We start from the raw sequence: 70,642 nt of genomic DNA on the forward strand, positions 1-70,642 counted from the left end.
TTAAAACATGAACTTAACAGTGGTGTGTGGGTAAAATCACCGGGGAAGACAAGCCAGGAAAGAAAATGCCATATTACAACCTGTGTGTTGTGATAATTGTTCTATAACCTGTTAGTTCATATGCCTTGACACCGTGATATATAGGCCTAAGGCCGAGACAATAAATTCAACCACACCTTTGTTTCGTCACAAAACCTGAGAGCAAAGACCTGTCCGGTGAAGTCCACAATGCATTTTGCATGTAACAAACAGGAGGGCCGGGTGTCTGCGGGTTTTCGCACCTCCCTTGTACTTGATGAATTAAGGTCACTAATTAGTAAGGAACTCCCCTCACCTGGTTGTCTAGGTCTTAACTGAAAGAAAAAAAGAAAAACCTGCAGACACTAGGGCCTCTATGGATTTAGTTTGACACCCCTGACTTAGCATGGTCAAGCAAGTTAACGTTTCTGACATTTTCCAACTACTAAACTACCATTGATTTAGAACCACGGAGAGTTACTGCAAATCGAAACGAAAACAGGAACTGCCTCCACTATTCCAGCATCATTTCAACTTCAACATTTCAACATAATGTGTGTGTGTGTGTGTGTGTGTGTGTGTGTGTGTGTGTGTGTGTGTGTGTGTGTGTGTGTGTGTGTGCAAGTAGAAAAAAACGTATCTACTCACCCGATTTGTAGAGCAGGGGTGTCAAACTCATTCCATGGAGGGCCTAGTGTCTGCAGGTCATGTTTTTGTCCATTTAATTAACACTTAGACAACCAGGTGAGGGGAGTTCTTTACTATATAGCTAGGAAAACTGGAGGCAGAAATTCATTTGTTTGATTTAAATGATGTTCTGCTTTTGATGTGATGTGAGCCAGGACAATTCACAGCTGAGCTCACTCAGTTTAGCTCAACGCTGATTGGCTATTATTATTATTTTTTAAATGTATCAAGGGAGGCCATATGCTCACTGGCTTCCCTTGCATTCAATGCTACGGGTGGCAACAATGTCATACTCTTTTTGAAAATATTCCACTTTTCCACTTTCTTGCCTGCTCGAGGGACGCAATCTCTCTACCGGCAATCTCTCCACCCTCTATTCTGAGACTGCCATCGTTGAAGTTGTTTGTGGTGAGGTCAAAATAAGGGTTATTGTACAAAACAAAGTCATCAACGATTGGATCATCTCTAACCAATCAGATTATCAAAGCCAATGATGAATTTCTGGCTCTGGCCCAACCTACCAGTTTCTGGGACCAATCAGAACGGTTAGAATGTGTTTGTGTTCTAGAAATCGTTGGGGAGGTAATCAGCTCCAAACTCATTGCGGAGAAGAAACTAACTTCCGTGGACGTGGTGAAGCGTTTGGCTGAAGCAAGGAGTTTTGGTCGCCAGGCAAATCAAGCTAGTCTGATGAAGCTAGTCATTTCCATTGAGGGCAACCTCATCCCCAGGCTATTTGGGGAGGAAGTCAGTGTCTGTTGCGCAAGACTACATTAAGACCACTTCCTTTCAATGCCCTCTTGACCCCTGTCATTATGATGGTCTGGTTAGCAGACACACTGACTGACTGGAGCTAATCTATGCTGACACACTAAATGCTTTGAATTCATTTTAGAGATGTGCTCCAGCTGGCTTCACTAGCTCTTCCGGCAGTGAGTGAAACCACCTTTAAAGGAAAAATCTGATGGTTACCATGGAGACCAAGCATGAGGATTTTTATAGTACGAAATAATCTTTGAACTGGAAGCTTCTCTGCTCTTAGAGATTACCCTCCAAGATTAAGAATTACATAATTTTTTTTTACCCACTTTGTCTTTGCATAAATGTAAACCAGGTGCAGGCTCACTTAATCGACTGTCACCAGAAGACATTTTAGGTTCCCCAGCCTACACATGCCCTTTGGCCAGCAGGACTGTGACCACAGCACTAGATGCCAGGGGCTTGATCAGACACAAAGTGCTTCTGTCAACAACAACAAAAAGGGGAAAGGAAAGGGAGATACCTAGTCAGTTGTAAAACTGAGTGCCTTCAACTGAAATGGGTATCAAAACAATGGAGTCGGAGAGGGAGGAAGAGGAGGACGGTACGGAACAAACAGCTACCACCTGTTTGTTCCGTAGGTGGTAGGCTATTCAAAAAACTTGAAGCAGTCCGACCATGATTGAAAAGGAATGTTGCAACGAAATGCCACCACTTTCACTTGTCATTTTGCAGTCAATACATACAGTAGTATCAAAGTCAACGTAACTAAGCAATATTTTTTATTTATTTTACTTTTATTTAACTAGGCAAGTCAGTTATGAACAAATTCTTATTTACGATGACAGCCTAGGAACAGTGGGTTAACTGCCTTGTTCAGGGGCATAACGACAGATTTTTACCTTGTCAGCTTGGGGATTCGATCTAGCAACCTTTCGGTTACTGGCCCAACGCTCGGTGTGGTATTTGGCCGATATACCACGGCTAAGGGCTGTTCTTAAGCATGACGCACCGCGGAGTGCGTGGATACAGCCCCTAGCCGTGGAATATCGGCCATATAGTGCCTTCGAAAAGCATTCAGACCCCTTGACTTTTTCCACATTTTGTTAGGTTACAGCCTTGATTAAATAGTTTCCCCCTCCCCCCCATAAATCTACACACAAAAAAAACTTGACATTTCTTCTAATTTATAAAAATAAACAAACATCACATTTATATAATTATTCAGACCCTTTACTCAATACTTTGTTGAAGCACCTTTGGCAGCAATTACAGCCACAAGTCTTCTAGGGTATGATGCTACAAGCTTGGCACACCTGTATTTGGGGAGTTTCTCCCATTCTTCTCTGTAGATCCTCTCAAGCTGTCAGGTTGGATGGGGAGTGTTGCTGCACAGCTATTTACAGCTCTCTCCAGAGATGTTCGATTGGGTTCAAGTCCTGGCTCTGGCTGGGCCACTCAAGGACATTCAGAGACTTGTCCAAAAGCCACCCCTGCATTGTCTTGGCTGTGTGCTTAGGGTCGTTGTCCCGTTGGAAGGTAAACCTTCGCCCCAGTCTGAGGGCCTGAGCAGGTTTTCATCAAGAATCTCTCTGTACTTTGCTCCGTTCATCTTTGCCTCGATCTTGACTAGTCTCCCAGTTCCTGCTGCTGTAAAACACCACCACAGCATGCTGCCACCACCATGCTTCACCATAGGGATGGTGCCAGGTTTCCTCCAAACGTGAAGCTTGGCATTCAGGCCAAAGAGTTGAATCTTGGTTTCATCAGAACGGAGAATCTTGTTTCTCATGGTCTGAGAGTCTTTAGGTACCTTTTGGCAAACTCCAAGCGGGCTGTCATGTCTTTTACTGGCCACTCTACCATAAAGGCCTGATGGGTGGAGTGCTGCAGAGATGGGAAAACCTTCCAGAAGAACAACCATCTTCACAGAGGAACTCTAGAGCGCTGTCAGAGTGACCATCGGGTTCTTGGTCCCCTCCCTGAACAAGGCCCTTCTCCCCCCGATTGCAGTTTGGCCGGTCGGCCAGCTCTAAAAAGAGTCTTGGTGGTTCCAAACTTCCATTTAAGAATGGAGGACTCTGTGTTCTTGGGGACATTATATGCTGCAGAAATTTGGTATCCTTCCTCGACACAATCCTGTCTCGGAGCTCTACGGACAATTCCGTCAACCTAATGGCTTAGTTTTTGCTCTGACATGCAGTCAACTGTGGGACCTTATGTAGACCGGTGTGTGCCTTTCCAACTCATGTCCAATCAATAGAATTTACCACAGGTGGACTCCAATCAAATGATTGATCATCCTTGATGTTTCTATGGAAACAGGATGCACCTGAGCTACATTTCAAGTCTCTGAATAATTATGTAAATAAAAGGTGCTTCTGTATTTTTAATACATTTGCAGAAATGTATAAAACCTATTTTCGCTTTGTCATTATTGGGTGTTGTGTGTAAATTGAGGACTAATTTATTCTGTACCACAAAGGCACTGTACCACAAACCTCGAAGTGCCTTATGGCTATTACTGTAACTGGTTACAAATGTAATTAGAGCAGTAAAAAAATACATGTATTTTCGTTATATCCGTGGAATACGGTCTGATATACCACGGCTGTCAGCCAATCACTATTCAGGGCTCGAACCACCCAGTTTATAAATGTATTTAGGTCATTGCATAACACAGCCAACTGCTCCATTGCCTTCAGAAATAAAAGACAGCCAAGTATGGTCAAAAGCGACTTTTAATTTGTGCCAATATTCGTTGCGACTTTTACAGTGATAGACAAACCTGCATGAATTTGGATGAACAAGTAACGGTCATATAGCCCATCTGACCATTCAACATCTTCAGAACAGCACTTCAACATGAATTCACTAAAGCCATGTGTGCAATTTCATTCAAATTACATTTGAACAAAATTGACCTGTGTGTGTGTAAATACATAGAACCACAGGTTTTCCTGTACAAGGCAGACAGTAAAATAGGCATCAGACCTGTAAGAGAGACCGTGACAGAAGTTCGAACAAGAACTCTGGACAATTTACTTAACGTACCAAATTTTGTCCAACATTGAGAATTAAAATAAAATACATAAAACGAGAAGTAGGCAGAGCTGTCATAAGGTCACTTGTCATTCTATCAGATGGAGTACCACACAAACAGGCATTCTTTAACCTGTTGAGAAAGTTTCTTTAAAATAAAATCACTCAAAACTGGCACTGAAGTTATAACTGACTTGTAACGACTACAGATACAAAACAAAAATGATATCTTGTTCTCCATTTCAGGACATTAGAATGCCCATTTTCTGGACATATTCACTGAATTTAGTCTTCAGAAATAACGACGCCAGGGTTTGAGTGAACTGTTTGTATCGCCTGTGTGGATTTTAGTTTCCATAGAAATGTTCAAGTCCCAAACTTCATGCAACACTAGATCATGTACCCCAACATTTAATTAATGACTCACAATTTAGTCCAGCATAACCTTCAATTAAAATGAAACGTTCACAGTAAAACTTTTTTTATTTCCATTTTTAATATATATTTTATTTTTTTAAACAAAATGCTTCACCAAAATGTTTTGGTTGAGTCGGACTTGGAACAAACCAGGCGTGCATGCAGTTTTTACCAGACAATGAACACGGTGCAAAAGCAACAACTTCATATGAATCTTTTTTTTTTTTTTTTTTTTTTTTTTTAAACCTCATCGCATCAGAACTTTGCCATTGACACCGGATGGAGTGAGGGACAACTTAAACCTCATGCCCTTTAGCCAGCAGGCCTGTGACTATAGCACTACAGATGCCAGGGGCTTGGATCAGGTACATAAAGTGCGTCTGTCAAAAAAACTTACAAAAATTAAAAAAGAGGGGGTATCAAAACAATGGACTCGGGGAGGGAGGAGAGGAAGAGGACGGGACGAAATTCCTGGACTCACAGATATACGGGTGGAGATTCTTCTTTTAAAAAAGAGAAAAGGACAGCGGAGTTCTGAGAAAGAGAGATAGAGAAGGACCTCAACCCAGGACGAGGCTGGACTTGCCCCCTGGGGGGTTCCTGCGGCCTGACGTCATCCCTGCAGCTGGCTGGGAGGCCCCTGCGGCGGGCTGGGGCGCCCCTGCGGCGGGCTGGGGCGCCTCGCTCCTCTGCTCTGGGGCAGGAACGACCTCAACCTCTACAGCGTTATCTAAACATGGGAAAGGAGACAGGATAACATGCGTGCGACTCAAGCATTTAAAATGTAATACTGCCACGACGCTTTTAAAACATCTGATAACAAAATCAAAATACACAAACACTACAAATCATACTAAAAATCATGTTTTTCCCTTATAATTTAACAAGCATTATTGTGAACAAAATGAACCTTCTTAGAAGTTTACAGACATTAATATGTACAACTTGTTAAACAGTGGAAGTTAGCAAGAATCATTAAAATTGTCCTCACCGGCATTTCCCATGTCATTGTCTCCATTCTAAGAGGAGATGAAGGGAAAAAGGGTAAGTGATTAGAAAACACAACAGAAAGGAGTAGGCCAAATACATGAAAGTGAAAATCCTCAACAAGGAAGGCCCATTGTTTAACTTTGAGGAAATGTCAACATGGGAAATTCCAGATTTATCACCCCCACACACAAACACAGCGTTAAGCCATCTCACCCCGGCGTTGGAGTCCTCGTGGTTGTTGGCGGAAGACTGGGCAGCACATCTCCTCAGTGGGGCTGAGGGCTCTCCACACAGTACTCCGGTGGGCTTCCCACCTGTAGATACACAATTGGCACGGTTTGATTCTCATTCCCTGGGAATTGTCGGGCTAGTCAACAAGTGATCGTGGGCTTACATCCTAATGTACGAACATCTCATGCCAGAAGTGATAACGTTTTAAATGCTTGATAGAGTAATAAGCAGCCAAACACTTCATCTAATCAAGTAGAATGAAAGTAAAACTGCTTAGCTCTGCCATTTCATGAATTGATCCTACTGCTCATGATTTTTATTATTGCTAAATCACAAGGGGTTGCAAGTTACGACCAAGAAACAAAAGTTGAGGAAGTCAGAGAGTTCACAACCACAAAGACAGAACACTCCAATTCAACATCCAGCCTGGGGACAAGCCAAAAACCATTCAGTCACCCCACCTGACCTTTCAGACAGCATGCGGAACTCCCCTACTCAAGTCAGTTGGATTTATCATATACTGAACAAAAATATAAAACTTCAAAAATATTTTACTGAGTTATGAACTCTAAGCAAATCCATCAATTGAAATAAACATCAAATCTATGGATTTTACATAACTGGGAATACAGAGACGAGTCTTGGTCACAGATATCTTTGTTTTTAAAAAAGGTTAGGGGCGTGGATCAGAAAACCAGTCAGTATCTGGTGCGACCACCATTTGCCTCAAGCTGCGCGACATCAGTCGCATAGCGTTGACCAGGCTGTCGATTGTGACCTGAAAACAGGAACATTCGCTGCATGCAACGCAGAGATCCTCATGAATATTCCAGCATGGCTCAGACTCAGCCCTGCTGGGATTCAGTGTAGGAAGGAAGATCAAGAGTGGAAGAGTGAATGTAATGACTATGGATTGGAGGAGTTAAATTGGCCATTTCCTGACTAAGCAAGGTGACAGCTTTTCTTATATCTGTGAAGCGAACATGAATCACAGCATCATACATGAACACGATCTGCCCTCTTGTGGAGGAAGTTGCAACTTGCATCCCACATAGATTATCTCCAGGTTGGATGAAATTAAGACCTTTTTAAAAATGCCACTTGGAATGAAATGTAATATCAATTGTGAGGTCTGCACACACCTGCTGATATTCCACTCCAGAAATGACCCCGTTGGCAAAAAGTAGTATATTTAGGGCTGGCTCTTAAAACTGACAGTGTTAACTAATTTGCAAATGTGAAACAGACAACCATAATTTAAGTAAAAAAATATAAAATACCCAGTTCATGCTACAAAAACAAACTGAGGTATTAAAAATAGGTTATATTTTACCCCCCAAAAAATCCATGACTCAAAGTGAGGCATTGTTGACAATAGATGGATGCAGTTGAATGCATGGTTAATATAATTCACCAATACATTTATTGGTAGTCCAACTAATTGCCATCAGGTTGTAAATACCAGCTGGCCTGGTACCTTGCTTGTTTCAGTGACTCAATATTTTGGAGAAAAAAAACCAAAACTGACAAGACAATGTAACTAATACTGGGAATGTTAATACAAATCAAACTAGCAAGAGCAATGATCAAGTCAGTCATATCCATCAAATGTATTTATAAAGCCCTTTTTACATCAGCCGATGTCACAAAGTGCTATACAGAAACCCAGCCTAAAAGCCCAACAGCAAGCAATGCAGAGGCACAGTGGCTAGGAAAACCTGCCAAGAAGGCAGGAACCGAGGATGAAACCTAGAGGAAGAAGGCTCTGAGGGGTGGCCAGTCCTCTTCTGGCTGTGCCGGGTGGAGATTATAACAGTACATGGGCAAGATGTTCAAACATTCATAGATGACCAGCAGGGTCAAATAATAATCACAGTGGTTGTAGAGGGTGCAACATGCAGACCAGACAGCACACGTTTAATCTGTGAGTGTTGTAAAATAAAATTGACATGTTATTCAATCATTTCATCCAAACTGCTCAAGCGCATCAGACTCCTGCATAGCCAGGTGCTATGGTTCTACTTTAGCCATTTGACGCGCTGCATGTCCCACCTCTCCCATCTACTCATTGGTTATTACGAGCATTTACCCACATGGGTCATTGAAAGATGGAGGTCCACACTCAAGTCGGTGATGGTAATGCACCTTAAAGTTGGTTGCCAACCCCCATCAAAATTCTATAAAGATTAATTTAAAAAAATAATCTAAACGTATGCATTTCAGGTAAAATAACAACCCATGTTCATCCCCCAGGACAAATTAGCAAGCAAGTCCAGGGAAGCAAACTAGTGAGGGCCCAAAAAGGATACCTTTCGGCAAAAATAATACACTGCTCAAAAAAATAAAGGGAACACTTAAACAACACAATGTAACTCCAAGTCAATCACACTTCTGTGAAATCAAATTGTCCACTTAGGAAGCAACACTGATTGACAATAAATTTCACATGCTGTTTTGCAAATGGAATAGACAACAGGTGGAAATTATAGGCAATTAGCAAGACACCCCCAATAAAGGAGTGGTTCTGCAGGTGGTGACCACAGACCACTTCTCAGTTCCTATGCTTCCTGGCTGATGTTTTGGTCACTTTTGAATGCTGGCGGTGCTTTCACTCTAGTGGTAGCATGAGACGGAGTCTACAACCCACACAAGTGGCTCAGGTAGTGCAGCTCATCCAGGATGGCACATCAATGCGAGCTGTGGCAAGAAGGTTTGCTGTGTGTCAGCGTAGTGTCCAGAGCATGGAGGCGCTACCAGGAGACAGGCCAGTACATCAGGAGACGTGGAGGAGGCCGTAGGAGGGCAACAACCCAGCAGCAGGACCGCTACCTCCGCCTTTGTGCAAGGAGGAGCAGGAGGAGCACTGCCAGAGCCCTGCAAAATGACCTCCAGCAGGCCACAAATGTGCATGTGTCTGCTCAAACGGTCAGAAACAGACTCTATGAGGGTGGTATGAGGGCCCGACGTCCACAGGTGGGGGTTGTGCTTACAGCCCAACACCGTGCAGGACGTTTGGCATTTGCCAGAGAACACCAAGATTGGCAAATTCGCCACTGGCGCCCTGTGCTCTTCACAGATGAAAGCAGGTTCACACTGAGCACACGTGACAGAGTCTGGAGACGCCGTGGAGAACATTCTGCTGCCTGCAACATCCTCCAGCATGACCAGTTTGGCGGTGGGTCAGTCATGGTGTGGGGTGGCATTTCTTTGGGGGGCCGCACAGCCCTCCATGTGCTCGCCAGAGGTAGCCTGACTGCCATTAGGTACCGAGATGAGATCCTCAGACCCCTTGTGAGACCATATGCTGGTACGGTTGGCCCTGGGTTCCTCCTAATGCAAGACAATGCTAGACCTCATGTGGCTGGAGTGTGTCAGCAGTTCCTGCAAGAGGAAGGCATTGATGCTATGGACTGGCCCGCCTGTTCCCCAGACCTGAATCCAATTGAGCACATCTGGGACATCATGTCTCGCTCCATCCACCAACGCCACGTTGCACCACAGACTGTCCAGGAGTTGGCGGATGCTTTAGTCCAGGTCTGGGAGGAGATCCCTCAGGAGACCATCCGCCACCTCAGGAGCATGCCCAGGCGTTGTAGGAAGGTCATACAGGCACGTGGAGGCCACACACACACTACTGAGCCTCATTTCGACTTGTTTTAAGGACATTACATCAAAGTTGGATCAGCCTGTAGTGTGGTTTTCCACTTTAATTTTGAGTGTGACTCCAAATCCAGACATCCATGGGTTGATAAATTTGATTTCCATTGATAATTTGTGTGATTTTGTTGTCAGCACATTCAACTATGTAAAGAAAAAAGTATTTAATAAGAATATTTCATTCATTCAGATCTAGGATGTGTTATTTTAGTGTTCCCTTTATTTTTTTGAGCAGTGTATATAAAAAAAAAAATATATATATATATATATATATAAGTGAATAGTTTGCATCCCTGAGCAACAGCTAGCTAAATGTTTAATATGCATTTCAACCTATACAAAATCAATATACTTGGTTTTGGTATTTTAACCTGGGTGTCATGAACGCATTTGGTAGGGATAGACAATCAACATGAACGCGCGGAGCCGGTTTGGTCCTCCAGACAGAAAGTCAGGCAACCAGTAGGCCTAGGCTACATAAAAACAAACATTAAAAAGCAATGCGTGAAAGTTCGTTCCATAATTCAATTAGCTGGAAACACAGTTGTCAAAAACTAGCAGTTTCATGTGACAGATGAAAATATCTGTTCAAAATTTTGAAATAGGGTAGACCTAATATGCAACTAGCATTGGTTGGTAAGATGACTAGGATTGTGCCTTTGGCTAGAGGACAATGAAAGAAAGTTGACAAAATAATTGCCTCCACAGATATGGTCTGATTTTGGCAAGGCTACTTTGGAGCAAGGCAAGACGCGTAGTAAAACTGTTCAGGTTTGCAACAGTTCTGTTTTCAAAATGCATACTGCCTCCAGCTCATTGCAAAGTGTTGTGACACACTGATGAAGCCTGGCTTCTGTTGCCTTTGCATTCATTTATTTTTATTTTTTTAGATGCTGTAGAATCTGCATGCTTTGTGTGTGTGATAAAGATGCATAACGAAAACACATGCGCCAAATTAATTCCACTAAATTATGCAAATTAACCTATAGACTGATAAGCATGACAAGTCAAATGTATTTACATGGACTGGTATTTTTTCTTCTCCAAGACTATTGGCCAGTGCTAATTTTATGCATTAATGTCTACATTCCTTTTTGCCACATTTATTATTAGACAACTTTATGCATACTTTTAAATTGTATTATGTGAGCTAAACAAGTAAAAGGTAGAATATTTATTTTATTAATAATGTTACCGTCCCCATGACTAAGCTAATTCAGCCACACCGGTTGCGGACGTGTGTATGTATATAAAATAATAAAAAAAAAATTTTTTTTTTTTTTTTAATAAATAAGCACACATCCATGCCACCACCACAGAAAAATATTGGCAGTAGAATGGCCTTACAGAAGAGCTCAGTTACTTACGTCCTTTCCAACAAGTCAGTTCATAAAATTTCTGCCCTGGTCAACTGTAAGTGCTGTTATTGTGAAGTGGAAACGTCTAGGAGCAACAGCGGCTCAGCCGCAAAGTGGTAGGCAACACAAGCTCACAGATCCAGACTTCTGAAGTGCATACAAATCTTCTGTCCTCGGTTGCTTCACTAGTGTTCTAAACTGCCTCTGGAAGCAACGTTAGCACACGAACAGTTCATTGAGGGCTTCATGAAATGGGTTCCCATGGCCAAGCACCCGCACACAAGCCAAAGATCACCATGCGCAATACCAAGTGTCTGCTGGAGTGGTGTAAAGCTCGCCGCCATCAGACTCTGGAGCAGTGGAAACGCGTTCTCTGGAGTGATAAATCAAGCTTTACCATCTGGCAGTACGACAGACGAATCTGGGTTTGGCAGATGCCAGGAGAATGCTACCTGCCTGAATGCATAGTGCCAACTGTAAAGTGTGGAGGAGGAATAATGGTCTGGGGCTGTTTTTCATGGTTCGGGCTAGGCCCCTTAGTTCCAGTCTAGGGAAATCTTAATGCTACATCATACAATGACATTCTAGAAGATTCTGTGCTTCCAACTTTGTGGCCACAGTTTGCGGAAGGTCTTTCCCTGTTCCAACATGACAATGCGCCCATGCACAAAGCAAGGTCCATACAGAACGAGATCGGTGTGGAAGAACATGACTGGCCTGCACAGAGCCCTGACCTCAACCCCATCAAACACCTTTAGGATGAATTGGAACGCCAACTGTGAGCGGACCTCTAATGCTTGTGGCTGAATGGACGCAAGTCCCCGAAGCAATGTTCCAACATCTAGTGGAAAGCCTTCCCAGCCAAAGGGGGGAGGGGGGGGGGGGACCAACTCCACATTAATGCCAATAACTTAGGAAAAATCTGTTCGACGAGCAGGTGTCCACATACTTTTGGTCATGTAGTGTACTTTTGGTCGTGTAGTGTACTTTCATTGCAGGAAGAAGGTTAATGCGCATCACTGTTGACCAAATACTGGTTTTATGAAAAACATTTTTGTCCTTAAAATAGCATTGAATTGATAAGAAATACAGTGGACAGTGTTAATATTGTAAATTACTATTGTAGCTGGAAACAGCTGATTTTGAATGGAATATCTACATAGGCGTACAGAGGCCCATTATCAGCAACCACCACTCCGGTGTTCCAATGGCATGTTCTGTTAGCTAACTTCTTATGACTGCAGGGGCAGTATTGAGTAGCTTGGATGAAAGGTGCCCAGAGTAAACGGCCTGCTCCTCAGTCATAGTTGCTAATATATGCATATAATTATTAGTATTGGATAGAAAATTCTGACGTTTCTAAAACTGTTTGAATGATGTCTGTAAGTATAACAGAACTCATATGGCAGGCAGAAACCTGAGAAAAAATCCAACCAGGAAGTGGGAAATCTGAGGTTTGTAGTTTTTCAACTCTTTGCCTATCCAAGATACAGTGGAAATTTGGTCCGATTGCACTTCCTAAGGCTTCCACTAGATGTCAACAGTCTTAGAACCTTGTTTGAGGCTTCTACTGTGAAGGGGGAGAGAATGAGAGCTGATTGAGTAAGGGTTCTGCCAGAAGGCCATGTGCTCAGTCAGGCGTGCACCCGTGAGAGAGTTAGCTGCGTTCCTTTTCATTTCTAAAGACGAAGGAAATCTCCGGTTGAAACATTATTGATGATTTATGATAAAAACATCCTAAAGATTGATTATATACATCGTTTGACATGTTTCTACGAACTGTAATATAACTTTTGACTTTGGACCTAGTGCCTGCGCATTTGGATTACTGTACTAAACGCACAAACAAAAAGGAGGTATTTGGACATAAATGATGATGACTTCATCAAACAAAACAAACATTTATTGTGGAACTGGGATTCCTGGAAGTGCATTCTGATGAAGATCAAAACGTAAGTGAATATATATAATGCTATTTCTGACTTTTGTTGACTCCATAACATGGTGGGTATCTGTATGGCTTGTTTTGGTCTCTGAGCGCTGTACTCAGATTATTCCATGGTGTGCTTTCGCTGTAAAGCTTTTTTGAAATCTGACACAGCGGTTGCATTAAGGAGAAGTATATATTTAATTCCATGCATAACAGTTGTATTTTCATCAACATTTATGATGAGTATTTCTGTAAATTGACGTGGCTCTCTGCACTTTCACTGGATGTTTGAGGCAAAACATAACGCGCCAATGTAAACAGAGATTTTTGGATATAAATATGAACTTTATCGAACAAAACATACATGTATTGTGTAACATGAAGTCCTACGAGTTCCATCTGATGAAGATCAAAGTTTAGTGATTATTTTCTATATTTCTGCTTTTTGTGACTCCTCTCTTTGGCTGGAAAAATGGCTGTGTTTGTGTGACTAGGTACTGACCTAACATAAATCGCATGGTATGCTTTTGTCGTAAAGCCTTTTTGAAATCGGACAATGTGGTGTGATTAACAACAAGTTTATCTTTAAAATGGTGTATAATAGATGTATGTTTGAAGAATTTTAATTATGAGATTTCTGTTTGAATTTGGCGCCCTGCACTTTTCACTGGATGTTGGTCAGGTGGGACGTTAGCATCCCACGTACCCTAGAGAGGTTATTAACAGAGTTGCGACAGTTTTGGAATGGGTGGCCAGTAATAAACTGGTCCTGAACTTCTAAAAAACTTAGAGCATTGTATTTGGTACAAATGATTCCCTAAGTTCTAGACCTCAGCTGAATCTGGTAATGAATGGTGTGGCTGTTGAACAAGTTGAGGGGACTAAATTACTTTGCGTTACCTTTCATTGTAAACTGTTATGGTCAAAACATAGAGATTCAAATGGTTGTAAAGATGGGGAGAGGTCTGTCCGTAATAAAGAGATGCTCTGCTTTTTTGACACCGCACTCCAAAAAGCAAGGCCTGCAGGCTCTAGTTATGTCGCATATTGATTATTGTCCAGTCGAGTGATGCAAGGAAAGATCTAGTTAAGCGACACATCTTGCTCTTCATTGTAGTCAAAGGTATTATTCTTATAAGAAACAGTGTGTTAAAAATCCCAAATTGTTTGCATAGTCAACTTACACATAGCTCTGACACACACTTACCCCATTAGACATGCCACCAGGGGTATTTTCACAGTCCCCAAAAACAGAACAAATGCAAGAAAGCATACAGTATTATATAGAGCCATTTTATTACATGGAACTCTGTTCCATCTCATATTGCTCAAATGTACAGCAAACCTGGTTTAAAAAAAAAAGATAAAGCAACACCTCATGGCACATCACCTCTTCCATACTTTACCTCGATAGTTTGTGTATGTATTGATATGTACGCTACGCGTGCCTTTTTAAAAATAATGATGAAGTTCTGTCCATGAGCTGTTCTTGTCTATTAATGTTCTGTATTATGTCATATTTCATGTGGACCCAGGATGAGTAGCTGCCGATTTTGCAACAGCTAATGGGGATCCTAATAAAATACCAACAAACAAAAAAACGTATAGGAAATCTTGCTCTCTCCTCTGGCAACGGCTCGACTCGCACATGACGTGCACACGTGGTTGGATAGCTTTAACATTTTGAAAGTGCGCCTCCAGTATTATTTGATGTTAAAATAGTAATAACTGCAACAATTAAGCAGCGGCACTATAACGGAAACACTGTAGTCATCTCAGTTGCATTTAAGACCTTTGAATTTAAGAAACTGAGATAAATTAATTTTAGATTTAAAGACTAAGGACCCACACTGAGGAGTTTTGATAAATTACATAGGCTCCATACAGCTAGAGGCACAGTATAAGTACTATACAAGAGGCTGTGGTAGGGTGATGGGTTACCAGGTGGGTTGTTCCTCCGATGAGCGTGTGGGTCATCTGGTTCAGGGAAGATGTTGGAGGCCATCTTGTTTTTGCGACTGGGGGGCTTTTCCTCATCATTGCCAAAAGAGATGTTGGAGGCTCCTCCAGGGGGGCGCAGGACCCTAAAAGACAAAGCAATGAGAAAAGTATTGAGTAAAATAAATAACTAGCCTAACTTGTATACTTCTTACTGGTATAGCCTTAAACTAGGATTTGTACCCTCTAATTAAGAGTTCCTACTGAAGAAAAAAAAGAAACAAAATAAATACACACATCTGTCTGAAATTTTGCACAGGACAAAGGGCATCATCCCCAGGCTATTTTGGGAGGAAGTCAGTGTCTGGTGCGCAACACTACATTAAAGCCTTCCTGACTACTGTCATTATGGTGGTCTGGTTAGCTGACACATTGACTAGAGCTAATCTATGCTGACACACAAAATGCTTTGAATTCATGTTAGAGATGGGCTCCTGCTGGCTCCACTATCTCTTCCTGCAGTGAGTGAACCCACCTTTAAGCCGAGGACTTAGAAGAGGATGAAAAATGGGTGTGAGACCAAATGTGAGGATTTTTAAAGCATGAAAGAATCTTTGAAATGGCAGCTTCTCTGCATTTTGAGATAATGATTAAAAAAAACAATACCTTCTGCTAAGATTAACAATTAAATATAGATATTTTTGATTTACATGCCTTGTGCTTGCATAAATGTAAAACAGGTGCAAGCTCACTTGATCGATTTTCACGATAACAGACATTTTAGGTTCCCCATCCCACTTGCCCCAGAGGCACACTACAACCAGCGGGTCATAAAATATCCAGATGTCATTGTAGCCAGTTGTCTCTGTATGTGGGGCAGCTGCTTCGGCCTGATATCAACCCGGCTAAACCAACCAGATGTAAAATAATTGAAGTCTGATTAGCATAGTTGGTTTTGCAAGTCAGTAACTAGTTAGCGGAATAGATGGTTAGTGAATATTTAATTTGAGCAAATCTGGTTATGGAAGAGGGCTGCATGGTCGTGGTTTGCCAAGTGGATACTAGCAACGTTAGTCGGATAGAAAAAACACCTTCCACAGGGGGCCCCACCCAACCATAAAATTAACTGTTATTGATTTGATAGCCAACAACAAGTTTCATGCTAGCAGTCTGGCTCTAGTGTCATGCACCCTGCATTGATAAAAGAACAAGGGAATGTTGATTCCTTTCAAGGCAAGCAATCAGTGAGAACCATTAGCATTAGCTTGCTTTTACACACCTACGAGCACGTCGTTAGCTAGCTACATTCACTAGCTAAATGCTAGCAAGCTAACGTTAGTTAGCCTGTTCCACATACAAAGAGGCAAATGTCAACGGTGGTTGTGGCCACAGATGCATTTAACGTGAAATACATCCTCTCACAAATAATTTAAAAAGCCATTAATACGAACAGGTTAAGAAAATAGTGTCCATTGTTTGACAGCTAGCTATAGTTAACTAGCTAGTTAAAGGTTAGCTAGCTAACTTAGCTGTCTAGAAGAGGGCTGCATCATTTGACATTTGGCTGAAATTGCAAGGCTCTTGACATGTCATGATGCTTACCTGGAGCTGCTTTTTGCTCCGGCTTCCATGCCTGAATATATAGTTGTCGTCGTCATTTTGTGAGAGGCTGGTAGGAGTTAATAAGCTATTGCAAATAACACGACGATTTTAGACCAATATTTCACCACCTCAGACTCGTTTTACTCCACCCGGTACAAGCAAAATGATCAATCGGCCTTTAAAAAAAAAAACGTGAAGAGGGCGTTTCCATGGTTGAATTGCCACCCACAAAAGGAAGATTCGTTCTTCTGATTGGTTCCTGACTCATAAATCATGCATGTGATTGGAGAATCGGTGTACGACCTGCGCGTTCAAGGAAAAGCAAACCGTCCTTAGCAACAAAAAAATTATCCATATGATGTCTGAATCAAGAGATTGTATAACCCTCCTTTCTGTACAATCAAACATTTTGAGATAAATCCTTTCTTGACAAATACTTCTGTTTTTACCCCCCATACAGAATCAATCAGTTGATACAATAGAGAACAATAATGAAAAATCTGACTATATGATTCAGACAGAAGGTCACCTAGAATGCATTTACACAGGCAGCCCAATTCTGATCTATATTCCACTAATTAGTATTTTGACCGATCATATCAGATCTTTTTCAGAACTGATCGGTCAAAAGACCAATTAGCGAAAAATAATATCAGAATTGGGCTTCCTGTGTAAACAGATGGTTGATAATCATCATTATGTCGCAACTTGGATTTTAACATTTATTTAACGCTTATTCAACTTCCCCTTTTCTTTTTATGTCTGATGGTCCAGCACCATCCTCAAGACAATTGCTTTAATTTTGGAAAAGGCTTCAAAAGTTAAAAGTTAAAATCCAGGTCAGGTGACATGATTAACCAAAACACAGGGCCCTAACTACCTTTTATAGTCTGTGTGTAATTGACACACAGGCATATCAATAAAATGGCACTTTTCCTAACAAAATTTCTTTACTGCCCATCAAAGAGTACATGACAGGATAAATTCAATAAGCCTACTGAACATACATCTTTGAATGTCAGGATTGCTGTATGTGATGGCATCATCAATCTCCTCTCTACCATCTGAACATGCACAGAGGCCGACATTGCCTTCGGAAAGTATTCAGACCCCTTGACTTTTTCCACATTTTGTTACATTACAGCCTTATTCCAAATTTGATTAAATAAAACTATTTCCTAAGCAATTTACACACAATACCCCATAATGACAAACAAAATCTGGTTAAGACATTTTTGCACATTTATTAAAAATAAAAAAACAGAAATACCTATTTTACATAAGTATTCAGACCCTATACGATGAGACTCAAAATTGAGCTCAGGTGCATCCTGTTTCCATTGATCATCCTTGAGATTGACAACTTGATTGGAGTCCACCTGGGGTAAATTCAACTGATTGGACATGATTTGGAAAGGCACACACCTGTCTATATGAGGTCCCACAGTTGACAATGCATGTCAGAGCAAAAACCAAGCCATGAGGTCAAAGGAATTGTCCGTAAAGCTCAGAGACACGATTGTGTCAAGGCACAGATCTGGGGAAGGGTACCAAAATATTTTTGCAGCATTGAAGGTCCCCAAGAACACAGTGGCCTCCATCAATCTTAAATCGAAGAAGTTTGGAACAACCAAGACTCTTCCTAGAGCTGGTTGCCTGTCCAAACTGAGCAATTAGGGGACAAGGGCCTTGGTCAGGGAGGTGACCAAGAATTCAATGGTCACTCTGATACTCTAGAGTACCTCTGTGGAGATAAGAGAACGTTCCAGGACAACCATCTCTGCAGCACTCCACCAATCAGGCAATTATGGTAGAATGCCAGACGGAAGCCACTCCTCAGTGAAAGGCACATGACAGTCCGCTTGGAGAATGCCCAAAAGGCACCTGAAGACTGACCATGAGAAATGAGTCTCTGGTCAGATGAAACCAAGACTGAACTTTTGGCCCAAATGCCATGCGTCATGTCTGGAGGAAACCTAGCACCATCCCTACGGTGAAGCATGGTGGTGGCAGCATCATGCTGTGGTGATGTTTTTCAGCGGTCGGGACTAGGAGACTAGTCAGGATCGAGGCAAAGATGAATGGAGAAAAGTGCAGAGAGAGAACCTGTTCAGGACCGCAGACTGGGGCGAAGGTTCATCTTCCAACAGGAAAACGACCCTAAGCACACAGCCAAGACCAAGCAGGAGTGGCTTTGGGACAAGTCTCAATGTCCTTGAGGGGCCCAGCCAGAACCCAGACTTGAACCTTATCTAACATCTTTGGAGAGACCTGAAAATAGCTGTGCAGCAATGCTCCCCATCCAACCAGAGATTGAGAGGATCTGCAGAGAAGAAATGGGAGAAACTCCCCAAATACAGGTGTGCCAAGCTTGTAGCGTCATACCCAAGAAGAGTCGAGGCTGTAATTGCTGCCAAAGGTGCTTCAACAAAGTAAAGGATCTGAATACCTATGTAAATGAAATCTTTTTTTTCTAAACTTGCAAAAATTTCTAACAGTTTTTGCGTTGTCATTATGGGGTATTGTGTGTAGCGTGAGGGGGGGAAATAATTTTATACATTTTAGAATAAGGCTAACAAAATGTGGATAAAGTTAAGGGGTCTGAACTTTCCGAAGGAACTGTATATCAATGACAGAGACATATTTAAAAAATAATCAATTTATTTAACAATAACAGATGTGAGTCAATTTAAATGCAGGCTTATTGGAGAACATCAATACAAGTTGCATCGCAAACAACTTCTACAATTATGAAAAAGAAAGAATCCATCTCTGAAAACAGAAGTCTGACCAGCAATTGTCAAAACGAGTGAATTAGATGTAAAGAACTTACACATACACCTTCCAAAAGACATTGTCCAAAATTGTAGGCTTTGATTGCTGGATTAGTTCAGTACATGAAACAGGATCTGACAATAGGTACCCTCACTCAGATGTTTATGTACAGAATAAATTCAATAATATACAACAGTATGTTATGTGAATATCAGAGTGAATGGTATTGACACTTGTAGAGCTAGGTATGCTGATACCCAAATTGACCCAACTCCTGTAGACCTGAAAGGATTGGAAGTATGGCTATAACACAGCAAGTCATATTACCATATTGGTCAAACCTATCCAATATTTTCAGATTGGCATTAAGTGCCTAGGGATAGGAGTTAGAAGTCGACTTGGAATTCAAAAGCAGAGTTTCAGAAAATACATTATAGGGAACGTAGAGGCGAGCTGACAGGGGAGGTAGGGGTGTTGGTGGGGAACATAGGCCCCTAGTGAAAAAAACCTCCCGTTTGCTGCTGAAACACATCGATTGTGTCTTCATCTTCCATTTCCAACTGACAAAACAAAAGTCATAGTCAAGATCAGTTATAGCATCAGCGATTTATAAGTTTTTTTCTACCCGTGTAAACATTATTCATGGGCAGGATAAAACACGTTTTTCAGATTTTGGGGGGGTATTTTGAACTTTTATTAACAGGTTCAGATCAGAATGTTAACTGGAGAGCCAAATTAGAGGAGTACAGGAGAGAAAGTAAGGGATTGAACCTCTGCCTCCAAGACCCTATGTGGTCCTGGAGGCAGACCCCGGCACAGGATAAAACCAGTTGCCAATGAACAGTCAACTCAAACATATAAGAGGAACCAAGGATTTGATCCAACAATAACAAACCTTATCGACCAACTTACTTGTGCTGGTGTGTCTGTCTCGTTGATGGGTTGACCATCGAACCGGAACCGGATTTGCCTAATCGTCAGGCCCTGTGGAAAGGCATCAAAAGACACTTAAATTTGAACTGCAAATACACAATACTTCAATCAAGGGAACTTGTGCATTGTAATAAAGCCCTCAGTCTGAGTGCATGTGTACAGGACATCACCTTGCTTTCTTAGCGAGTACTACTTCCTCCCGATTCTGCTCATACCTTGCGCGAACTCGGGACCTCTGCCTTGTTAGCACACGTGACCGCGTCTTACCAGTCGGCGCCACATGAAAAGCTAGCTACTCCCTAGCGCAAGTGGGGATACTTCAGGCTGAGGAGTAAGTTTCACACATCCCCATGTGCGACACATGCATGTTTGTCAGTCAATGGATGTTACTGGTGCCTTACCTGTCTTTCGCAATATGCTTTCATGAGTTTGCTGAGAGGTGTGTGCCTTTTGATCTTGAACTGCACCACTGAGCCGTCTTGTCCTGCCACCTTCAAGTTGATGTGGTCATTGTTCTCCGTCTTTACTCCTTCCTAAAAACAAATAAAACAGATTCCATGATTAGAGAAGGGAATGGATATTTGGTACATTCTCTAGTAACTAAACTATCACTCACATCTAAACTAAGTTTCAAATCACGGATTATGATATTTGGATAGAGACATTATTGTGAAGTGCAATGGTCTGCACGGAATACTCCCGATTCATAACAATTACAACAAGCTAATTGATCATGTTAGCATGCTAACAACTGTATGTAGCTAGCTGCCATACTGTTATTCGGGCACGGGCCCTCGACGTTAGCTAGCTAGCCATCTAGGTTGCATTCGCGCATCATGACAAGAAAACACATAAATATGAATATTATATGAATAATATTAAATTAGAAAATTAAACTGATTTTGACTGACAAAACATGAATACATCACAAAAGGCACATTGTTACTGATATTATTCGCTAGCTAGCTAACGTTACACGCTAGCAGTTAGCCTAGGCAAGCGGTCCAGACCGATTCTGAAATATTTCCTAGTAAATCAACCGGTTAAGTAAATTAGCTGCTCTAAAACTCAAACCTTTTCAGAATACCATACAGACCAACATAACGAGAATACAACTTCACTGTTAATATTGCGAATAAAATACGTTTCATTGCTCACCTTGGGTTTTTCGTCTGCCATGGCTGCTACACTTCAGCGACTCTGCGCTTTCTCCACGACGCTTGGGCAGGAGCGCGATTTCCATCTGCGCCAGTTTGGAGAGCAGGCTGTGCTGCGCTTTTTCCATGACGATACATTTCTGAGCACTCACAGTGTGTGTGCGCAGTGTTACATTTCTGAGCATTCACAGTGGGTGTGCCCAGTGTTGCTTGTTGGTGTGAAACTAAACTTAAAAATACAAAGTAAAATTACATTTTCCAGGAGGGTTGATTATTTATAGGTGTTTCATCGCCGGAAATCAAAGTCTGTATGGGCGCAAGTTGGTTAGGGCAGGCATATGAACATACCACATACAGCATGTGGCAATTCTTTAAAATTAAGACTTTAATTCTTCATGCGGTGAAACAGTTCTTCGAAAATACATATACAGTACTTACTTCTGTTCAATCTCATTAAATAACCACACATTAATGGACATGAATTAATTTGCCAATCTCTAAAATGGACAATAAATAGAGCAGCAATTTATATTAAAGTTTGGAAGAGTCCTCCTCCCATTGTAACACTGGTACTGATAACAGAAAATGGCTTGAGAACGCACAGACAGAATACAGACATAGATAGTCAGACACTCCTGTTACATACAAGTACATTGCAAAGGACACCCATAAGCCCTATTTTGAGTTACCGATTCATGTCCTATTGTACCACTGCAGGCAAAGCACCTTCACCATAGGCTGTTTGAATGGGGATGCAACGTTTAAGACGTTGCAGATAGAAATGTAATGTATAGAGCTGACAAGCTTCCCTATTCAAACAAGCTTCCCTGTTCTACTCAATACAGGTCTATCTGAAAGTGCTATGACATTTCACCCTCCTGGATAAGCCCCAGGTTTCTACAAACTAATATTAAATTGCTACCAAGCCATTCAAAGTCAAGTATGCAGGGAAGAATTCAGCAGTAAACTCATCTCAAAACAGAAGACAGAGCTTGCTTAGCTAACACCATCCTTGGGAACCAATACTTCCATGACAAGCACCTAAAAATAAATAAATACTTAAGGATTCACAGTCACACATCTTGGCATGCCACCACCTCCCATAACTGAAACATGTCAAAATAGCACTACTAGAAATATATAGGTAGAAATAGAAAATTCCCACCTGACCAGATAAATAGCACTCTGCTCCCAAATTACAAATAATTATTTTGAATATATTCAAAGATCTTCTCAATAACATTATGCAAGTGTTCAGCATGTATCTGTCTGTACTGTCAGTTATCTGCACCATCATTTTCTACTGAGGTATTGTATTGGAATAAAGTGAAAGGGGGCAGGTGGAAAAGAGATACATGTATACCGTATGCTACTAGTCTAGGGCTTCTTTTCCATTAACTGTGACAATCGGGAGATTGTCCCTGTCCAATTACTGGTAGTTCATTGTAACAGTCTTGTGTAAGTGTCCGATATATATCATGTGATAACTTCCACTCTTATCACATGCTAGGCTGGCTCTTCTTGACCGTTCAAAGTTAAATTTCAAAGTGTATATGATTGCTCTAAAACCAAACATTCTGTATGGAATTTCTAAAGTGCAGCAATTCTGTAACAATTCCATTCAGAGAAGATTGGGTTTGAAGTATAAATAAATAAACATGACACCTAACAGAAGGACAATGTAACAAATGGCATAATGATAATATCGCTTAATAACTTACTAGTATATGAAACATTTGCAAATACATCGATTCTCCCCCAAATACAGTCTTTGTAGTGTCAACTGACTCAAGCTCAAGCTGTCCCCACCATGTGTTGCTGTATTGTCCCTGGCACCATTTTGGGGTTAGGGGGGCTATAGAGCCCCCCATATCTCGGCTGGGGGGAACTGGTCCACCTCCCCAGTCTCTGTGCACTGCTGCTCTCCCAGTGTGAACGTCAGCTTGTATCTCATCCGGACCGTCTCCTGCGAGAGAGACACACACACACAGGCACAGAGTAAGCATGCCAGTTTAGCCTGCTGGTTAGCATTGTAGCATCATTTTGACTTCAAACTAAAGCACACAAATGATCCAGGTGATATGAGACATGGGTAGGTGATGTAAGGAATCATAAAGACCAAGTAACAACTAAAGGATGGAATAATGGATCCTGAACCTTAGCAGGGATCACACAGACAAAAAACATGAATGCACTCACTGTACCATAACACACCTGCTAAGTGGAATATCTTATTACACCATAAAAACCACATTTTCAACTCATGCAAGTATCAGATGAATAACTCATTGACTACAGTAGGAGGACTCTCACCATCAGTGGGTTGGCCAGCAGCATGACTTGAGTGATGGCGGCAGGGGGAAAGATGGGGTTAAAGGGCGCCAGGTCAGTTCCCGAGGGCGGTTGTAGTCTCACCTTCATCGACTGGCAAGGGGGAAGGAATGAACAGGGGGGGTTATCAGTGACAGTTTGAAGACAGGCTTTGGTTCATATATATTAACTCACAAATATTATAGTTTGAGCAAACTTCACTGCCTGTCTGAAGCAGTACCTCACTGAACATATCTCACTTGTCAGGAGAGTGAGGATTCAAGTATGCTAAAAGAATGATACTCATGAGTTCTTTTAATCAACTACAGCAGGGTTCCCCAACTGGCAGCGTTGGTTTTAATTGGCTCTCCAGGTTCTGAGCAAACTTTTTTTTCTCTATTGTTGGACATAAAATACTGTCAAAACACCAGGAAATCAGCTCCAAGTGATTTTAATGTTGGGAATCTGTTCCTCATTATTCCCACACATAAGAGAGTGTGATCATAAACAAATGAAAGCAAGGTTTTAAAATATTATATCTTCTTGCAGTCAATTTGCAGTCTACAAATTATTTGTAATTATGTTCTGGCTCCGACCATCCGCTCAAGAAAAAGAATTAGCCCACGGCTGAATCTAGTTGATTATCCCTGTACTACAGTGTAAGTACAGACTACAGTGTAATTGAACAGGTTGTAACAGCGCGAGTGTCCACTGTCCAAGTCAGCCTTACCTTGGGTACAGCAACCTGTAGGACTATGTTCCTGACGGGAAGAGGTGCCGTGTTCAACATGGACACCACCATCACCAGCACGTCCGGCCGGCCCGGCGGACAGTCGGTGGCAAAGTGCAGGAGAACGCGGACCCCGTCTTTATCATAGGCCGTCACAGGACACAGCTTGCCTTAAACATCACAGAATGACAGAGAGAGGAAGAAAACACTCAGTATCTGCACTTCCAGCTACTGTACTGAGCCATCTGTGTTGACCAGACTACAATACCCAGAAACTCCTGAAGGCAGGCTAAGGTCTTCCTGGGACTCACTTGGCTTGATGGCTTCTAGGGGGACGTGGACGTTACTTAGGGAGATCTCAGGGAACTTGGCTGGGCTGGCCTGCCCCAGCGGGAGAATCAGAATGGGGGACAGGGAGCGGAGAAGGGGGCTGTCATCAGCCTGGGTCTTAGGGGACAAGGTAGGGGCTGCAGCAGCAGCCGGTAGGATGCCCAGAGGGAGAGGGCTGGATCTGGAGGCAGGGATCCCAATTCTCGGGGAGGCAGTTGCACCCATAGCCTCACCCATCCCAAACAGGTCGCCAGTGTTGATCACACCAGGCATGCTATAGTAGATGATGACAGATGGATGGACATTAAACCTGTACTCTGTACCACCCATCCCTACTGCATACACTCAAAAGAATAGATCAAGCAATATTCAAGCAATAACGCCAATTGGTAGCATTTAAATGTTACTTCAGTTATCCACTTTCAAGCCTCCACAGTTACATGGTGTGGTACATGCTAGCTAGCATCTAGCCTTCACAGGACCGTAAAGTATGATTGGTAGAGGAGATGAGCACCTCTTGGGGCTACCCAAATCCAACATGTCCAGGTCCTGCAGACTGTGGTTCAGGGAGGCGGAGACTGCCTGGGCAACAGCACTGGGGTAGGGGAAGGAGGCCGCCACTGAGGATTGAGGGTAACTGACAGGGGCGGCTGTCTTAGAAACAGGCTCTGTATTCTCTGTCGTAGAAGCTGCAGAGAATACAGTAGCTGGGAGGGCGCTGCCAAATAGGTCCAAAACTGGGTTGGGAGCCTGGAAGAGAAGGCATTTAACATCACATTAAACAAGGTGTGTCAAGCTGATATTGTTAAGATCAATATTTCCAGGAAGGATAAATATTTCTACCAGATAAATGCTTCTGAAAGTATTGATTGGTTAGGACACTTGAAAATGACCATTTACCTGCAAAAATGTTTTCCACGGATTATTCAAGTCATCTTTTGCAGGAACTGGGTCATTTAGTCCTGAAACAAACAAACAGTCAATATATCAGTCAATTTATTCTCCTATTCTATCAAGAAAACCCACATTTCCCGGAAGAGGGAGAGACTTTGGCAATATATGTGGGGATTAGGTGAGTCTACTATGTGAATTCAATGTCAAAAACATGAATCACAAAGACATACAGAAGACTAATGCTTTCTTATCAGATCCAAGACATAAAGGTGCTGATACAGGGTGTGCTGTACCTAGAGAGAGGAGCTCCTTGTCCAGTAGAGACAGTGCAGCAGAGGGTTTGCTGGGGCTGGGGTCCTCCATGGCAGGGCAGGCCTGAAGATCCTGGAGGGGGGCAGACCTGTACAGCAGGTCGGCTGGGATGAAGTCTGGGTGCTGGGCTAAAGGAGGATGCTCTGGTGGGGAGGGGATCTGGAGGTCCAGACCAGCCAGGTCTATCAGGATCTCAGACTGGTTGCTGTCTTTGGTACCTGGCCAGGGATGGAAAGAGATTGAGTTTCACTTATTTGTTGCTGCTATCATGATTTGGGAAGTTCACAAGATTAGGGTGAAACAGTCCAAGATGGTAAATACAATAAGACACCAATGTGATCTCAGATTAAGTGGGGGCTTATACTTTTGTAAAGAATCCCCAGAAAGGAAAAGCTGGATAATCCCTGGTAGAAAATAAAATCTGTGAACCCTCATGTTCTTACATTGTGTAGTAGTTGACAGACCAAGTGGCTCCATCTCTCCATTGACAGTCTGTCCTTCCACAATCCTCTTATAGGAGTTGATGACGCGGGACAGGTCATCGCTGGCCTGCAATATGTCACCTGGGGGTCATGAGAGGTCAAAGGTCACAATGAAGGATCATCCAACCTTGTGATCATCCAACCAATCAATATGACCAATGGGAGGGATTTGACTATTTTGCCTAATAAGATGGCAGGCCTCAGGGAGTGTTGGTTACCTAAGCTGCTGTCATTGTCCTCCGTCTCTGTGGCCAGCTTGAACACAGTCGCCCTCAACTTGTCACAGTCACCGTAAAGCTCCTGAAACGAAAAAACAACACAAATAATAATATTATGTGATGACAACACATTTCATATATGCTTCCAAAGTGTATTAATGTGCTTTTAACAACAAAATATTGTTCAGCAAACTTTCATTGTCCTGGAAGCGATTTTCTTTTCTTTTCCACAAAGTTAATCTATAAAAAGTGTCTATCTCCAATTTTTTGAAGGGAAGAGTCTACAATAGTGATAGTGAAGTAAGATGTGGACGAACTTTGATAAGCTCCTTGTCTCCATCCGTTGATTGGTCCCTGCTGAAGTGGCTGAGCATCTCGTTGAGCAGTTTAACACTGTTGTTGACCTCCTCCAGGGTGCCGCTGCGCTTCGACGCTCTCTGCAGCCTCACCTCATCCTGAAACACAGCACACACCTGCCTCAAACCCACTGGGACACAGTGACTGACAGAGGGCCGGATTCAATCACTTGTCGTCATTATGGTCGTCATCAACATCATTATGTTTGTGGAGCAGCTCTGTTTACACAACTACTGCCTACGTCACTGGATGCGTGTCTGTATGATGATGCATGTAGGCTAACCTCTTTGACCATGTTTTTGATGAGGCGGTTGGCCTCCTGTAGATCCTCAGGCTTTTTGCTCTTCAGAAGCTCGGCCAGTCGCTACAGAGAGAGAGAATAATAAGTCAGAGTCTCTAGTACTCTAGTCTGTTTCCCACAGTAGGGTCCAGTCACAGCAGCCAATCCCTGTGACAGATCCCAGGGCTTGAGAAAACATCTTTGATCATAGATCAACTTGAAGCTCAGAAAAGCAAACATGCCAGGACCAATGAGAGAGGGTGAGATAGTCAGGCAGGTTTTATAGTGTAATTGTTATTGTAATTACATAGCATAGGCTAGATAGATTATGGCTATTTGCATCCCAAATACAGAAATCTATTTTCTTTTGAAAGATAAGACAATTAACACTTTCTCCACATAGTCTGTTTCCATCGTCCGTATACAAAGATCTTCCATCAAACATCATAAGAAGGAAGCATCTCACCTTGCTCTTCTCCTCGTTCTCAAACACAGCGTTCTTGGGCCGGGAGGGGGGCGACGGCATCAGTGTCTTATCCAGAGGAAGCTCAGGGTCAACTGTGACAATACCTAAAAAAAGGCAACAGTTAGAAGTGCCATGGCGACTTTACAGTATAGGCTAAAAACCAATGAAAACCTGAAATAGGGTCATTTTAAAATGCTGAAATCCTACCTTGTTTCTTCAGCATTTGATAAGCTTCACTGATCTTAGCCTCATCGGGTAAAGAGAGTGTCCAGCTGAAGAGCATATCTACCACTCTCTTCTTCACCACCTCCGACACTCTGTCACCTAGATACTGGAACATGAACAGGGTTCAGCTGGATGGATTCCATTTTAACAAAGCCACAAATGACATACAGAACTATGGGATTAAGGACCAATACAAAACAGTTGATATTATCTACTTACTTTAGGTGACACCACTTTGATGAGTTCATTTAGAAACCTAAATTTCCCAACTTCATTGTGGAACCTTTTCCCGCAGTTCTTCATACAAGCCTCTAAAACCTGCAACAGTGAGTAGTCAATGTTAAAGCTCCAAGAATTATAGGCCTAGTGCTAAATGACAAATACTCAATGTAAGAGTGGGATGTTACGCACCATCAAAGCCTGTATCGCCTCCCATTCTTGTGGGGACTGGATTTTATGGGCTAACAATCTCACAGCAATCTGTGGGCTGAAATTAAAATCATATATTATCACAACAAATCTCAAACAATTCAAGGATTCAACAGTTCCAAATGAGCCTAATTTGAGGTTATGCAGTTGACAACAATAAAAAGTGACAACCATTACAAATTCAGAAAACCTTATTGATTACAATGAGATTAATACCTTAACACTGCAGAAATGAGTTCAGCTTCAGAAATATGATCCAGGGGACCTGCAGTAACGTTACTTGAAGAGCATAGAAAAAGCATCCATACCCTTCCAATTCCTTATTGATTTGGTCACAGAATCCTATAATGTACTCCCAGTCTTCCTGCCTGTTGGATGGGTTGGTGGCTTTGTCTGTAAGGGGGGGGGGGGCTCACATGAATATCTATCTCTGACTGAGTTTTCAAAGGCTCCTTTATAAAAACTGTTGATGGCTGACGTCTGAATGTGATAAAAGCCAAACATGTCATGAAAGTTACAGCACATTCGTCTCGACGCAAGTACAGCAAGATCTAGTCGAATGCAGACAGCCCTTGCAGTAAATTAGGTAGCTAGGTAGGCAGTTAGCTAGTCAGAGTTGTGTAGCCTGCTGGTGGTGGATTTGTAAACAACTACAGTAGTTGCTAAGTTATCTAGCCAGCAAACTAATTCCACAAATCTTGACAACTAGCAAAGAAAATAAGCTTAGTTAGCTAGCTACCTAACAAGAGTCAATAAATGGTCGTATTGAGTGGGCATTGTGAACATGAACTGTTGTTGCCTAAACATTTTGATAGCTAGCTAACGTTAGCTCATTGCAAGCCACCTCTCATGACCCAAACATTGACTCAAAACACGAATAAATGAACATAGCCATTGTTGCCATTTGTATAAAATGTACATTCTAGCTGGAACTGGTGATGTAGTTGTGAATTGCCAAATTGTTGAACATTAAAACGATGCATAAAGAAGTACGTATAATTTAATTTCCAAGCATGTAACTCACTGAGCCACGACTCCAGCGACTCCCCTTCCGCATCCGCCATATTCACTGCGGAGACACCAATGGGCCAATTCGATTATGCTGAGCAGCGGGGCACCGGTCGTGAACGGGAAAAAGTGGTGAGGGAGGAGCGCATTCTCAAATCGAACAGTAATCTGCTGCGATCGGTCATGTTGTCTATGTCATGGTGCATACAACATCTCCTTTCCTTACGATATGTTAGAATTTTCAAACGAGTTATCATTGGTAAGGCAGATAAAACGCCTTTATCTGCCTTACCAATGATAAAAAGCAATCACTTTTGCATGTGAAAACAGAATCCTACTCATTACTCCATGTGCTTAATTATGTCACTTTTGTTTTGAGCCCATTTAGCTGGGGTTTTGAAAGGGGCACCTGGCTCATGCCCAGGAGGCAGCCCGATGTTATGATAATTTGTCGGTACATATGGTTTGTTTAGCCTACATAGCAGGTTAGGATAATTAACGTAGCATGTTAGGAAAATGTACATAGCAGGTTAGGTGAATTAATGTAGCAGGTTAATATAACTAAGGTAGTGGATTAATTAGGATAATTAACATAGCAGGTTAGGAGAACTAAAGAAGCAGGTTAGGTGAATTAACCTAGCAGATTAGAAGAATCAAATCAAATTGTATTTGTCACATGCGCTGAATACAACAAGACCTTATTGTGAAATGCTTACTTTTGAGCCCTTAACAACAATGCAGTTTTTAAAAAGTAAGTAAGAAAATGCAACCGGTCAGGATGCTCTCAATGGTGCAGCTGTAGAACTTTTATAGAATCTGAGGTCCCATGCCAAATCTCTTCAGCCTCCTTAGGGGGAATAGGCATTGTCATCCATCTTCACAACTGTCTTGGTGTGTTTGGACCATGATAGGTCCTTAGTGACGTGGACACCAAGGAACTTGAAGCTCTCGACCCACTCCCCTACAGCCTCGTCGATGTGAATGGGGGTTTGCTCTGCCCTTCTTTTCCTGTAGTCCACGATCAGCTCCTTTGTCTTGCTCACATTGAGGGAGAGGTTTTTGTCCTGGCACCATATTGCCAGGTCTCTGACCTCCTCCCTATAGGCTGTCTCATCATCGTCTGTGATCAGGCCTACCACCGTCGTGTCGTCGGCAAACTTAATACTGGTGTTGGAGTCGTGTGTGGCCACGCAGTCGTGGGTTAACAGGGAGTACAAGAAGAGACTATATACGCACTCCAGAGGGGCCCCGTGTTAAGAGTCAGTGTGGCGGATGTGTTGTTGACTACCCTCACCACCTGGGGGCGACCCGTCAGGAATTCCAGGATACAGTTGCAGAGGGAGTTGTTCAGTCCCAGGGTCCTTAGTTTAGTGATGAGATTGGAGGGCCCTATGGTGTTGAACGCTAAGCTGTAGTCAATGAACAGCATTCTCACATCGGTGTTCCTTTTGTCCAGGTGGGAAAGGGCAGTGTGGAGTGCAATAGAGATTGCGTCATCTGTGGATCTGTTGTGGCGGTTATGTGAATTGAAGTGGGTTCTGAGTTTCTGGGATGATGGTGTTGATGTGAAACATGACCAGCCTTTCAAAGCATTTTATGGCTACAGATGTGAGTGCTACGGGGCAGTTTGGAAAAGGGTTAGGTTTAGCTACAATCAGGGGGTTTGTTTAATCTCGCCCGGGTGCCTGTTTTGCACTGGGTGAAAGTTGATTGCATTAGTTTTGGAACCAGGCTGCCTCCTGGGCGTGAGCCATGTGCCCTGTTTAAAGCACATGGCAAAGGAATTTCAAAACCAAGTGATGTATGGGCATGTGGAGTAATGAGTAATGATTCTGTTTTTTTCACATGCAAAAGTGATTGCTTTTGAGCTTTATCTACCTTCCCGATGAAAATGAGATAGAAATTATAACATTTATTTTATTGAAAAAAATGGATGATGCACCATTCTGCATTGTTGACAAAATGACAGAGCGGCACAGATTACTATTCTATTTTAGAAGGGCGGCCGCGCTCCTCCCTCCCCGCTTTCGCCCGATGACGTAACGGGCTTTTGCCTGGTGCCCCGCGGCTCAGCATAATCGAATCCGCCCAGTGACAGAAGGACAAAGTAGTCAGAAGCCAATAGAAAGATAAGCTAGAGAGGGATTTGGTTTCCCTGGGCGGTTCTTCCCTGGAGTTTCCCTGCCGGGCCGCAGTCAGACCCTTCTCCTTTTGCCCGCTGACGTCACGGCCATGGACCGGTGCACAATATAATAACTGTACATGATAACTGTATATGAGGGAGAAACCAAAGAGCTGTGGAGACACCACGTGACTGCGACCAAAATTACATGTCTTTGGACCAAATTTCTCACTCTTTCACCCACTGGGCTGTAGAATGACGATAAATCATTTCAGGGATTCTATCGATCTGGTTTGGGCGCCTTAGTAGGCATAGGTAGCACCGGATGAAAAGTGATTGTACTTTTCTGACCAATGGCAAAGTTGTCTCGAAACAAAAGTGAGGTAGGTTATTAAGCACATGGAGTAATGCGTAGGATTTTGTGTTTTCACATGCAAAAGTGATTCATTTTGATAAAAACGCTTTATCTGCAATCCCAATGAAAAGTAATTTGAAAATGTACAAGAGATGTATGTTTCTGAACGATGGATCATGCTGCCTTGACAATATAACCGAGCGGTGCAGATTGCTGTACGATTTGAGCAGCGTGCGCCTCCCTCACGGCTTCGACCGGTCACGTGGACGGTCAATAGCCCCGGTGCACCCCGTGCCTGTAAAAAAAAATTGTGATAGATAGGATTTGGGGTAAACTTTTATTTTACTAGTCTGTATGGGAAACAAACTTTAAAATGCCTATATGATAGGCATAAGCCCAACTGTAACTTTTTTTTCTAGAATCTCTTGTACCCAAAATATAAGCTTGTTTTACTCCAATGTTTGTAAACAATGTAAATGTTAACATGGTTAAAACTATAATGTTGATATCATGGATGATCAGTCCTTGCATCCATCGCTCTGCCAATGAATTTGAGAGTGGTTACATTTCTCCAGGCCCATCCGTCAGCTTCTTATCAAAACAGAGGTGGGTTGGCCGCTTTGTTATTGTTTCAACTAAGGATTCAAGCTTGAATGTTTTCAGTTTCAAAATGTTAACAAAAAAACGTTTTACAAAATAAAATATTCACGCAATGTAGAAAAATGATCGATTCAAATTGTGAACAACCAAAATCGGCTTAGGCTACTCTAGTGAAATAAGAAATATCTTCATTAATAAGACTTGATTAAAAGGTAAGAAAATAAACATATCCTTGATTATACGAAATAAAAAAATATATAACGCAAATCAGTCAAGATAAACCTGATAATAATACATCCGTACAAGAAAGTTTTAGGGAAACGTGTCGTTCAGCCCAAACCGTTCCTCAACGTAGCAAACGTTTAATCGAACTGAACGTACCCCGTGTAACACTTTCCGCCAAAATGGCGCCACATTTGTTTGCGAGGAAGCTAACGTTACTTCGTCTTTCAAAGGTTGACCAATTAGATCTAATGTCAAAAGCAGTGGCCTCAATGTGATATAATTTCATAGATCTGATTAACAACTGAATCACTTAATCAGAAGAGTTTACGAAAGTCAGATTTTTCTAATTGAAGCACGCCTGGCCATTGTAGGCTGGCTACAAGCGGGTCTACATCCACACCACCAGAGCAGAGGTTGTAATCTTTGCCGTCATCTCTCGTGGACACACGGTATCTACATAAACATAGCTAGTACCGTAGAGCAGCTGACCTGAGCTAATAAGGCAAATGGATCCACGTTTTTCAAAGATGGATATGTGAAAAGTTGCATTCCAGCCTGTGAATGTCCTGGATGAGCCTGGTCCCTCCCATTAAAAGGATATGATGCTCCACTCCAAGATGTCCTTACCACTGAGGGAGACAATGACAGTCAAGGGGACACTGTTGCAGTATGTGTCAACGAGGAGTTAGATTTGAGTGACATCCCTGTAGAGCAGAAAGCCTACTACCTTCAAAATGTTGTTAGTGATGGGAGAGGGATGGGGGGGGGGGCAAGCACCATGATGTGGCGGATGAAACGGATAACAGCTTCAAACTTCTTCGCTGTGATCAGGAGGAAAACGAAGCACACAAAGTTAGCTGACAACCTAACAAACCAAATCCAGTTCACAACCATACAGAGTTTGGTAAAGAGCATGGGCAGGATGCATACAAAGCCCTTAGCCCACATTACAAGGTGAAGAACTCCGGCCTAGTGGTGCACACAAGATCTCCCTTCCCGGCTGCTTCCCCAGATGGTATCGTGGTGTAAGGCGAGGAAGATGCACCTGTGGGACTGAGATGCAGCTCAAAATTCAGGAATATCCACGTAAAAGAAGCAGCAAAACATGACAAGAGTTTCCCAGCTGTAGTAGATTCAAATGACCAGCTCTGATTGAATTAGAAACATCCGTACTACTATTGCGTAATGGGGCAAATGGCCATAATGAGAACACGTTGATGCGATGTGGTGTTCTAGACAGAGAGGAATGGAGGTGTGTAGAGTTCTGTTTGATGATTGTCTATGGCAGGACTGCATGTTCCCTTTGGAGAGGTTCTATTTCTTACGTATGTTGCCCAAGCTCACCAATAAATCATGAATGAGGAGTCACATAAATGTCATACTTCCTCCCAGGAATATGCAAGTCTTTTTTTGGCCTGCACCTTGACTCAAATTTGTTGAAGAGCACTTCCTCACTTTTCCTGCTTGTTACATATAATACATACATTAGACGGATATCATCTCATGATGTGAGGGAGGCAAAAAAATAAGGAAAAAATGTGGCGTTTTACTAACTAAATGACACTTTTAGATAGTACGTTAGGATGGTCAAAGGAAACAGTCTCTTCAGCTTTCTGTGTTTCTTATGCATGGTGTATACAGTACGTGTACCCAGAGTTGTTTCATCTGTTAATATTGGTCTGGTTTCTTCAGCTTTCAATTGAAATACTACTTTTGTTCAAGGCCTAATAAAGCTATTCTATCTTGTTTCATGAGGGACTGACTTGTGTGAATTAGTAGCAGTACAGCTGTAGTGGATGTAGCTTGCTTGTGACAACAATGAAATATGTTCTGCACTTCTGCCACTTGGAATGAACAACATACATGTCTGAGGCTCAACAGGGGCTGGCCTTATTCAAAGTCTTCTGTTCTGGTTCAGAATGGGAATGACATGCAGATGAGTACCCCTTTTACACTAGGACCCATATAATCAAACTCACGTCTTATACAGTGTCAGCGTTTATGATCACTATGGTTGATGTACAGTTACAAGGTGACATGGCGTCATACCCTGAGTTGTTCTGAACAGAATGAGACGATGTTTGTCTATTGTGAGGAAAATTAGCAGCAGAACACGAATCGGAATCCACTCCTTTTTATGCGCACCAGAATTATAATCTGCTTCTATGAATTACCCGGTGAAAGCGTAACACCGTAAAATCGTATTTTATAACTTAGCTAGTCATGTTGGCATTAGAACAAACTTTCAAATGATGCCCACCTTACTCAGATTGTGATTTACAATGGTCCGTTTTTGGATTGCTTAAACAACAGCAGTAATTGTGTGATGGCGGGAATGCGGGGCTGTGTTCCAAACACAACAACTACAAGTGTTCTTGCTCTAGTTCCTCAACGGCACAGCTAGGAGATCAAAAAAGCACCTTATAGCTGAAGACTTCTTTGAGTCATAAAAGTGCATTGAAATGACTTAGAAACTGTGCACACTTTGGAGAGGGGTGTGGCCACTTGGAGACTATTGTTTTTCTCTTATGTTGCACCTACCCCACATTTTCCAGGAATATTCTTATCATGTTACTGAATGTATTCAGAGTATTTTCAGATTTAGTTATCAACAAATGCGGCAAAAAGTACAGTAAATGTAAAATGCACATAAAAGCAACAGTGTAATGTTTGGATTCAGTCCTGTGTCAGGCGAACTGTTGTATCTTCCAACTTTGGTCTAATAATTTTCCCATAATCTCCAAACTTCCATTTCAATTGCTTCCGTGCTTTTCTTTTTTTTTTTCTCTGTAAGAAACATTTCAATTTAGCCCTATCCATATAGGCCAACTCCCACGATTGTGAAAAGGGTTAATGCTTCCAAGACATTTGAAGTGACGTGCATTAATAGCATATAATCGAAGATGAAAAATGTGAATGACCACAGCCAAAAAAATCTGTCAGTCAGAATAACCACTACTATGCTTTAAATGTCCATAAACACTAATATAGTTAGAACATTTAACATACAAAAAAAAAAATACTTGCTTGCCCAGAAATCTTGCTCCCCCAAAAATGTGAGCTGTACCTAAATGATATACACTTAAATTGTCTTCCATGTTGATGGTGATTATATGTTCAAATACACACTTATAACAGACACCTTTTCTATTTGAAATGTAAGGAAATGTATGCTCAATTACATACTAATTATTGGACAGACAGTGCGAGAGAGACCGGAAAGCCAGGAGGAGTGTCCACGCCAGAAAGACAGCGGCCCGACTTGAACAACACAAACACATGGGACCCCAGGGCCAGCAGCCCACACCGCCACACCACGCCAGGCCATTCAAACCAGGTGTGGGGGAAAAGTTAGTCAGATGACAACATATGTGCCAGGTCTCATTCAGTTCTGAGCACATGCTGATGGGAACTCGCTGCTGGAGAATCCTGAAGTTTTTCACCCGTTCAACGGCACGTTCAACATGAATCTGTAGGTGAGCAATGCGACGGGTGTCACACACCTCTGGAGCAGTGAACTGAGACTTCCCCCTCACAAATGGTGCTACAGAGACACGGACTCCTTTGGAAACAAGTAAGTCCTGAATGTCAAAACTCCGATCCGCCAGTACCTTGTCCCCTGCTTCCAGCATGTCCAGTAATCCACTTCGCTCAAAGACCTGTCTGTCAGAGGTGGCCCCCCCATACAGATCAGACATGTACACAATGGAGCCATGAGGTACAATGCACACTAAGGCCTTGGTCATGTTAGGGTTCTTGTAGTTGAACCAGGTGCAGGTCTGTGCGGCAAGCCTGGATGGCTTTCAATGAAAACCTCTGTGCAGTCTACTATGACTCGACAGTTCGGGTAAGCTGTCTTGACTATGACACGCATACGCTTCTGTACAAACTGCCGACTGGGCAGCTGCTAGAAACGATGATACATGATATTGCACCAAAACGCCAAAGCAGTCAGCAAGGTCCCTCATTAAAAGTCAGACTCAGAGACGAATGAGGACCAGGAACAGTCCATCCATGGGACTGAGCTTTCTGTGTCTCCCCAACTCTTGGCCATCTTTTTCCGTGCAGCTGGCCACATTGCTTTGGTCGGAGGAAGTCGTATAAGGTCATAAAGGTCATGTATATGACTATAATCTCCACCCGGCACAGCCAGAAGAGGACTGGCCACCCCTCATAGCCTGGTTCCTCTCTAGGTTTCTTCCTAGGTTTTTGGCCTTTCTAGGGAGTTTTTCCTAGCCACCGTGCTTCTACACCTGCATTGCTTGCTGTTTGGGGTTTTAGGCTGGGTTTCTGTACAGCACTTCGAGATATTAGCTGATGTACGAAGGGCTATATAAAATAAACTTGATTTGATTTGATGTACTCCGTCAGTCCGGTGTAAAACCATATATCCCCAGCACTTCCCTGGAATCTCTCTTTGGAGAAGGTTTTCCTGTGCAGCTGCCTCTGGAGGTCTTTGATTTTGGCTTCAGCCTTCTCCAGCTCTTCAGCCTTCTCCAGCTCGGCAGTATCTATACGGTTGCCCTCCTCATTCTTCTCACCGACTTCCCTCATGGACGCAACCATCTCTGCTACCTGATAAATAACCAGAATTTGCAATTAGTCACCCGTGTGTACTTTATTGTTTATGTATTAGGGTATGTATTACTGATAGAGCTGGAGGCAGATACCTTAACATCATTGGGAGGCTAGCTGCAGAGGGTTGCAAGGCAACTGCTAAGCCATCATGTGATGTATCAGGAAAGGGATTGAAATATTGAGGATTGGTGGGCCCTAACTCCATCTGTGAACTCCATAATATAGAAGGATATACAATTACCATAACACACACTACCCAGATGCATATTAGGAAGGAGCTCAACAGTCAGCAAGGTTCACCTCTCAATGTTTCACTCCCTTTACTGGTGCATATTGGTCCACTGCACAACCCTAATATACAGTACCAGTCAAAGGTTTGGACACACCAACTCATTCAAGGGTTTTGTCTTTATTTTTACTATTTTCTACATTGTATAATAATAGGGAATACATCAAAACTATGAAGTAATGGAATCATGTAGTAACCAAAAAAGTGTTAAATCTAAATATATTTATATTTGAGATTCTCTCAACCAGCTTCACCTGGAATGCTTTTCCAACAGTCTTGAAGGAGTTCCCACATATGCTGAGCACTTGTTGGCTGCTTTGCCTTTACCCTGCGGTTCAACTCATCCCAAGTATCTCAATTGGGTTGAGGTCGGGTGATTGTTGTAGTGGTCTGGGTGTAGCTGGTGCAGAGGAGTCAGACGCAGGACAGAGGAGATGAGTAACACAAGTAACTTTACTCAAATATTCCAATAACATGTCGTAATACCAAGCCCACAATAACGGACCGAACATACATAAAACAATCACGCACAAAAACCATGGGGAAAACAGAGGGTTAAATAATGAACATGTAATTGGGGAATTGAAACCAGGTGTGTAAAACAAAGACAAAACAAATGGAAAATGAAAAGTGGATCGGCGATGGCTAGAAGGCCGGTGACATCGACCGCCGAACGAACAGGGAGAGGGACCGACTTCGGCGGAAGTCGTGACAATTGTGGAAGCCATGTCACTCCATCACTCTCCTTCTTGGTCAAAAAGCCCTTACACAGCCTGGAGGTGTGTTGGGTCATTGTCCTGTTGAAAAACAAAGGATAGTCCCACTAAGCGCAAACCAGATGGGATGGTGTATCGCTGCAGAATGCTGTGGTAGCCATGCTGGTTAAGTGTGCCTTGAATTCTAAATAAATCACAGACAGTGTCACCAGCAAAGCACCCCCACACCATCACACCTCCTCCTCCATGCTACACGGTGGGAACCACACATGCGGAGATCATCCGTTCACCTACTCAGCGTCTCACAAAGACACTGCGGTTGGAACCAAAAATCAAACATTTGGACATTCAGACCAAAGGACAGATTTCCACCGATCTAATGTCCATTGCTCGTATTTCTTAACCCAAGCAAGTCTCTTCTTATTATTGGTGTCCTTTAGTAGTGGTTTCTTTGCAGCAATTCGACCATGAAGGCATGATTTATTTGGGCTGAAATTTCTAAAGCTGGAAACTCTAATGAACTTATCCTCTGCAGAAGAGGTAACAATGGGTCTTCCTTTTCTGTGGCAGTCCTCATGAGAGCCAGTTTCATCATAGCACTTGATGGTTTTTGCGACTGCACTTGAAGAAACTTTCAAAGTTATTGACATTTTCCGGATTGACCGACCATGTCTTAAAGTAACTATTATTCTACAATGTAGACTGTCGTTTCTCTTTGTTTATTTGAGCTGTTCTTGACATAATATTGACTTGGTCTTTTACAAATAGGGCTATCTTCTGTTTACCACCCCTACCATGTCACAACACACCTGATTGGCTCAAACGCATTAAGAAGTAAAGAAATTCCACAAATGAACTTTTAACAAGGCACACCTGTTAATTGAAATGCATTCCAGGTGACTACCTCATGAAGCTGGTTGAGAGAATCCCAAGAGTGTGGAAAGCTGTCATCAAAGCAAAGGGTGGCTTCTTTGAAGAATATCAAATATAAAATATATTTGGATTTGTTTAACACTTTTTTGGTTACTAAATGATTCCATATGTGTTATTTCATAGTCTTTATATCTTCACTATTATTCTACAATGTAGAAAATTAAAAAAAATATAGAAAAACCCTGCAATGAGTAGGTGTGTCCAAACTTTTGACCGTACTGTATATATATTTGATTTATTCCGATTTTTTATGGGGTACTGCTGCACCCTCAGCACCCGTTCTTCCCGCCAATTGATGCTGGTGAGCACTGCACATGCGGTGTGTCCTCTCGCGAAATAGGGTGCAGTGTTTTTTTTTTGGGGGGGGGGGGGGCGCACAAAAACACAAGATTCATAATATCTTGTTATCTTTTTACAGTTTTTAGAATAGGTTTCACTTAATTAGTTACCAGTTACACTTTTTCTGTAGTCGCTGTGGTTGGTGTTCTGTTATTTTTGTACTGTAATTATGTTGTACTGCCAGCAGATGGCGCAAATAACACAGTATATAATCTATGACCACCTGCCTTACTAGAAAGAGCCGGAGTACCAAAGCCTCACTAGAGCAAAACGCTAGATAGAGCCATTGGGTCAGTCATTATGCAAGTATGGTATGGGTACAATGATGCAATGATGCAAGATAAACAGCATGTCACCCTATAGTTGACTACTAGAGCACTGGGCAAACCAGTTAACCTCTTCTTCAACATTCACTTCTCTCCTGTCTAGGTGAGTAATTTCCCATGGATCCTCCTCCCTGTGAACACTCTGATGGGAGTGCAAATGTGTGAAAGAACAGCACAGTCTAACAGACACAGATGAAAAGCTCAGATTAGAGCAGGCCGAGGTACAAAGAAACCAGTGTGAGGCAGCGGAGGGGGTTTTGCATGTGTTTCAGACAGGAACTTCATGTCAGGGAGAAGTGGCTCCTCCACCCCACACATTGACTTTGATCTGGAGATGGGTCATACATATGACAGACAGCAGGATGGGTATGAGACAACCCCTCCCAACCCAGAGAAAGACCATCTCTATTACATACACTCCAGGTAAAGGCAGTGGTGTGTATTCATGGATGCCAAGTGAAACCAGGCTTCCCCAAAAATTGTACCAGGAAAAAAACATACAAAATAATGTATCTTTCATCTCACTGTGTTTCATCAAATTCATTCAATTTGCAAGAGGCTGAATGTTTCTCACTGGAAAAAGCATCCAAACGAAAGAAACAGCACATCTCTGTCTCAGTATGTATAGCATATCTATCTGATGCTGTCTGGTCAAAAAGAGTATGACATTTTTGCTGCCAGTAGCATTGAATCCAAAGGAAGCCAGCGAAAATTTGGCCTCCCTTGATATTTTTTCAAAAGAATAACAGCTAATCAGTGTTGAGCTAAACTGAGCGAGCTCAGCTGTGATTTGTCTTGATGCACCAAAAGAAAGTGTCAAGGAAAGCCAGTTTGGATTTGGCTTCAGACCAATCACATCAGAAGCCAAACATCATTGACAGAAAAAATATATAATTTTTGCATTTCGTGTTGTTTTCTAGCTAGCTAAAATCAGCCATTTTCTAAATTAGCCATGGATGGAGGTAGGGATTTGGACTTGTGGTTTTACTTCTCGGTACTGGCCAATGATTATAACGCGATTCTGATCCAACCATAAATTACAACATTGTGCCACTGGCCCGAGAGGATGGAAATTCAACATGTAGCTAGATGTAGTAGGCTAATGTTAACTAGCTGACCTGGCGCATCATTGCCCATGAAAGGAAGTTAGGCTAGCGAGCAAGCATTTTAGCCAGGTAGCCTAGGAAAACAAAAGCTAAAAGTGTGACTCGTAGACTTGTTTAGGCAACATGAAAGAGGATGGCGGAATTGGTGTTTCTCTACAAGCAGGGTGAGTCAACATGTTTTTATCTACTTGCATGCACACACACACATATACCAAACACACACACAGGCACATATTTAGCTTACGTTGATTGGACTAAAAGTTTTGGGTATAGTTTAGTTGTCACTCGATTAGACTAAGCATAGGTGATTAGATGATGTTGAAATGTTGAAGTTGAAATGATGCTGGAATAGTGGAGGCAGTTCCTGTTTTCTTTGCGACTTGCGGTAACTCTGTGGTTCTAAATCAATAGTTGTTTAGTGGAAACATAACCTTGCTTGACCATGCTGTAGGTCATGTAACGGGTAGTTACATGCAAAATGTTTTGTGGACTCCACAGGACAGATTTTGCTCTCCGGTTTTGTAATGAAACAAAGGTGTGGTTGAATTTATTCTGCCACTGTCTTCTTGTCTCAGCCTTAAGCCTATATATCATGGTGTCAAGGCATATGAACTAAAAGGTTATAGAACAAACAACGCAATTATCACAACACATAGGTTGTAATATGGCATTTTTATTTCCTGGCTTGGCTTCCTCGGTGATTTTATCTACGCTCCGCTACTGGGTAGAGGTAGCCTATGGGCCTGTATTCATAAAGCGTCTCAGCGTTGGAGTGTTGATCTAGGATCAGGTCCCCCCCACTGTCCATATAATCATATAAATTCTCTAAAAAGCTAAACTGATCCTATATCTGAGAGACTGTCTGGGTCGTAAGCACAGATCTAGGATAAGACTTAGCTTACACTCATTCTAATAGTAACCATTAGTGGGTACATATCAAACTGACCTTAGATCAGGACTTGGGCATATTATCTGACTACTTATGTCACCCAGTTAATCAGCATCTTTCTCTTTTGAGAAACATTGTGTCACAGTGTGTGGTGTTGAGTGTAACCCAAGCATGACCCATGATAAGAGCCCACATCCAATCTGCTATATTGCTCCTCCATGCTCTCTGTAGGAACTGTTGTGCTAAAGTGGTGAGATAGTTAGTGGAGTAACCATAGAAATACAAGGCCAGTTTCCCAGATGAAGCCTAGTCCTGGACTAAAAAGCATTCTCAATGGAGAATCGACATTGAAAGAGTTTTGAACGTAATGGCTAGGCTTAATCTGTGTCTGGGGTTCTAATTTCTATGTGTAGAACTTCCTCCTAAAAACAATGTGGATTGTTCTAATGTGAAACATACAGTACCCGCGACAACAAGAAGTAACCAACGTCACAACAGTAGCTTCTTCATAGTGATTGTTTTATTATTCTGTCGTCGTCGATCTACGTTCAAAGGAAATCAAATGCTGTGACAGACATCAGGGGACATCATCATCCTCCCGTTTGAAAACTGAAACGTTTCTAATACACGCACATCATGAAATGACATCATAAAGCAACCATGTCAGATATACATACAAAGACTTTCCAGCATAAGGTAAACAATCACATCGTCTTAGGTGTCAACCACTGTATGATACCACTCCGGAATAACGAGTCAGACGGCTGCAAATGGACGAGGAAATAAACCATAGAATGATACTGGTAGCAAACTGGAGACTATTGTCACCGAAGTGCAACAAATAGTGAGTGCTGAGTGCAGTGTTATGTCATATTTAACTAGGCTTAATGAATGGTACACTTGCTGGCAACCTTCGCACTGTAATGAATGACTGACGGAGGAGAGAGTAAATATTGACCACGGGAGAGTGCAAGGCTGTCCAGGAACCTAGAGACAGCGTAAATAGACAACGCTTTGGACTGGGTGCTATTTATCAGGCCCCTTGAGAGCAGCGAAATCCACCGTCTGGTAGCGTCAATTAGCCTGGTAGAACAGACTGAATGTTGAACGCAGCGTTCAATCTGGTTCAACCAGGCCAAGAGTCAACCAATAGGATACCAGTCTCAACTCTATACCTGCTGAAACATTGACCCCTGCAATCACATAAGGTCTAGGGCCAGGAATTTTTCCTGAACACGTGACATGACTTGGAAATACTCCAGATCAGATGGCCAGGTGGTCAGGAAAACCTCAGGGTCATACATGTCATATGATTGGCTGAGAATACAGACACACCTGAAGAGGTAAATACATGTCTCGTACAGAAAATACACACACGCGTCACACTTTAGTGCTTTTTTTTTTTTTTTTTTTTTTACATAGTGTGACATACTTAACTTTGAATGGGGGGGGGGGGGGGGGGGGGCTTTGCAACAACAGCAAGGCAACACATAGCCAGGCTACAGTTCATAGCGAAACCACGTAAGCAAGGTTTCTCGTGCCCTTGCATTTTCAACCACCTGCAAGTCAATCGGACTATGAGTTCATTGGAATGGCTCATTGCAGGCTAGAAATAACATTGAAAAACTTGCATGGTCCACTCCCTGCATATTCCCTTCAGACCTGCCTCTGTGTATTTCAGACATTTTACTTCAAGAAACCATAAAGCATATTCGAGTAGTTTTCCAAATCAAAGAGTGTAGATAAGGAATAACAAGCAGAGTGGAGGAGAGATCATATGGAATTCCTTGCATTTGAGGTCCTCTTCAAGATTCTCAAAATTTCCAAAGTAGAGAGTTGTGGACACAGAGTTCAATAGAGGTCATTGACCCACCCGTTGCGCTTGTCGTTCTGATCTAGAGTCAGTTTGTCAGCATCATTGGTCCTTTAATCTCTTTATCAAGATGGAGGATTCCATTCTGCCTCCGTCACAAGCAGACACTGACTGAAGGATAAATACTTAAGATGTTTCCCAGATCAAGCACTTACGTTGGTCTTTATGACAATTCATGTCCCCTCTTTCAGGAAACGCTAAACTACCTTTTCTGTGACTTCTTTTCGCCCGCTGTCAAAAATGTCCCCCTTTAGACGCAACCAAACCGACAGATAATGTGTTCGCATCTAAATCGCATAGAATTCCAAAAGCCCTTTTGATACGTCCCATAATCAGACAAAACAAGACTTTGTCATATGCATGTCATTCTGTTGAAAACATAGATCCACATTGCACATTTACATCAAACCATTTAGTCATTTCTCAAGGGAAACACTACATAACAACACCCTCTGGCACAAAACATAGTTTCTCTTTCATCGGATAATCATACTTGAAAGTGAGACAGAAGAGACTGCAAAGCTGAGATGGGTTTAGAGATTCAGACTGGAGTTTCCATAAGGTAACCCCTAACCAAAGGCCAGCATGTGTGGAGAATGGAGACATTGTATTGGTCACCGTATCTCGGAGATCTGCTGCTTAAAAAGCGCTCATTGGTCAACCTGGAGAGACAAAAAACACCAGAGATGGAAAAGGCACTACCCAACTTCCACAAGCGCAGGGTGAAATCAGTGAGTGTAGCACTATTCAATACCTTCTTTCATAGAACTAATGATTATAAGGATACTGCCGTTTCAACCCAGTCAACCACTAGCAATCTCCATAAAGAACCCGTACAACCCAATTTAGCTACATTTAGGTCCTATTGAATCTGCCCCATCATCAGTTAAGTCTATTGATTGCGGGTGGACATAAAACTCTATACCATTTTCTCAGATTTTATTGAGAAAGATGGCTACATTTACAAATGCAGAAAGCCCCTAAATGCCTAAATGGGTAAAAAATGACACAATTGGTTCTAGCTGATAGCCGCGCTTCTGCTTTCACACCAGAACAAAGTAGAAATCCTGACATTTTCCAAATTAGATTTCCACCAGAAAACTATTATTGAAATATTATTTCTGTCTTGAGAGTATTGAATAACTCCCAATCACATGAAAACCATTTAGCTTCTTGTCTCAGAGACTCTGTGCATGATCTGGGTCATATTAATTAGTGCACAGTTTCAAAACGCAACAAAACGTTTTGCTACGGAAAACAAAAATGAGTTTCTTATTCAGTTCAGGTAGTTCCTCCCTGTCTATTTTCTTCCATTTGGTACTAAATGAATATGATCCTAGAAAACGACAATATGTAGGTCTACAAATAGGGAAGAAATCAAATAAATGAATGAAAAACCCCCACACTAAAACAGGCTCAAACTACAAATATTTAGAGATATACATACACATCGATAACAGAATTTCTCTCCAGTCCATGGTCCTTCTCTCCCAAAGCTGGGTTGAGATCAATAACACACTAGACTAGAGTCTTTGGTCTCTGACATCTTCTTCATTGTTTTTGTCTAATAGACTGAAACATAGAACGGTGATGTTATGCGTAAAGAAAGAAAACAAAGAACGTATAAGAAGGGAGGCCGTAGCCGGAGTCGAGCTATAGCCGGATCCCTTGTATTTTTTTTTTTACGTCAACTTATGTTCCTTTGCAATGCCTCTCTGTTCCGTGTGTCTCCCTCATTGCATCAAAGAATCCACCGAGTCAACTGTAGAGTCTGAGTAATGAAATCTGCCTCTCGCTCTGTGTCTTTGCAGGATTTTTGTTCCTCTTCCCATTCTTCCATTCCTCATTTAGGTCTGTTTCTGAAGTGTCCCTCAAAGTCCTGAGGGGTTGTAAATTGGCCAATGGGGGACGAGGGGGTCATGTCATTATTCACTTAGCCAATCAAATGTTTTGGTTGACAGACGTGACACGATCACATGTTTTGGTTGACTGGCGTGACGTAGTTGCGCGGGAACATGCCCGTCTGGCCGTGGCAAGCCCCTTTCCACCAGTTGGGGTCGGAGTTGTCCAGGACCTGGATGAAGTCGCCGCGTCGGAAGCCCAGCTCGCCGTCCTCCTGAGGGTCGAAGTCAAACAGTGCCTGCACGTACGTTGAATGCTGGAGAGACGAGAGGAGAAACACACGGGTTAGAATATGTGACGAGTGTAGTGACATGGTCCTGGATCGTGTTCATTAGGGCACGCAATGGATAATGTTTAAAAACGCTTTGCAATGGAACAGTATTTCTTATTGGTCTGTGTAGTAGACCCTCTGTTAAAATCAGTTTTCTTCTGTTTGGTGCCTAATGAACGTGACCCTTTTTCCCAACTTCCAATTGTATTGTACTTCTACTTGTTTATTTGTCTCATAACCAACATGAAGGCGACCATAGTGGAGTTAGCTATTTTTCTGCAAAATTGCTTAGTGAACTGTAGTTCACTGGTAATCGGCTGTGTTTCTGCATGACTGCTTAGATGAGATTACGTGATGCAATCTCATGAAATGATTGTCGGAGATGAGGATTTCCCTGGTATTCCGTATGATGTGCAGCGCTGTGTGTACATACATTACCTTCAGAAAGTATTCACGTCCCTTGACTTATTCCACATTGTGTTGTGTTACAGCCTGAATTTCAAATAGATTCAATTGAGATGTTTTTTTTTGTCCACACAATACCCCATAATGTTAAAGTGGTATTGTGTTTTTGGACATTTTTACAAATTCATTTAAAAAATGAAAAGCTAAAATGTCTCGAGTCAATAAGTATTCAACCCCTATGTTATGGCAAACCTAAATAAGTTCAGGAGTAAACATTTGCTTAACAAGTCACATGTACTCACTCTGGGTGGAGTAAAAGTTTTTTTTTATGACTACCTCATCTCTGTACCAATTATCTGTAAGATCCCTCAGTCGAGTAATACATTTTAAACACAGATTCAACCACAAAGACCAGGGAGGTTTTCCAATGCCTCGCAAAGGGTGTCTATTGGTAACTGGGTAAAAAATAAAATAAAAGCAGACATTGAATATCCCTTTGAACACAGTGAAGTTATTAATTACACTTTGGATGGTGTATCAATACACCCAGTCACTACAAAGATACAGGCGTCCTTCCTAACTCAGTTGCCGGAGAGGGAGGAACCTGCATAGGAATTTCACCATGATGCCAATGGTGACTAAAACAGTTAGAGTTTAATGGCTGTGATAGGAGAAAACTGAGGGTGGTTCAACAACATTGTATTTACTCCACAATTCTAATTAACAGAGTGAAAAGAAGGAAACTTGTACAGAATTTTTTTAAATCTCCAAAACATGTATCCTGTATCCTCAACAAAAAAAATGTGGCAAAGCAATTCACTTTTTGTCCTGAATATAAAGTGTAATGTTTAGGGAAACTCCAACACAACACATTACTGAGCACCACTCTCAGTATTTTCAAGCATAGTGGTGGCTGCATCATGTTATGGGTATGCTTGTAATCGTTAAGGACTGGGGAGTTTATCAGGATAAAAAAATTAACGCAATGGAGTTAAGAACAGGAAAAACCCTAGAGGAAAACCTGGTTCAGTCTGCTTTCCACACTGGGAGATGAATTCACCTTTCAGCAAAAAAAACTGAAACAAGGCCAAATCTACACTGTATTTGCTTACCAAGAGGACAGTGAATGTTCCTGAGTGGCCGAGTTACAGTTGACTTAAATCTACTTCCAAAATCTATGGCAAGACCTGAAAATGGTTGTCTAGCAATGATCAACCACCAATTTAACAGAGCTTGAAGAATATTGAAAAGAATAATAGGCAAATGTTGCACAATCCAAATGTTGACTTACCCAGAAAGACTCACAGCTGTAATCGCTGCCAAATGTGCTTCTACAAAGTATTGACTCAGTGGTGTGAATACTTATGTAAATTAAATATTTCTGTATTTCATTTTGAATACATTTGCAAACATTTCTAAAAACAGGTTTTCGCTTTGTCATGATGGGGTAGTGTGTGTAGATGGGTAAGGGGAAAAATATATGTAATACACTTTTAATTCCGGCTGTAACAACAAAATGTGGAATAAGTCAAGGGGTGTGAATACTTTCTGAATGCACTGTATCTGTGTGTTTACATGTATTTGTGTGTGTGTTTCTGGGGGACGGGGAGAAGGACGAGGATGAGCAGAAGAAGTAGAAGAGGAAAAAGATGAAGAAGCAGAAGAAGAGGGAGATGAGGATAGAATAAACAGAAAATGAGTGATTACTGATAAGGTAAAATTAGGAGTGATATTGGAGAAAAGTGGCTTTTCTAAAGTATGTGTGTGTCCCTGTGTGCACGTGTGTCCCTGTGTGCACGTGTGTCCCTGTGTGTGCCCCTGTGTGCACGTGTGTCCATGTGTGTGCCCCTGTGTGCACGTGTGTCCCTGTGTGCACGTGTGTCCCTGTGTGCACGTGTGTCCCTGTGTGTGCCCCTGTGTGCACGTGTGTCCATGTGCGCGAGTGTGTCCCTGTGTGTGCACGTGTGTCCCTGTGTGTGCCCCTGTGTGCACGTGTGTCCCTGTGTGCACGTGTGTCCCTGTGTGTGCCCCTGTGCGCGCGTGTGTCCCTGTGCGCGCGTGTGTCCCTGTGTGTGCGCATGTGTCCCTGTGTGTGCGCGTGTGTCCCTGTGTGTCCCTGTGTGTGCGCGTGTGTCCCTGTGTGTGCGTGTGTGTGCGCGTGTGTCCCTGTGTGTGCGCGTGTGTCCCTGTGTGTGCGCATGTGTCCCTGTGTGTGCGCGTGTGTCCCTGTGTGTGCGTGTGTCCCTGTGTGTGCGTGTGTCCCTGTGTGTGCGTGTGTCCCTGTGTGCTCCCCTATGTGTGCGCGTGTTCCTGTGTGTGTGTGTCCCTGTGTGCGCGCGTGTGTCCCTGTGTGTGTGTGTGTGTGTGTGCCTCCCTCCTCACCTGTGGGGCCTGCTCGATGTCCCTGAGGAAGATGGGCTGGTTGCGGGACACAGAGGTGGAACGGTGGTAGTCCACCAGGGAGTTGAGAGAGTTGAACTTGACCACCCACAGGAAGTACTTCCCAGCCCCGTCACGCAGGACCTTGAAGTGCTGCACGTCATTACCAAACCTGTGGAGAGGTAGCATAGATCTAGAAGTGACTGGTTAAGTTTAAACAAGGTGACCGTCCTACTACTTCCATCAGTCCAACCGTTTCAGATCTCTGATTACCAAACCTGTGGCGGAGGAGGAAGAGGAGGAGGAGAAGAAGAAGAAGGGGGAGATAAGTATAGAATAAACAGAAAGTGAGTGATGACATTTACCGTGGTAACCATCTGAGGACAGCACTGTTAAGTCTACATCACGTGGGCACTAGTTTCATAACCATCTGTGTCGGCGCTTTCATGAATGATTTAAGCCCAGTTGGTCCAGTTTCCTTCTCACAGCGTGATACCATGAGTTTGGGATTTTGACACGGAAGATATACTTCATTAGATTGCATTACAAATGGATTAGACAGGGACAGTTGTTTGGTACACAGCTGTGACACTAGGACAGTTGTTTGGTACACAGCTGTGACACTAGGACAGTGCAATTGTACCAGTAGCGACAAGAATAATATTCTATTCTGTCACCTACTATTAAGTGCTGAACTGGAGTATGTGTCCACAATGGCACCCTATTCTCTATACAGTGTACTACTTTTGGCCTGGACAAAGGGAATAAGGTTCCATTTCTCACACACACACACACACACACACTTACTTACTGCAGACACAGCCTGGGACTAGGGAAAGTGCCAGCTTGCAAAGCTTTGATAAGAGGCAGCAGCACCCACACCGGAGCCATCTGAAGGAGACCAACGTGCTTTAGTAGCAGATAACTGTTGGTTAGCCCCAGGTGAGTCAGAGATGACACAGCCAATTAACTTGATATGGATCTGTAGATCTGCACAGCGACTTTACATGAAGACTAGAGTGGGAACAGGGTGGCCAGTCACTGCTAGAACAGTCAGTACCTCCCAGTTCAAGCTGGCTAGACGCCACCCTCGTAAACCAAGATGGGAGCTGTGCGTGAGAAAGCTAGCACTTAACACAGAGTTGGGAAAAAATATGTAAACAGAGGACTGATATTGGAGAAAAGTGTATTTTTGAAAGTAATTTAAAAAAGGGAAAACAGATCAACGAGTTATACAATGATTGAACTGAAATGAACTAAAGGTGAAATAAAACTGCGTGTGTGCGTGTGACATACTTGACAGAGAGGGAGAAGTCTCCCGGTGCGCTCTCCGACTCTCGGATGAGGAAGGCCCCATCGTGTCTCTGTTTGTTCAGCATCTCCTCTGCCTTCGCCCGGGGGATCTTACCATAGAACCACCTGGGACAACAACAACAAATCGGAACAAAACACTTTAATAACTCATTCAAAATGATATAAAAACAAGTCGCAAGTCACAGTGCTGTTATACTGCAAATTTAGAAGAAAGAAAAAATACCCTGTGGGCAAAACTGGTTGAAATGACGTTATTACATGGTTGTAATTTGGTTGTAATGACGTTGTTTCAACCAGCCCTACCACACTGGGTGTTTCCATTCTTCATTTGTAGGGAAAGCAGCACTTAGCAGAATTTGATTGTGGTGTGGTTGTGACAGGTAGCTAGTTAGCGATGACCTTGAGAGTAACCTCAAAGCGTAGGATCATAGGCATGACTCAATGTCATGGGAACATGGCCCTAAGCAGAGCTTGACCTCAAACCTGACCCCTATTATTGACAGTTGTAGTGGTTGTTGTGTCTGGGGGAGGAGTGAGTGAAGTGCATAGCAACCAATAACACTACTAAACAATGATGTCAAAATCAGAATATCGCATCTATTTTGCATGCCAAATAGAATGAAATCAATGCAGTAAGTGAGCACCTATGGGCCATTTCATTTGTCTTTTTGCATTTGTCCTAGTAGGTTGTAATTACAGGGAGGTTCCTGGTCTGATAAAAAAGCTGGTGGAGCTTTGGGCCGAGACAATGACAACTCTGTGTGCTGCCATGCCAACCGCACCTGCTACCTACTCCTCTGGCTCGGACTGTCTGGCTCTGACTGGTGCCCAATACCAGCGGTCAGTCACCAACCCCCACGGATACTCCATACAGAGTGTGTGTGTGTCACTGTGTGTGTGTTTGTGCATGGGTGTACAGTGTGTGGTGGTGTGTGGGACCTCCCAATCCTTCTGTGACTAGTCAGGTGTGGAATTTTCCTGTCCAGATAAAGGTGTTATGTCACAATGTGCCAACAAAGGTGTTGCAACACACAATGTGTGCCTCTATCTCCAGTGAAAGCAAACCCTGAGCTTGATCCATATAGCTTAATTTAGCCATATAGCTTAGTCTTACCATATACTGTAGCTTATCTTAGCGATAGCATACCATTGGCTTAGCCAATAGCCATGGCCTCTGCAGTAGAGCATGTCAGTGCAGGTGAGCGCAAGCGCTAAGCCTCTTAGCTTGTTCGTTTGTGAGCTCAGACAACATGACAAAGCCAGAGGACCTGAACAACTCCAGCTATTCCTCATGAGGGAATGATAATCCAGCCAGGTTTCACATACAGTATCATCATCAGGGCAGAGTACTCAAACAGTGTCACAAGCCGATAGTCACATATCCACCGGCTAGTTTTGCCTGCTGGGTAAAGACGACAGATATGAGTAGAACAAGTCTATTACATGTGTACACACACATTGACCTTTCAGGTAGCACTAGCATCTCTGGGCCATAGGTTTCAACCCACAAGCTTTTAGCATTTAGCAATGCTATTCTTTGTGTCTGGTGTTCACACGCAAACAGGCTTAGGGATGACAGAACTCCAACCCCCTCATCCACAGTGCTCTGATCTCCCTGAGGTAACAATAACACTGTGTGTAGAGAGATAATGTGGATATTCTCCTATTATCCCGGTCCTTCCTGCTTTGTGGTGGGGGAGTGCTGCTCTTTGATGAGGTAGCACTGACATCCACGGCTCCCAGGATCCATAAGGGAGTCAGAGCCCTTTACACACTATCGAGCCGAACCAAACCATTCTGTGGTGACTTGGCTTTCTTCTCCTCACATGATCTTTTCCAGCATGGTAGCTGCAACCATGGTGGATGTAAACCAGGCCAAGGCCAGCCCCATAGTGAAGTGAGTACTGTTTTTTTCATATCCAGCCCCACCACCTGCCTGCCTGCTATCCTGGACCCTCCTCCACCAGCTGCTCCTCCATAGAGCAGGTGATTCCCTCCCTCCTGTATTTAGGCCCAGCTGACCAATCAGTCATAGGACCCTTAAGGCTAATGGACAGTCTCTTCCTGACTGCTATAATAGGGCCCTCTGTCTCTGATTGGTTGCGGTGTGAGAGCCCTCTCAGCCATGAGAGCAGGTGGCGGTAATGGGGAAGGCGTTCTCACACAGCTGACGACTACACAGAACAAAGCCCCTCTTTGCTACTGTGTGCGTCTGTAGAATATAAAGCACAATCCATCTCTATTTAGTGGCTACCTCAGAATAAGATCCATTTAGTAACCCTGAAGTTTATGTAGAAAGGGCTTCTGTAGGACAGTTACAGTACAATCCATCTCCTATCTGACAGTTACACAAAAGCCCTGTTGCTCGGCTGAAGTCATATATTCTTTACTAAATATAGCATGTTGCCTAGAAGGCCAGCATCCCGGAGTCACCTCTTCACTGTGGACGTTGAGACTGGTGTTTTGCGGGTACTATTTAATGAAGCTGCCAGTTGAGGACTGCCAGTGAGGCGTCTGTTTCTCAAACTAGACACTAATGTACTTGTCCTTTTGCTCAGGTGTGCACCGGGGCCTCCCACTCCTCTTTCTATTTTGGTTAGAGTCAGTTTGCACTGTTTTGTGAAGGGAGTAGTACACAGCGTTGTACGAGATCTTCAGTTTCTTGGTAATTTCTCGCATGGAATATCCTTCATTTCTCAGAACAAGAATAGACTGACGAGTTTCAGAAGAAAGTTCTTTGTTTCTGGACATTTTGAGCCTGTAATCGAACCCACAAATGCTGATGCATAGTCACTTTAATTAACTCTACCTACATGTAAATACTACCTCAACTAACCGGTTCCCCCACACATTGACTCTGTACCGGTATCCCCCTGTATATATTGTTATTTCTTACTGCTGCTCTTTAATAACTTGTTACTTTTATCTCTTATTCTTATCCGCATTTTTTGAAACTGCACTGTCGTTTAGGGGCTCGTAAATAAGCATTTCACTGTAAGGTTGGAAAAATGACTTGTGACATGCACAAAGTAGATGTCCTAACCGACTTGCCAAAACTGTAGTTTGTTAACAAGAAATTTGTGGAGTGGTTGAAAAATGAGTTTTAATGACTCCAACCTAAGTGTATGTAAACTTCCGACTTCAACTGTATGTATGTATGTATGTATGTATGTATGTATGTATGTATGTATGTATGTATGTATGTATGTATGTATGTATGCATGCATGTATGTATGTATGTATGTATGTATGTATGTATGTATGTACAGTGGGGCAAAAAAGTATTTAGTCAGCCACCAATTGTGCAAGTTCTCCCACTTAAAAAGATGAGAGAGGCCTGTAATTTTCATCATAGGTACACTTCAACTATGACAGACAAAATTAGAAAAAAAAATCCAGAAAATCACATTGTAGGATTTTTTATGAATTTATTTGCAAATTATGGTGGAAAATAAGTATTTGGTCAATAACAAAAGTTTACCTCAATAATTTGTTATATACCCTTTGTTGGCAATGACAGAGGTCAAACGTTTTCTGTAAGTCTTCACAAGGTTTTCACACACTGTTGCTGGTATTTTGGCCCATTCCTCCATGCAGATCTCCTCTAGAGCAGTGATGTTTTGGGGCTGTTGCTGGGCAACACAGACTTTCAACTCCCTCCAAAGATTTTCTATGGGGTTGAGATCTGGGGACTGGCTAGGCCACTCCAGGACCATGAAATGCTTCTTACGAAGCCACTCCTTCGTTGCCCGGGCGGTGTGTTTGGGATCATTGTCATGCTGAAAGACCCAGCCACGTTTCATCTTCAATGCCCTTGCTGATGGAAGGAGGTTTTCACTCAAAATCTCACGATACATGGCCCCATTCATTCTGTCCTTTACACGGATCAGTCGTCCTGGTCCCTTTGCAGAAAAACAGCCCCAAAGCATGATGTTTCCACCCCCATGCTTCACAGTAGGTATGGTGTTCTTTGGATGCAACTCAGCATTCTTTGACCTCCAAACACGACGAGTTGAGTTTTTACCAAAAAGTTCTATTTTGGTTTCATCTGACCATATGACATTCTCCCAATCTTCTTCTGGATCATCCAAATGCTCTCTAGCAAACTTCAGACGGGCCTGGACATGTACTGGCTTAAGCAGGGGGACACGTCTGGCACTGCAGGATTTGAGTCCCTGGCGGCGTAGTGTGTTACTGATGGTAGGCTTTGTTACTTTGGTCCCAGCTCTCTGCAGGTCATTCACTAGGTCCCCCTGTGTGGTTCTGGGATTTTTGCTCACCGTTCTTGTGATCATTTTGACCCCACGGGGTGAGATCTTGCGTGGAGCCCCAGATCGAGGGAGATTATCAGTGGTCTTGTATGTCTTCCATTTCCTAATAATTGCTCCCACAGTTGATTTCTTCAAACCAAGCTGCTTACCTATTGCAGATTCAGTCTTCCCAGCCTGGTGCAGTCTACAATTTTGTTTCTGGTGTCCTTTCACAGCTCTTTGGTCTTGGCCATAGTGGAGTTTGGAGTGTGACTGTTTGAGGTTGTGGACAGGTGTCTTTTATACTGATAACAAGTTCAAACAGGTGCCATTAATACAGGTAACGAGTGGAGGACAGAGGAGCCTCTTAAAGAAGAAGTTACAGGTCTGTGAGAGCCTGAAATCTTGCTTGTTTGTAGGTGACCAAATACTTATTTTCCCCCATAATTTGCAAATAAATTCATTAAAAATCCTACAATGTGATTTTCTGGAAATCTTTTCTCATTTTGTCTGTCATAGTTGAAGTGTACCTATGATGAAAATGACAGGCCTCTCTCATCTTTTTAAGTGGGAGAACTTGCACAATTGGTGGCTGACTAAATACTTTTTTGCCCCACCGTGTATAGATTGATAAGGGGGAAAAAAACAATTTAATCCATTTTAGAATAAGGCTGTAACGTTCCAAAATGTGGAAAAAGTCAAGGGGTCTGAATACTTTCCCAATGCACTGTATGTTAAGTAGAGGGTATGTAGAAAGATCTACAGAGGCTATATTGGGCCAGAGGGCGATTGTGGGGGAAAACCTAATAGGTCTGACGCAGCAGAAACAGACTCTGGAATCAGGACTGACGACGCCACATGATGAGGGATTCTGGGATGCCAAACCGACAACCCTGCGACCACATGGATCTCAGAGGCCTATAACCCACAAATGAGCTCTAAAAAGCCAGGTCACGTCCAGGCTAGCTTCCAGACCACAGCAGCAGCATGAGACCTTTCTCCCCCTTATCTTCAGACCAGAGGAGCATTTATCCTAGCCACAGGAGATCGCTAGACTTTGTTTCAAGTGTCTTCCGAATGGTTCTAAACATGGGAACTAGAGAAGTTAAACTGTCTATGAAGTTACTTTTCTTCTGATATTTAGCACAAATAAATGCCCTTTGGAAAAATGACATTTCACAAACTAGTAGTGGAACCTTCCAACATTAGAACCTCACGTTTGATACCCCAATTTTGAGCTCCAGGTTAAACATGAGGTAATTTGGGGGAGGTGAACGCCGCCATTTTGGCTCTCCAGTTTTATGTGGACTTGTGGCAGGCTCATATAGGGCAACTTGTATCGAAGGCTGGCTCATACTTACGGGTGTCCCTTCATTTCTATGTAGTTCTTGGGGATGAAGCCTTCCTTCCCATTCAGCTCTGCCTTGTACCAGTTCTGGTCGCATTCTTCATTCAAAACCTGAAGACACAAAACAGAGGGAAGAGAGTTTGGTCAAAGAGTCACAAATGGTTATAGGCATGGCCGTGACAAACATAAGACCACAAGACTACATTATTTTAAAAAACTGACAAAGTGGGTACATGAAAGCCAACATAATGGTGTGGAAACCATTGGATGAGCTAACCACAAATATTCTTTAAGGAAATATCATGCAGATCCTCTATATTCATGTATTGGTATGTACATACACTGAGTGAACAAAACATTAGGAACTGCTCTTTCCATGGTAGACTGACCAGGTGAATCCAGCTGAAAGATATGATATACACCATGTACCGTACATATTTCCCCCCTAACTTCCCATACGTCTATTCACAAAGCCTAGCCAGGTGAAAGGACATTCCAGACAGACTGGCCCATCCCAGGCCCCATGAGTCCTAGTCCAGGTCAGTCAACCTGACCGTGATCATCTGGAGGATCCACAGTGGGACCTGACCAGACTGCCACCACTACACCAGACGCAGACCCCCTCCTGTCCCCACAGAGACACCATCTGTCACAACCACTCTGGCCCCGGATCCATCAGCATCAACGGCTGACACTAACACTCCGTAACCGGCCAAGAGAGCTCCCTGAGAGACAACGAGTTAGATGGGTTTTTAGGGTTGGATGGAAGAGGATTCCGGTTGATAGAACACAAATTGGATTTTAGGTGTGAGTGGGAGTAGTATGAGTCTTGGTGGAATTGCTCTTTCAGGATGAGTTTGTTTTGGAGTGAAAAATTGCTTTTGTGTGTCTATAAAGGCAACTTCTACCTAGACAGACTAGTTCAAACACATGGCCTTACACCTCCACTCTTTATTTCCCTGTCCCTGTCTGATGCCAAACCAACCCAGCTTCAGCATGGGACTGTATCATCTCCCACAAGCAAGACCATCATACAGAACACTGATGTGACTGGGAGTGGGGCCTGCATCGTCTCCCACGGTGACTCCACACTCTACGGTGGATGACCAGTCATCTTAGTGGAGAGAAATGGCCAGGCTCAGTCTCTTAGCCTTCGCTGGTCTCAGTAAACACCCATTAATCTTAGCTTTCTCTCTCGGTCTCTGCCATGGGGCGATGGCGCCACTCTTACCAGGCCATAAGTGAAATGGACTGCCACTGTAAACACAGAGGACAGGAAATAATGTGCATCAAGCAGGGAAAAAAAGACATGGGTTATATTTTAGGCTTACTAATGTAAATAATAGTGGGCTGTAAATGTATAGGCAGTTGTGATGTCACATATGGGCCAATTTTAAAATGGAGCTAACCGCGCCAGTGATTCCTAAAATGCTTTCTATTGTACCATGATCTTCATCATCTCTACTACTGGGCAATTCTACACTAACAGGATGATGCCGAGACTCAGATTGTTCACTTTAAAATGCATGTCAAACAAATACCAATGATTGCAAAGTTAAACAAACCATACAACTTTATGCACAAGGACGACTTCTAACAACTGCTACTGAAAATGTTACAGAAACACATTTACTTGGACTGTGCAGATGCAAAGTTTGGTAACAGAATGACGGCACAAACCACAAACATTTTTAATCTGCACCGTTCCGGTCATGCCCTGACCTGAGATATCTCTGTTTTCTTTATATTTTGGTTAGGTCAGGGTGTGACTAGGGTGGGTACGTTAGTTTTTGTATTGTCTAGGGTTTTTTGTATGTCTAGGGTTTTTGTAGGTCTAGGTGATTTGGATGTCTATGGTGGCCTGATATGGTTCCCAATCAGAGGCAGCTGTTTATCATTGTCTCTGATTGGGGATCATATTTAGGTAGCCATTTTCCCTTTGGTGTTTGTGGGTTCTTGTCTATGTGTAGTTGCCTAGCAGCACTCGGTTTGTATATCTTCACGGTTTGTTATTTTGGTTAGTTTGTTCAGTGTTCATTCTTATTACATGAAAGAAGGTAGGCATACCACGCTGCGCCTTGGTCTCCTTCGTACGACGAACGTGACAGTTCCTCAAGTAAATGGGTTTTTGTAAAATGTTCCGTGGAAAATGTCATCCTTGTGCAACGAGTTGACTGCTTTTGTTTGACATACAGACATACATCTCAGCATCATTCTGTAACCGTGGAATTGCCCCACTGTTTACCAGAAATATTTGTTCCAAAAATAACTATAAATATGGAACCAGTTTTGAACTAGCTGACCTCCTTTTCCTGTGGAGAGAAATCTGAATATATGCTAAATCTGCCCCAATTTCTGTTCAATTGAATTCAAATCTCCTATTGGCAGAGAAGAGGGGTTTAAGACAAATAAGTAAGCATACAACGCACACACAGAAAGTGACAGATGAGGGGGTGGATACCCTTATTTGTTCTGAGGGAGGCTGGTGTGTGTTTACTGCCTCTGACTGCTTCCCAATCTGCCAATCACACACAGTACCTCCTATAGCACGACCAGCGCAGTGTGTGTGGCCCATGCCTCTTTTGAACACTGGCCGGCTGTCCCTCTAAACTCTGCATGACCTCAGACTGCAAAACACGGTAATAACCACTCACACAGGTTGAGAACGCAGGAGATAAACAAACACAGAGAGAGAGAAAAAGAGAGGGGAGAGGAGGGGAGAGAGAAAGACAGTGTGACACACAGTTCCACCCCCAGACACACACATCCAGCTGCCCAGTACTGGTGACTCACCCAGTGCTCTGTCACAGCCCGTCTGTACCCTGGGGGCTGTGTTGGCATGAGCAGGATTCTAAAGTGATAGCTACTGCTAGTGATGAAGAGAGGAGCGGTGCTGTAACCTTGTGAAGAGTCAGAGTCAATCCAGTCCTAACAGACACATGTAGGGCCTCTAGTATGACTGAATACTGCTCATACATGAATCTCTGAGGGTGAAGGAGAGGATGAGCTAACGTCTCCATGCCAGTGTAAGTGTGTGTGTGTGTGTGTGTGTGTGTGCCTGCCTGTCTCTGTGTGTGTGTGTGTGTGTGTGTGTGTGTGTGTGCCTGCCTGTGCACTCCCATGTCTGTGTGGAAATGTGCAACACTGTGTGTGTGTGTGTGTGTGTGTGTGTGTGTGTGTGTGTGTGTGTGTGTGTGTGTCTGTCAGTCTCTGTGTGTGTGTGTGTGTGTGTGTGTGTGTGTGTGTGTGTGTGTGTGTGTGTGTGTGTGTGTGTGTGTGTGTGTGTGCGCGAGCTGGAGGGAAGGAAATGAGGGAGATAATGACTCTTCTTTCCCTCCCCTGAGCGAGGCAGGAGCTCCGGCTGCTGATAAAACTAATTACACCAATGCTAGGAAACAAGGAGCTAGTGCTCAGACAGACGGACGGACGGACGGACGGACGGAGGGAGGGAGGGAGGGACAGACAGACGGACAAGGAGACACGGGGGGAAGAGAGAGACATGTACACAGAAGTAGAGGATGCGTTCTGTATGTGAGTGTGTGTGGTTTGGGGGGGCGATATGGGGGTCATAACAGAAGGGTACTGTGGACGTTCTCCACCTTGCTTGCTGACTCGTAAGAACTAGGCATACCCTTCACATTAACCTCCCAACCAGACGAGTAAGACGTAAGAGAGAGTTTCTCTCAAAACATATCTAATCCATGGTTTGGAAGGCTATACCTTTGTCATCCCATTGTTTTGAATTCCTATAAAGACTTTGAGAGCATGTTATGAAAAACTAAAGGCAACGCGGCCATGCATTTGGCACTGTGAATTTGAGCCAGGGATTTGTTACAGCCAAATAAAGACAAGCGCACTTCAAAGAAAGAGACCAACAAAACAGACTAGTAAAACCCATCTGACACTGCAATGAAGACAGTGTCAGTCAATGTCTGTTTTTCTCTGGCTCCCATTAACAGTACATTTTGTTGTACAGTACACTGTTTCATCAGTGGCTGTCTAATTCAGTTTGTCCTTCCCATAACAGAGGCCGGTAATGTGTTTTAAAGCTGGAAAAACATAAAACTGTCTGTCGACTCTATGAAATGAGACCACACCACTCAGTGCTAGTTTGACCACACACCACCATCTGCTAGTTTGATCGTATCAGGCCTAGGGACAGAAACAGGGGTAGCCTAGCTGTCACAATAGGCTGACTGGCTGGGGCAATGACATGCACACACATCTGTCTCTCCTAGCTCTTTCTTCCTGCCGCACACATTGATATTCTTTCTCTCTCTCTCTGTACTACCTCTCCTTTTCCCCCCCCATCTGTCTCCACTTCTCTCTATTTTCTATACAGAAGCACAACTATGGTATGTATATGTCATCAGCAACCACCGTGCTAACGTAGGGTGAAGCTATAAGCGTCTGCTTCCAATTCAGCATGCAGAACCATAGTGGCTGTAGTGAATGATATATCTCAGTATGGTAATTGCCTCAGAGTGTCACTGGTCGTGGCTGAGGCACAGTCCTCTGGACGGATCTCGTTGCCTTGTTGTAAACCTCTGTAAGGGCATTGATGCGCTTACATTTACAAGATCAGGCCCCGGAGTAATCTCCTTCACAGCTGCCACACACACCATCCCGATCATCCCAAATCCTCATTCTGCCATCTCCTAAACCAGACGTGATAGTCTCGTGATGGCCCCATTACTGCGGCAGCTGCCGTGCGCTGAGGAACCAAGTGTTACAGTTTGTGTGTGTGTGTGTATGTGTGTCTGAAAACCACCGTGGGTTTTCAGGAGAAAGGACACCAGATAGGGCTGTACGTGACATGAGACAGAATGACCTGGGAGGAAGGTCCCGGTTAACACGCTTCACCATGGGAGTGGAACACGTCTGTCAATGGCTGTGGGTGGCAAAACCACATGCATGCATGTACGCATACTAACTAACACGCAGAGACACACACACACACACACCTTGCATGCCTATCCACATCTAAATATAGGACGCCAATGCTACTGCACCATGTTCTCTCATACTTTAAATCAAGTATTAAATAAATTAATTAAATAAGGTCTCATACAAGAGCATGATGAACGAGGAGTAAAAGGAAGAGAAGGATGGAGGAGAGGGGGAGAGGGAGGTGGAAGAGGGGGGAGAGGGAGGTGGAAGAGAGGGAGGTGAAAGAGAGGGAGAGGGATGTGGAAGAGAGGGAGAGGGAGGTGGAAGAGAGGGAGGTGAAAGAGAGGGAGAGGGATGTGGAAGAGGGAGGAGAGGGAGGTGAAAGAGAGAGGAGAGGGAGGTGAAAGAGAGAGGAGAGGGAGGTGAAAGAGAGGGAGAGGGATGTGGAAGAGGGAGGAGAGGGAGGTGAAAGAGAGAGGAGAGGGAGGTGAAAGAGGGAGAGGGATGTGAAAGAGATGGAGAGGGATGTGGAAGAGGGAGGAGAGGGAGGTGAAAGAGGTGAAAGAGGGAGAGGGATGTGGAAGAGAGGGAGAGGGAGGTGAAAGAGAGGGAGAGGGATGTGGAAGAGAGGGAGAGGGAGGTGAAAGAGGGAGGAGGAGGAGGTGAAAGAGAGGGAGAGGGATGTGGAAGAGAGGGAGAGGGATGTGGAAGAGGGAGGAGGAGGTGAAAGAGGGGGAGAGGGATGTGGAAGAGGGAGGAGAGGGATGTGAAAGAGGGGAGAGAGGGATGTGGAAGAGAGGGAGAGGGATGTGAAAGAGGGAAGAGGGATGTGAAAGAGGGAGGAGAGGGATGTGGAAGAGAGGGATGTGGAAGAGGGAGGAGAGGGATGTGGAAGAGGGAGGAGAGGGATGTGGAAGAGGGAGGAGAGGGATGTGGAAGAGAGGGATGTGGAAGAGGGAGGAGAGGGATGTGGAAGAGAGGGATGTGGAAGAGGGAGGAGAGGGATGTGGAAGAGAGGGATGTGGAAGAGGGAGGAGAGGGATGTGGAAGAGAGGGATGTGGAAGAGGGAGGAGAGGGATGTGGAAGAGAGGGATGTGGAAGAGGGAGGAGAGGGAGGTGAAAGAGGGAGGAGAGGGAGGTGAAAGACGGAGGAGAGGGAGGTGAAAGACGGAGGAGAGGGAGGTGAAAGAGAGGGAGAGGGATGTGAAAGAGAGGGAGAGGGATGTGGAAGAGGGAGGAGAGGGAGGTGAAAGAGAGGGAGAGGGATGTGGAAGAGAGGGCTGTGGAAGAGGGAGGTGAAAGAGAGGGAGAGGGATGTGGAAGAGAGGGATGTGGAAGAGGGAGGTGAAAGAGAGGGATGTGGAAGAGAGGGAGAGGGATGTGGAAGAGGGAGGTGAAAGAGAGGGAGAGGGATGTGGAAGAGAGGGAGAGGGATGTGGAAGAGGGAGGTGAAAGAGAGGGAGAGGGATGTGGAAGAGAGGGAGAGGGATGTGGAAGAGGGAGGTGAAAGAGAGGGAGAGGGATGTGGAAGAGAGGGAGAGGGATGTGGAAGAGGGAGGAGGGGAGGTGAAAGAGAGGGAGAGGGATGTGGAAGAGAGGGAGAGGGATGTGGAAGAGAGGGAGAAGGATGTGGAAGAGGGAGGAGAGGGAGGTGGAAGAGAGGGAGAGGGATGTGGAAGAGGGATGTGGAAGAGGGAGGAGAGGGAGGTGAAAGAGAGGGAGAGGGATGTGGAAGAGGGAGGAGAGGGATGTGGAAGAGGGAGGAGAGGCAGGAGAGGGAGGTGGAAGAGAGGGAGAGGGATGTGGAAGAGAGGGAGAGGGAGGTGGAAGAGAGGGATGGGGATGTGGAAGAGGGAGGAGAGGGAGGTGAAAGAGGGAGAGGGATGTGGAAGAGAGGGAGAGGGATGTGGAAGAGGGAGGAGAGGGAGGTGAAAGAGAGGGAGAGGGATGTGGAAGAGGGAGGAGAGGGATGTGGAAGAGAGGGATGTGGAAGAGGGATGTGGAAGAGGGAGGAAAGGGATGTGGAAGAGGGAGGAGGGGGATGTGGAAGAGAGGGATGTGGAAGAGAGGGATGTGGAAGAGAGGGATGTGGAAGAGGGAGGAGAGGGAAGTGGAAGAGGGATGTGGAAGAGGGAGGAGAGGGATGTGAAAGAGATGGAGAGGGATGTGGAAGAGGGAGGAGAGGGAGGTGGAAGAGAGGGAGAGGGATGTGGAAGAAAGGGCTGTGGAAGAGGGAGGTGAAAGAGAGGGAGAGGGATGTGGAAGAGAGGGAGAGGGATGTGGAAGAGGGAGGTGAAAGAGAGGGAGAGGGATGTGGAAGAGGGAGGTGAAAGAGAGGGAGAGGGATGTGGAAGAGAGGGAGAGGGATGTGGAAGAGGGAGGTGAAAGAGAGGGAGATGGATGTGGAAGAGAGGGAGAGGGATGTGGAAGAGGGAGGTGAAAGAGAGGGAGAGGGATGTGGAAGAGAGGGAGAGGGATGTGGAAGAGAGGGAGAGGGATGTGGAAGAGGGAGGAGAGGAAGGTGGAAGAGAGGGAGAGGGATGTGGAAGAGGGATGTGGAAGAGGGAGGAGAAAGAGAGGGAGAGGGATGTGGAAGAGGGAGGAGAGGGATGTGGAAGAGAGGGATGGGGATGTGGAAGAGGGAGGAGAGGGAGGTGAAAGAGGGAGAGGGATGTGGAAGAGAGGGAGAGGGATGTGGAAGAGGGAGGAGAGGGAGGTGAAAGAGAGGGAGAGGGATGTGGAAGAGGGAGGAGAGGGATGTGGAAGAGGGATGTGGAAGAGGGAGGAAAGGGATGTGGAAGAGGGAGGAGGGGGATGTGGAAGAGAGGGATGTGGAAGAGAGGGATGTGGAAGAGAGGGATGTGGAAGAGGGAGGAGAGGGAAGTGGAAGAGGGATGTGGAAGAGGGAGGAGAGGGATGTGAAAGAGATGGAGAGGGATGTGGAAGAGGGAGGAGAGGGAGGTGGAAGAGAGGGAGAGGGATGTGGAAGAAAGGGCTGTGGAAGAGGGAGGTGAAAGAGAGGGAGAGGGATGTGGAAGAGAGGGAGAGGGATGTGGAAGAGGGAGGTGAAAGAGAGGGAGAGGGATGTGGAAGAGGGAGGTGAAAGAGAGGGAGAGGGATGTGGAAGAGAGGGAGAGGGATGTGGAAGAGGGAGGTGAAAGAGAGGGAGATGGATGTGGAAGAGAGGGAGAGGGATGTGGAAGAGGGAGGTGAAAGAGAGGGAGAGGGATGTGGAAGAGAGGGAGAGGGATGTGGAAGAGAGGGAGAGGGATGTGGAAGAGGGAGGAGAGGAAGGTGGAAGAGAGGGAGAGGGATGTGGAAGAGGGATGTGGAAGAGGGAGGAGAAAGAGAGGGAGAGGGATGTGGAAGAGGGAGGAGAGGGATGTGGAAGAGAGGGAGAGGGATGTGGAAGAGGGAGGAGAGGGAGGTGAAAGAGGGAGGAGAGGGATGTGGAAGAGAGGGAGAGGGATGTGGAAGAGAGGGAGAGGGATGTGGAAGAGAGGGAGAGGGATGTGGAAGAGAGGGAGAGGGATGTGGAAGAGAGGGAGAGGGATGTGGAAGAGGGAGGAGAGGGAGGTGGAAGAGAGGGAGAGGGATGTGGAAGAGAGGGAGAGGGATGTGGGGGAGAGGGAGGTGGAAGAGAAGGAGAGGGAGGTGGAAGAGAGGGAGAGGGAGGTGGAAGAGAGGGAGGTGGAAGAGAGGGAGGTGGAAGAGAGGGAGAGGGAAGAGGGAGAGGGATGTGGAAGAGAGGGATGTGGAAGAGAGGAAGAGGGATGTGGAAGAGAGGGAGGTGGAAGAGAGGGAGAGGGATGTGGAAGAGAGGGAGGTGGAAGAGAGGAAGAGGGATGTGGAAGAGAGGGAGGTGGAAGAGAGGGAGGTGGAAGAGAGGGAGGTGGAAGGTGGAAGAGAGGGAGGTGGAAGGTGGAAGAGAGGGAGGTGGAAGGTGGAAGAGAGGGAGGTGGTAGAGAGGGAGAGGGAGGTGGAAGAGAGGGAGAGAGAGGTGGAAGATGGAGGAGAGGGATGTGGAAGAGGGAGGAGAGGGATGTGGAAGAGGGAGGAGAGGGATGTGGAAGAGGGAGGAGAGGGATGTGGAAGAGAGGGATGTGGAAGAGGGAGGAGAGGGATGTGGAAGAGAGGGATGTGGAAGAGAGGGATGTGGAAGAGGGAGGAGAGGGATGTGGAAGAGAGGGATGTGGAAGAGAGGGATGTGGAAGAGAGGGATGTGGAAGAGGGAGGAGAGGGATGTGGAAGAGAGGGATGTGGAAGAGGGAGGAGAGGGATGTGGAAGAGGGAGGTGGAAGAGGGAGGAGAGGGAGGTGAAAGAGGGAGGAGAGGGAGGTGAAAGAGGGAGGAGAGGGATGTGAAAGAGATGGAGAGGGATGTGGAAGAGATGGAGAGGGATGTGGAAGAGGGAGGAGAGGGAGGTGAAAGAGAGGGAGAGGGATGTGGAAGAGAGGGCTGTGGAAGAGGGAGGTGAAAGAGAGGGAGAGGGATGTGGAAGAGAGGGAGAGGGATGTGGAAGAGGGAGGAGAAAGAGAGGGAGAGGGATGTGGAAGAGAGGGATGTGGAAGAGGGAGGTGAAAGAGAGGGAGAGGGATGTGGAAGAGAGGGAGAGGGATGTGGAAGAGGGAGGTGAAAGAGAGGGAGAGGGATGTGGAAGAGAGGGCGAGGGATGTGGAAGAGGGAGGTGAAAGAGAGGGATGTGGAAGAGAGGGAGAGTGATGTGGAAGATGGATGTGGAAGAGGGAGGAGAGGGAGGTGGAAGAGAGGGAGAGGGATGTGGAAGAGGGATGTGGAAGAGGGAGGAGAGGGAGGTGAAAGAGAGGGAGAGGGATGTGGAAGAGGGAGGAGAGGCAGGTGAAAGAGAGGGAGAGGGATGTGGAAGAGGGAGGAGAGGCAGGTGAAAGAGAGGGATGTGGAAGAGAGGGATGTGGAAGAGAGGGATGTGGAAGAGAGGGAGAGGGATGTGGAAGAGGGAGGAGAGGGAGGTGAAAGAGAGGGAGAGGGATGTGGAAGAGAGGGAGAGGGATGTGGAAGAGGGAGGAGAGGGATGTGGAAGAGGGAGGAGAGGGAGGTGGAAGAGAGGGAGAGGGATGTGGAAGAGAGGGAGAGGGATGTGGGGGAGAGGGAGGTGGGGGAGAGGGAGGTGGGGGAGAGGGAGGTGGAAGAGAGGGAGAGGGAGGTGGAAGAGAGGGAGGTGGAAGAGAGGGAGGTGGAAGAGAGGGAGAGGGATGTGGAAGAGAGGGAGGTGGAAGAGAGGAAGAGGGAGGTGGAAGAGAGGAAGAGGGATGTGGAAGAGAGGGAGGTGGAAGAGAGGAAGAGGGATGTGGAAGAGAGGGAGGTGGAAGAGAGGAAGAGGGAGGTGGAAGAGAGGGAGGTGGAAGGTGGAAGAGAGGGAGGTGGAAGAGAGGGAGGTGGAAGAGAGGGAGAGGGAGGTGGAAGAGAGGGAGAGGGAGGTGGAAGAGAGGGAGGTGGAAGAGAGGAAGAGGGATGTAGAAGAGAGGGATGTGGAAGAGAGGGAGGTGGAAGAGAGGGAGAGGGAGGTGGAAGAGAGGGAGAGGGGGTGGAAGAGAGAGAGAGGGGGGTGGAAGAGAGAGAGGTGGAAGAGGGGGAGAGGGAGATGGAAGAAAGGGAGAGGAAGAGGGGGAGAGGAAGAGGGGGTATTTTGCCACTGCAGAGTGTAGACCAGAGAGGATTAAGCAAGAAGAGGAAAAAGAAAAAAAGAAAAAAAAGAGAGTAAAGAAAAGAGAAAGAAAAGAAAAAGAAAGATAAAAAAAGAGAGAGAGGAAGTAAAGAGGATAGAAAAGAGCCAGGGAAGAAAAGAGTACAAGAAACAAAAAAGAAAAGAAAGAGATAAGAAAAAAAAAAAATAAGAAGAGAAAAAGACAAAGTAAAGGAGAAAAAAAAAAGAGAGAAAGAAGAGAAAAGAGAAAAAGAAAAAGAAAGAAGAGTAAGAGAGAAAAAAAAAAAAAAAGAAAGGAGTAAAAAAGACGAAAAGCAAAGAAAGAAAGAAAAAAAATATAAAGAGAAAAAAAAAAAGAAAAGAAATGAAGAGGAAAAGAAAATAAAGAAAGAGAGAAGCAAAAGAGAAAAAAAAGAAAAAAAAGGTAAGGAGAAAGAAGAGAAGAAAGAGAGGGTAAAGAGAAAGAAAATAAAGAAAAAAAAAGAAAAAAGTTGAAAAGAAAGAAAAAAACGAAAAAAAGAGAAGAAGAAAAGTAGTAAGAGAAGAGATAAAAAGAGAAGAAAAGACAAAAAAGAAAAAGAAGACAATAAAAGAAAAAAGATAAAAAAGAGAAGAAAACACAAAAGAAGAACAAAGAAAGAGTTAAAAAAAAAGAAGAAGAAAGAAGAAAGACAAAAGAAGAGGACAAAGACAAGAGGAAAAAGAAAGAAAAAAAAAAAGAAGAAAAAGAATGAAAGAAAAAAAAGAAGAAGAAAAGAGAAAAACGAAAGAGAAAGAGAGAAAAAAGAAAAAAGAGGAAAGAAGAGAAAGAGAGAACAGAGAAAGGAAAGGAAGAGGAAAATAAAAAAGAAAGAGAAAAAACAGAAAAAGAGGTAAGAAAGAGAAGAAGAAAAGAGATAAAAAAAAAAAAATAAAGAAAAAAAAGAAAAGAGTAATGAGAGGAAAAAAAGAGAAGAAAGAAAAAAATAAAAAAAAAAGAAAGATAAAAGAGTACGAGAAGAGGAAAAAAAGAAAAAAAAGAAAAGAAAAAAATGAAAAAAAGAAAAGGAAAGGAGGAAAAAAGAGAGAAAGAGAAAGAAAAAGAAAAAAAGAGAAAAAAAAAAAAAAACAAAAGAGTAATAGAAAAAAAGAAGACAAGAAAGGCAGAAAAAGCAAAAAAGAAAGAAAAAGGAAAAGAAGAAAGACAAGAGGAAAAAAAACAAGAAAAGAGAAAAAAAAAGAAAAAGAAAAAAACAGATAAAAAGAATGAGAAGAAGAAAAAGAAAGAAAAAAAAAAAAAAAAAAAAGAAAAAAGGAAGAAACAAAAGAAGATTAAGAAAAAAAAAAAAGCAAGAGAGAAGACGAAGAAAGAAGAAAAAGAAAAAAAAAAAAAAAAAAAAGAGAAAACAAAAGGAAAGAAAAGAGAGAATGGAAAGAATAAAAAGTAAAAAAGAGAGAGAAAAGGATAAGAAAGAGAAAAGAGAGAAGAATAAAAAAAAAAAAAGAAAGAAAGAAAAAAAAAAAGAATGATAAAAGAGAAAGAGAAGAAAAGCACGAAAAAAAATCACAAAATCAAAAAAAAAGAAAAAAAAAAGAGCAATGAGGAAAAAAAAAGAGAAAAGAGAAGAAAAAGTGAAAAAAAAATAGAAAAGAAAAAGAAAAAGAAAAAAAGAGATAAATCAAAAAGAGAAGAGAAACAAGAAAAAACAAGAGAAAAAATAAGAGAGTAAGAGAAAGAGAAAAAGAGAAAAGAAGAAAAAAAAAAAAAAAAAGAGAAAGAAAAAAAAAAAAAAAAAAGAAGCAAAAAGAAAAGAAATAAAAAAAAAGAGAAAGAGAAAAAAAGAAGAAAAGAAAACGGAAAAAAAGAAAAAGAAAAAAAGAAAAGAAAAAAAAGAGAAAGAGGAATGAAGGAAGAAGAGACACAAAAAAAAAGAAGAGGTGAAAAGAAAGGGAAGAGAAGAGAGAAAAAGAGAAAAAAGAGAAAAAAAAAAGAAAAGAGAAATAGAAAGAGAAGAAGTAAGAAAAGAAAGAAAAAACAGAAGAAGCACAGCAGAAAAAAAAGAAAATAAGGAAACATAGGAAAAAGAAAAAAAGAAAGAGAAAGAAAAAAAAAATAAGAAAAAAAAAGAAAGAAAAAGAAAGAAGAGAGGAAAAAAAGAAGAAGAGGAAAGAAGAAGAAAGTAAAAATAAAAGGGAAGGAAAAAGTAGAAAAAAAAAAGAGAAAAAAAAAAAAAAAGAGAAAAAAAAAGAAAAAAAAAAAAAAAGGGACAAAAAGAAAAAAAAAATCCTCCCTAAAGAGAAGGGGAAAAGGGAAAAAAAGAAAGAGAAAAAGTAAAAAAGAGAAAAAAAGTAAAGAAAAAAGAAAGAGAAAAGAAAAAAAAAAAGAGAAAAGAAAAGTAAAAAGAAAAGAAAAGAAAAAAGAGAGGAAAAAAGAAGTAAAAGAAGAAAGATAAGGAAAGAGAAAAAAAAAGAAAAAAGAAAAGAAGAAGGAGAAAAAGAAAAGAGCAAAAAAAGAAAAAAAAAGAAAAGAAGAGAGAAGAAAAAAAAAACAAAAAAAAATATAACATAAAGAAGTAAAAAAGAGAAAGAGAAGAAAAAAAATAAATAAGAAAAGATAAAAGAAGAAGAAAAAGAAGAAAAGAAAAAAAGAAAGAAAAAAAAGAAAAGAAAGAAGAAGAGAAAAGAAGAAAAAAAAAGAAAAAAAAAAAAAAAAAAAAGAGAATGAGAGGAAAAGAGAGTAAGGAGAGGAGGGGGAAAAAAGAGAAGAAAGAGAGAAAGAGGAGAGATAAGAAATAAAAACAAGAGGGGAAAAAGAAGGAAAAGACGAATAAAGAAAAGAAGAAGAAAAAGAGAAAAGAACGAGTAGAGTAGAAGAAAAAGAAGAAAGAAATAAAAAGTAAAGAAAAAAAAAAAGCAAAAAGTAAGAGAGTAAGAAAAGAAAAAAAAAGAAAGAGAAAGAGGAAAAGAACGAGGGGAAAGACAAGAGAAGAAAGAAAGAAAAAAAAAAAGAGAGAGACAAAAAAATAAAGAAAAAACGAAGAAGAAAACAAAAAAAATAAAAGGAAAGGAAGAAAGGAAAAAAGAAAAAAAAAAGAGAAAAAAGGAAAGAAAAAAAAAAAAAAGAAGGAAAGAAGAAAAAAAGTAAAAAGAAAGAAGGAAAGAAAGAAAGAAGAAAAAAAACAGAAAAGAATCACAATGAAAAAAGAAGAGAAAAAAAAGAAAAAAAAGACAAAGAAAGAAAAAAAGAGGAAGAGAAGCAGGAAAAAAAAGATAAAGAAGAAAAATAAGAGAAGTTAAGAAAGGAAAGAAAAGAGAAAAAAAAAAGAAAGGAAGAGAAGAAAAGAGAAGAAAAAAAAAAAAGGAAAAAAAAGGAGTAAGAGAAAGAAAAAGAGAAGAAGAAAAGGAAGACGAAGAAAGAAATAAAGAAAAGAAGAAAAGAAAAAAGAGAAAGAAAAGAAAAAAAAGAAAAGAAAAGAAAAAAAGAAAGATAAAAGAGGAAAAAAATAAGAGAAAGAAGAATAAAAGAGAAGAGAGAGGAAAGCAGAAGAAAAGAAAAAAGATGAAAGAAAAAAAGAGAAAAGAGAAAAAAAAAAAAAAAAAGAATTGAAGAGAAAAAAAAAGAAAAGAAAGAATAAAAGAAAAGAAAGAAAACAGAAAAGCGAAAAGAGAGAAAAACAAAAGTAAAGGAAAAGAAAAAAAAAAAAAAAAGAAAAGCTAAAAAAAAAGAAATTTAAAAAAAGAAAGAAAAAAAGGTAAAAAAGAGAAAGAAAGAAAAACAAAAAAAAGAAAACAAAAAAAAAAAAAGTCAAAAAAAAAGACAGAAAAGAACGGAAAAAATAATAGAAAAAGAAGAAAAAAAAAGAAAAAACAAAAGAGGAGAAAGAAAAGATGAAAAAATAAAACAAAGGAAAAAAAAGGAAGTAAAAGAAAAAGAGAAAAAAGAGAAAGAGAGGAAGAAAGAACTAAAATGAAAGAAAAGAAAAAAGGTGAAAAAAAAGAAGAAAGAAAAAAAGAGAAGAAAAAAAGAAATATAAAGAGAAAAAGAGAAAAAAACAAAGAAAAGAAGAAAAAAGACAAAAGAGGAAGATAAGAAAAGACAGAAAAGAAAAATAAGAGAAGGAGAAAAATAAAAGAGCAAAAAAAAGAAAAAAAAAGAAAAAAAAAGTGAAAAGAGAAGATAAGAAAAGAAAAAAGAGGAAAAAAGGAAGAAAGAGAGGGAAAAAAAAAAAGAGAAATAATGAAAAGAAGAAGAAAAAAAGACAGAAGAAAGAAGAAAAAAAAAAGAAAGAAAAAAAGAGAAGAAAAAAGAAAGCAAAACAAGAAAGAAAAAAAAG

At 42.9% G+C, this 70,642-nt stretch overlaps 4 protein-coding genes across 5 annotated transcripts in view; all 4 read right to left on the reverse strand.

The window, feature by feature from the left end:
- Positions 1-4,190: 4,190 nt before the first annotated feature.
- Positions 4,191-16,796, reverse strand: LOC120066609 (jupiter microtubule associated homolog 1-like). The gene is made up of 5 exons (XM_039018036.1): positions 16,630-16,796; positions 15,031-15,173; positions 6,127-6,227; positions 5,915-5,942; positions 4,191-5,653 (listed from the first exon to the last, which is right to left on the reverse strand). The coding sequence occupies exons 1-5, from the start codon at positions 16,683-16,685 to the stop codon at positions 5,484-5,486; spliced, it is 498 nt and encodes a 165-aa protein (XP_038873964.1). The 5' UTR covers positions 16,686-16,796; the 3' UTR covers positions 4,191-5,483.
- A 2,476-nt stretch (positions 16,797-19,272) lies between these two features.
- Positions 19,273-21,626, reverse strand: LOC120066634 (small ubiquitin-related modifier 2-like). The gene is made up of 4 exons (XM_039018067.1): positions 21,496-21,626; positions 20,739-20,870; positions 20,317-20,388; positions 19,273-19,964 (listed from the first exon to the last, which is right to left on the reverse strand). The coding sequence occupies exons 1-4, from the start codon at positions 21,514-21,516 to the stop codon at positions 19,899-19,901; spliced, it is 291 nt and encodes a 96-aa protein (XP_038873995.1). The 5' UTR covers positions 21,517-21,626; the 3' UTR covers positions 19,273-19,898.
- Positions 21,627-21,855: 229 nt separating this feature from the next.
- Positions 21,856-29,605, reverse strand: LOC120066618 (ADP-ribosylation factor-binding protein GGA3-like). Of its 2 annotated transcripts, XM_039018047.1 has the most exons (17): positions 29,552-29,605; positions 28,836-28,920; positions 28,510-28,585; positions 28,318-28,416; positions 28,081-28,204; positions 27,874-27,977; positions 27,411-27,491; positions 27,088-27,225; positions 26,771-26,852; positions 26,514-26,633; positions 26,052-26,288; positions 25,765-25,826; positions 25,379-25,614; positions 24,846-25,138; positions 24,535-24,704; positions 23,808-23,918; positions 21,856-23,460 (listed from the first exon to the last, which is right to left on the reverse strand). In XM_039018047.1, the coding sequence occupies exons 1-17, from the start codon at positions 29,589-29,591 to the stop codon at positions 23,350-23,352; spliced, it is 2,169 nt and encodes a 722-aa protein (XP_038873975.1). In that variant the 5' UTR covers positions 29,592-29,605; the 3' UTR covers positions 21,856-23,349. The 2 variants fall into 2 exon arrangements, with proteins under 2 accessions (XP_038873975.1, XP_038873983.1); XM_039018055.1 differs by lacking the exon at positions 29,552-29,605 and having other exon boundaries at positions 28,744-28,856.
- Positions 29,606-43,472: 13,867 nt separating this feature from the next.
- LOC120066644 (growth factor receptor-bound protein 2-like) overlaps positions 43,473-70,642 on the reverse strand; it is a 56,829-nt gene continuing 29,659 nt past the window's right edge. Inside the window, exons 2-5 of the mRNA XM_039018078.1 lie at positions 55,769-55,866; positions 50,140-50,262; positions 48,847-49,015; positions 43,473-46,044 (exon numbers count right to left, since the gene is read on the reverse strand). Coding sequence (XP_038874006.1) covers positions 45,859-46,044; positions 48,847-49,015; positions 50,140-50,262; positions 55,769-55,866 — 576 coding nt within the window. The 3' untranslated portion in view covers positions 43,473-45,858. The remainder of the gene's footprint in view (positions 46,045-48,846; positions 49,016-50,139; positions 50,263-55,768; positions 55,867-70,642) is intronic.

The sequence above is a fragment of the Salvelinus namaycush genome, chromosome 2 (assembly GCF_016432855.1).
Source record: "Salvelinus namaycush isolate Seneca chromosome 2, SaNama_1.0, whole genome shotgun sequence".
NCBI lineage: Eukaryota > Metazoa > Chordata > Actinopteri > Salmoniformes > Salmonidae > Salvelinus > Salvelinus namaycush.

Bases quoted from the DNA above. Each gene is read 5' to 3' on its own strand.
- LOC120066609 (XM_039018036.1), bottom strand. From the start codon at position 16,685: ATGACGACGACAACTATATATTCAGGCATGGAAGCCGGAGCAAAAAGC. The intron at 15,174-16,629 runs GTAAGCATCATG...TTTGTCTTTTAG, and splicing joins GGAGCAAAAAGCAGCTCCAG to GGTCCTGCGCCCCCCTGGAG. The intron at 5,943-6,126 runs GTGAGATGGCTT...ATCTCCTCTTAG, and splicing joins ACGAGGACTCCAACGCCGGG to AATGGAGACAATGACATGGG.
- LOC120066634 (XM_039018067.1), bottom strand. From the start codon at position 21,516: ATGGCAGACGAAAAACCCAAG. The intron at 20,389-20,738 runs GTAAGGCACCAG...GCCTTTCCACAG, and splicing joins AAGCATATTGCGAAAGACAG to GGCCTGACGATTAGGCAAAT. The intron at 19,965-20,316 runs GTAAGTTGGTCG...TTGTTTTGTCAG, and splicing joins AGACAGACACACCAGCACAA to TTGGAAATGGAAGATGAAGA.
- LOC120066618 (XM_039018047.1), bottom strand. From the start codon at position 29,591: ATGGCGGATGCGGAAGGGGAGTCGCTGGAGTCGTGGCTCA. The intron at 28,921-29,551 runs GTGAGTTACATG...CCCCCCTTACAG, and splicing joins GTCGCTGGAGTCGTGGCTCA to ACAAAGCCACCAACCCATCC. The intron at 25,615-25,764 runs GTAAATGGTCAT...CTTCTCTTCCAG, and splicing joins CGTGGAAAACATTTTTGCAG to GCTCCCAACCCAGTTTTGGA.